Genomic DNA, 70,039 nt, shown 5'->3' with positions numbered 1-70,039 from the left:
CACAAGCAGCTGTCTTTGGAGTTCCTTCTGCTGCTGCTAGCGTGACTTTTCCAGGCAAGCGAGTGGCAGCCACGCTTTCCCTGCAGCCCGTAGGATGCGCACACAAGCCATGTGCACGGCAGCTTCGTTCTTCGCTTTTTGTAACGCGTCACGCTTTCATTGCCCCGGAGGCGAAGAGTCGTCTGCTTCTCGCACAGAAAGCTCTGCCGGCAGAGGAGCGCACCAGAGCACTGCTTCTGCCGGAACACGCCTGGCCCATACACACAATCCCTCTCAGCGCTACGTGGCACCACACTCTGCCTCTCCTGTGCTCCGCATCTAAACGGAAAGGCCCTCGGCTACGTCGCGCACAGAGAACTGTGCCAGAACAACGCGCTTCCCGGCGCTGGCCCCTGCGGCTCGGAGAAACTTGGATTTGCACCACATTCCCGGGCAGCCCCCTTTACAAGCTGCACAGCGCCCTCGGATCGCGGTGCTCTTTGCACGGTCCTTGTCAGCTCCAAGTACCCCCCCCGCGCACGTTACAGGCTCATAAAGACCAAGGATGCGAGTAGCCGTCTCGCCCAGAAAAATGTACCGGCGCAAAAGCACGATCTTCGTTACCCGTTCTCGTCGGCCAGACGGTTGTGCTCTGTCGAAAGGCTTGGACACCTAAACACTCCCGCGCTGCTTTCCCGGCACATTTCTCTAAGCGGAGAGCTAGACGGGCAGTTCGGACCCCATCGAAACAGAAGGAGAATGATTCTACCTGGAGCTGAGGCAAATCCGTGCACAGCACATGCTGCGTGCCAGCACTGTACACGCTGAGGAGCAGCAAAGCTGAGTGCCACCGCTGGGCTTCAGTTCTCTCCAGACGGCAGAAGGCGAAGATTGAAGCCGCAGAGCACGGGGCTTCTGTGTGCTCGGCACCGTCTTTCCAAAGCCCAGGCAAACGCGCCTTCACAAGCCCGCTCAGCCGAGAATACGCTGGCTGGTTCGGGAAGTAAACGCGCAGCCCTTCGACTTCGTCCCACAACCTGGCTAGAAAGCAGTTTCTTACAGCTTCCGTGTTGCAGAGTCCCTGCAGCTTGAGCTCCCCCCGAAGGACGCGTCAAAAAAGGAGGCGTTCTTGAAGCCCCCCTTCTCCAAGCACAAACACACTGAGGCTCTGCAGCTTCCTTCTCAGATGGCCATGCCGTCACACTGGTCGCGCTGGCATTACCGTTGCCAGCTTCCAGCAGCTGCTAGCATGCAAAAGGGCTCGAGAAGTAAAAGGCAGTGCTGTGCTGCACCTTCGCCTTCGCACGCGTAAGCCACGTAAGTGCACTGTGTACTTGTCTCCTCTGCTTGCATCTACCGGGATACTTAATTCTCTGCATCTCGGAGCCTAAAGGTAAGAGCAGCTGTTTCCACAGAAGCTGGCTGGTGCTATAGGTAGCAGCACAAGCAGCTGTCTTTGGAGTTCCTTCTGCTGCTGCTAGCGTGACTTTTCCAGGCAAGCGAGTGGCAGCCACGCTTTCCCTGCAGCCCGTAGGATGCGCACACAAGCCATGTGCACGGCAGCTTCGTTCTTCGCTTTTTGTAACGCGTCGCGCTTTCATTGCCCCGGAGGCGAAGAGTCGTCTGCTTCTCGCACAGAAAGCTCTGCCGGCAGAGGAGCGCACCAGAGCACTGCTTCTGCCGGAACACGCCTGGCCCATACACACAATCCCTCTCAGCGCTACGTGGCACCACACTCTGCCTCTCCTGTGCTCCGCATCTAAACGGAAAGGCCCTCGGCTACGTCGCGCACAGAGAACTGTGCCAGAACAACGCGCTTCCCGGCGCTGGCCCCTGCGGCTCGGAGAAACTTGGATTTGCACCACATTCCCGGGCAGCCCCCTTTACAAGCTGCACAGCGCCCTCGGATCGCGGTGCTCTTTGCACGGTCCTTGTCAGCTCCAAGTACCCCCCCCGCGCACGTTACAGGCTCATAAAGACCAAGGATGCGAGTAGCCGTCTCGCCCAGAAAAATGTACCGGCGCAAAAGCACGATCTTCGTTACCCGTTCTCGTCGGCCAGACGGTTGTGCTCTGTCGAAAGGCTTGGACACCTAAACACTCCCGCGCTGCTTTCCCGGCACATTTCTCTAAGCGGAGAGCTAGACGGGCAGTTCGGACCCCATCGAAACAGAAGGAGAATGATTCTACCTGGAGCTGAGGCAAATCCGTGCACAGCACATGCTGCGTGCCAGCACTGTACACGCTGAGGAGCAGCAAAGCTGAGTGCCACCGCTGGGCTTCAGTTCTCTCCAGACGGCAGAAGGCGAAGATTGAAGCCGCAGAGCACGGGGCTTCTGTGTGCTCGGCACCGTCTTTCCAAAGCCCAGGCAAACGCGCCTTCACAAGCCCGCTCAGCCGAGAATACGCTGGCTGGCTCGGGAAGTAAACGCGCAGCCCTTCGACTTCGTCCCACAACCTGGCTAGAAAGCAGTTTCTTACAGCTTCCGTGTTGCAGAGTCCCTGCAGCTTGAGCTCACCCCGAAGGACGCGTCAAAAAAGGAGGCGTTCTTGAAGCCCCCCTTCTCCAAGCACAAACACACTGAGGCTCTGCAGCTTCCTTCTCAGATGGCCATGCCGTCACACTGGTCGCGCTGGCATTACCGTTGCCAGCTTCCAGCAGCTGCTAGCATGCAAAAGGGCTCGAGAAGTAAAAGGCAGTGCTGTGCTGCACCTTCGCCTTCGCACGCGTAAGCCACGTAAGTGCACTGTGTACTTGTCTCCTCTGCTTGCATCTACCGGGATACTTAATTCTCTGCATCTCGGAGCCTAAAGGTAAGAGCAGCTGTTTCCACAGAAGCTGGCTGGTGCTATAGGTAGCAGCACAAGCAGCTGTCTTTGGAGTTCCTTCTGCTGCTGCTAGCGTGACTTTTCCAGGCAAGCGAGTGGCAGCCACGCTTTCCCTGCAGCCCGTAGGATGCGCACACAAGCCATGTGCACGGCAGCTTCGTTCTTCGCTTTTTGTAACGCGTCGCGCTTTCATTGCCCCGGAGGCGAAGAGTCGTCTGCTTCTCGCACAGAAAGCTCTGCCGGCAGAGGAGCGCACCAGAGCACTGCTTCTGCCGGAACACGCCTGGCCCATACACACAATCCCTCTCAGCGCTACGTGGCACCACACTCTGCCTCTCCTGTGCTCCGCATCTAAACGGAAAGGCCCTCGGCTACGTCGCGCACAGAGAACTGTGCCAGAACAACGCGCTTCCCGGCGCTGGCCCCTGCGGCTCGGAGAAACTTGGATTTGCACCACATTCCCGGGCAGCCCCCTTTACAAGCTGCACAGCGCCCTCGGATCGCGGTGCTCTTTGCACGGTCCTTGTCAGCTCCAAGTACCCCCCCCGCGCACGTTACAGGCTCATAAAGACCAAGGATGCGAGTAGCCGTCTCGCCCAGAAAAATGTACCGGCGCAAAAGCACGATCTTCGTTACCCGTTCTCGTCGGCCAGACGGTTGTGCTCTGTCGAAAGGCTTGGACACCTAAACACTCCCGCGCTGCTTTCCCGGCACATTTCTCTAAGCGGAGAGCTAGACGGGCAGTTCGGACCCCATCGAAACAGAAGGAGAATGATTCTACCTGGAGCTGAGGCAAATCCGTGCACAGCACATGCTGCGTGCCAGCACTGTACACGCTGAGGAGCAGCAAAGCTGAGTGCCACCGCTGGGCTTCAGTTCTCTCCAGACGGCAGAAGGCGAAGATTGAAGCCGCAGAGCACGGGGCTTCTGTGTGCTCGGCACCGTCTTTCCAAAGCCCAGGCAAACGCGCCTTCACAAGCCCGCTCAGCCGAGAATACGCTGGCTGGCTCGGGAAGTAAACGCGCAGCCCTTCGACTTCGTCCCACAACCTGGCTAGAAAGCAGTTTCTTACAGCTTCCGTGTTGCAGAGTCCCTGCAGCTTGAGCTCCCCCCGAAGGACGCGTCAAAAAAGGAGGCGTTCTTGAAGCCCCCCTTCTCCAAGCACAAACACACTGAGGCTCTGCAGCTTCCTTCTCAGATGGCCATGCCGTCACACTGGTCGCGCTGGCATTACCGTTGCCAGCTTCCAGCAGCTGCTAGCATGCAAAAGGGCTCGAGAAGTAAAAGGCAGTGCTGTGCTGCACCTTCGCCTTCGCACGCGTAAGCCACGTAAGTGCACTGTGTACTTGTCTCCTCTGCTTGCATCTACCGGGATACTTAATTCTCTGCATCTCGGAGCCTAAAGGTAAGAGCAGCTGTTTCCACAGAAGCTGGCTGGTGCTATAGGTAGCAGCACAAGCAGCTGTCTTTGGAGTTCCTTCTGCTGCTGCTAGCGTGACTTTTCCAGGCAAGCGAGTGGCAGCCACGCTTTCCCTGCAGCCCGTAGGATGCGCACACAAGCCATGTGCACGGCAGCTTCGTTCTTCGCTTTTTGTAACGCGTCGCGCTTTCATTGCCCCGGAGGCGAAGAGTCGTCTGCTTCTCGCCCAGAAAGCTCTGCCGGCAGAGGGGCGCACCAGAGAACTGCTTCTGCCGGAACACGCCTGGCCCATACACACAATCCCTCTCAGCGCTACGTGGCACCACACTCTGCCTCTCCTGTGCTCCGCATCTAAACGGAAAGGCCCTCGGCTACGTCGCGCACAGAGAACTGTGCCAGAACAACGCGCTTCCCGGCGCTGGCCCCTGCGGCTCGGAGAAACTTGGATTTGCACCACATTCCCGGGCAGCCCCCTTTACAAGCTGCACAGCGCCCTCGGATCGCGGTGCTCTTTGCACGGTCCTTGTCAGCTCCAAGTACCCCCCCCGCGCACGTTACAGGCTCATAAAGACCAAGGATGCGAGTAGCCGTCTCGCCCAGAAAAATGTACCGGCGCAAAAGCACGATCTTCGTTACCCGTTCTCGTCGGCCAGACGGTTGTGCTCTGTCGAAAGGCTTGGACACCTAAACACTCCCGCGCTGCTTTCCCGGCACATTTCTCTAAGCGGAGAGCTAGACGGGCAGTTCGGACCCCATCGAAACAGAAGGAGAATGATTCTACCTGGAGCTGAGGCAAATCCGTGCACAGCACATGCTGCGTGCCAGCACTGTACACGCTGAGGAGCAGCAAAGCTGAGTGCCACCGCTGGGCTTCAGTTCTCTCCAGACGGCAGAAGGCGAAGATTGAAGCCGCAGAGCACGGGGCTTCTGTGTGCTCGGCACCGTCTTTCCAAAGCCCAGGCAAACGCGCCTTCACAAGCCCGCTCAGCCGAGAATACGCTGGCTGGCTCGGGAAGTAAACGCGCAGCCCTTCGACTTCGTCCCACAACCTGGCTAGAAAGCAGTTTCTTACAGCTTCCGTGTTGCAGAGTCCCTGCAGCTTGAGCTCACCCCGAAGGACGCGTCAAAAAAGGAGGCGTTCTTGAAGCCCCCCTTCTCCAAGCACAAACACACTGAGGCTCTGCAGCTTCCTTCTCAGATGGCCATGCCGTCACACTGGTCGCGCTGGCATTACCGTTGCCAGCTTCCAGCAGCTGCTAGCATGCAAAAGGGCTCGAGAAGTAAAAGGCAGTGCTGTGCTGCACCTTCGCCTTCGCACGCGTAAGCCACGTAAGTGCACTGTGTACTTGTCTCCTCTGCTTGCATCTACCGGGATACTTAATTCTCTGCATCTCGGAGCCTAAAGGTAAGAGCAGCTGTTTCCACAGAAGCTGGCTGGTGCTATAGGTAGCAGCACAAGCAGCTGTCTTTGGAGTTCCTTCTGCTGCTGCTAGCGTGACTTTTCCAGGCAAGCGAGTGGCAGCCACGCTTTCCCTGCAGCCCGTAGGATGCGCACACAAGCCATGTGCACGGCAGCTTCGTTCTTCGCTTTTTGTAACGCGTCGCGCTTTCATTGCCCCGGAGGCGAAGAGTCGTCTGCTTCTCGCCCAGAAAGCTCTGCCGGCAGAGGAGCGCACCAGAGCACTGCTTCTGCCGGAACACGCCTGGCCCATACACACAATCCCTCTCAGCGCTACGTGGCACCACACTCTGCCTCTCCTGTGCTCCGCATCTAAACGGAAAGGCCCTCGGCTACGTCGCGCACAGAGAACTGTGCCAGAACAACGCGCTTCCCGGCGCTGGCCCCTGCGGCTCGGAGAAACTTGGATTTGCACCACATTCCCGGGCAGCCCCCTTTACAAGCTGCACAGCGCCCTCGGATCGCGGTGCTCTTTGCACGGTCCTTGTCAGCTCCAAGTACCCCCCCCGCGCACGTTACAGGCTCATAAAGACCAAGGATGCGAGTAGCCGTCTCGCCCAGAAAAATGTACCGGCGCAAAAGCACGATCTTCGTTACCCGTTCTCGTCGGCCAGACGGTTGTGCTCTGTCGAAAGGCTTGGACACCTAAACACTCCCGCGCTGCTTTCCCGGCACATTTCTCTAAGCGGAGAGCTAGACGGGCAGTTCGGACCCCATCGAAACAGAAGGAGAATGATTCTACCTGGAGCTGAGGCAAATCCGTGCACAGCACATGCTGCGTGCCAGCACTGTACACGCTGAGGAGCAGCAAAGCTGAGTGCCACCGCTGGGCTTCAGTTCTCTCCAGACGGCAGAAGGCGAAGATTGAAGCCGCAGAGCACGGGGCTTCTGTGTGCTCGGCACCGTCTTTCCAAAGCCCAGGCAAACGCGCCTTCACAAGCCCGCTCAGCCGAGAATACGCTGGCTGGCTCGGGAAGTAAACGCGCAGCCCTTCGACTTCGTCCCACAACCTGGCTAGAAAGCAGTTTCTTACAGCTTCCGTGTTGCAGAGTCCCTGCAGCTTGAGCTCACCCCGAAGGACGCGTCAAAAAAGGAGGCGTTCTTGAAGCCCCCCTTCTCCAAGCACAAACACACGGAGGCTCTGCAGCTTCCTTCTCAGATGGCCATGCCGTCACACTGGTCGCGCTGGCATTACCGTTGCCAGCTTCCAGCAGCTGCTAGCATGCAAAAGGGCTCGAGAAGTAAAAGGCAGTGCTGTGCTGCACCTTCGCCTTCGCACGCGTAAGCCACGTAAGTGCACTGTGTACTTGTCTCCTCTGCTTGCATCTACCGGGATACTTAATTCTCTGCATCTCGGAGCCTAAAGGTAAGAGCAGCTGTTTCCACAGAAGCTGGCTGGTGCTATAGGTAGCAGCACAAGCAGCTGTCTTTGGAGTTCCTTCTGCTGCTGCTAGCGTGACTTTTCCAGGCAAGCGAGTGGCAGCCACGCTTTCCCTGCAGCCCGTAGGATGCGCACACAAGCCATGTGCACGGCAGCTTCGTTCTTCGCTTTTTGTAACGCGTCGCGCTTTCATTGCCCCGGAGGCGAAGAGTCGTCTGCTTCTCGCCCAGAAAGCTCTGCCGGCAGAGGAGCGCACCAGAGCACTGCTTCTGCCGGAACACGCCTGGCCCATACACACAATCCCTCTCAGCGCTACGTGGCACCACACTCTGCCTCTCCTGTGCTCCGCATCTAAACGGAAAGGCCCTCGGCTACGTCGCGCACAGAGAACTGTGCCAGAACAACGCGCTTCCCGGCGCTGGCCCCTGCGGCTCGGAGAAACTTGGATTTGCACCACATTCCCGGGCAGCCCCCTTTACAAGCTGCACAGCGCCCTCGGATCGCGGTGCTCTTTGCACGGTCCTTGTCAGCTCCAAGTACCCCCCCCGCGCACGTTACAGGCTCATAAAGACCAAGGATGCGAGTAGCCGTCTCGCCCAGAAAAATGTACCGGCGCAAAAGCACGATCTTCGTTACCCGTTCTCGTCGGCCAGACGGTTGTGCTCTGTCGAAAGGCTTGGACACCTAAACACTCCCGCGCTGCTTTCCCGGCACATTTCTCTAAGCGGAGAGCTAGACGGGCAGTTCGGACCCCATCGAAACAGAAGGAGAATGATTCTACCTGGAGCTGAGGCAAATCCGTGCACAGCACATGCTGCGTGCCAGCACTGTACACGCTGAGGAGCAGCAAAGCTGAGTGCCACCGCTGGGCTTCAGTTCTCTCCAGACGGCAGAAGGCGAAGATTGAAGCCGCAGAGCACGGGGCTTCTGTGTGCTCGGCACCGTCTTTCCAAAGCCCAGGCAAACGCGCCTTCACAAGCCCGCTCAGCCGAGAATACGCTGGCTGGCTCGGGAAGTAAACGCGCAGCCCTTCGACTTCGTCCCACAACCTGGCTAGAAAGCAGTTTCTTACAGCTTCCGTGTTGCAGAGTCCCTGCAGCTTGAGCTCACCCCGAAGGACGCGTCAAAAAAGGAGGCGTTCTTGAAGCCCCCCTTCTCCAAGCACAAACACACTGAGGCTCTGCAGCTTCCTTCTCAGATGGCCATGCCGTCACACTGGTCGCGCTGGCATTACCGTTGCCAGCTTCCAGCAGCTGCTAGCATGCAAAAGGGCTCGAGAAGTAAAAGGCAGTGCTGTGCTGCACCTTCGCCTTCGCACGCGTAAGCCACGTAAGTGCACTGTGTACTTGTCTCCTCTGCTTGCATCTACCGGGATACTTAATTCTCTGCATCTCGGAGCCTAAAGGTAAGAGCAGCTGTTTCCACAGAAGCTGGCTGGTGCTATAGGTAGCAGCACAAGCAGCTGTCTTTGGAGTTCCTTCTGCTGCTGCTAGCGTGACTTTTCCAGGCAAGCGAGTGGCAGCCACGCTTTCCCTGCAGCCCGTAGGATGCGCACACAAGCCATGTGCACGGCAGCTTCGTTCTTCGCTTTTTGTAACGCGTCGCGCTTTCATTGCCCCGGAGGCGAAGAGTCGTCTGCTTCTCGCCCAGAAAGCTCTGCCGGCAGAGGGGCGCACCAGAGAACTGCTTCTGCCGGAACACGCCTGGCCCATACACACAATCCCTCTCAGCGCTACGTGGCACCACACTCTGCCTCTCCTGTGCTCCGCATCTAAACGGAAAGGCCCTCGGCTACGTCGCGCACAGAGAACTGTGCCAGAACAACGCGCTTCCCGGCGCTGGCCCCTGCGGCTCGGAGAAACTTGGATTTGCACCACATTCCCGGGCAGCCCCCTTTACAAGCTGCACAGCGCCCTCGGATCGCGGTGCTCTTTGCACGGTCCTTGTCAGCTCCAAGTACCCCCCCCGCGCACGTTACAGGCTCATAAAGACCAAGGATGCGAGTAGCCGTCTCGCCCAGAAAAATGTACCGGCGCAAAAGCACGATCTTCGTTACCCGTTCTCGTCGGCCAGACGGTTGTGCTCTGTCGAAAGGCTTGGACACCTAAACACTCCCGCGCTGCTTTCCCGGCACATTTCTCTAAGCGGAGAGCTAGACGGGCAGTTCGGACCCCATCGAAACAGAAGGAGAATGATTCTACCTGGAGCTGAGGCAAATCCGTGCACAGCACATGCTGCGTGCCAGCACTGTACACGCTGAGGAGCAGCAAAGCTGAGTGCCACCGCTGGGCTTCAGTTCTCTCCAGACGGCAGAAGGCGAAGATTGAAGCCGCAGAGCACGGGGCTTCTGTGTGCTCGGCACCGTCTTTCCAAAGCCCAGGCAAACGCGCCTTCACAAGCCCGCTCAGCCGAGAATACGCTGGCTGGCTCGGGAAGTAAACGCGCAGCCCTTCGACTTCGTCCCACAACCTGGCTAGAAAGCAGTTTCTTACAGCTTCCGTGTTGCAGAGTCCCTGCAGCTTGAGCTCCCCCCGAAGGACGCGTCAAAAAAGGAGGCGTTCTTGAAGCCCCCCTTCTCCAAGCACAAACACACGGAGGCTCTGCAGCTTCCTTCTCAGATGGCCATGCCGTCACACTGGTCGCGCTGGCATTACCGTTGCCAGCTTCCAGCAGCTGCTAGCATGCAAAAGGGCTCGAGAAGTAAAAGGCAGTGCTGTGCTGCACCTTCGCCTTCGCACGCGTAAGCCACGTAAGTGCACTGTGTACTTGTCTCCTCTGCTTGCATCTACCGGGATACTTAATTCTCTGCATCTCGGAGCCTAAAGGTAAGAGCAGCTGTTTCCACAGAAGCTGGCTGGTGCTATAGGTAGCAGCACAAGCAGCTGTCTTTGGAGTTCCTTCTGCTGCTGCTAGCGTGACTTTTCCAGGCAAGCGAGTGGCAGCCACGCTTTCCCTGCAGCCCGTAGGATGCGCACACAAGCCATGTGCACGGCAGCTTCGTTCTTCGCTTTTTGTAACGCGTCGCGCTTTCATTGCCCCGGAGGCGAAGAGTCGTCTGCTTCTCGCACAGAAAGCTCTGCCGGCAGAGGAGCGCACCAGAGCACTGCTTCTGCCGGAACACGCCTGGCCCATACACACAATCCCTCTCAGCGCTACGTGGCACCACACTCTGCCTCTCCTGTGCTCCGCATCTAAACGGAAAGGCCCTCGGCTACGTCGCGCACAGAGAACTGTGCCAGAACAACGCGCTTCCCGGCGCTGGCCCCTGCGGCTCGGAGAAACTTGGATTTGCACCACATTCCCGGGCAGCCCCCTTTACAAGCTGCACAGCGCCCTCGGATCGCGGTGCTCTTTGCACGGTCCTTGTCAGCTCCAAGTACCCCCCCCGCGCACGTTACAGGCTCATAAAGACCAAGGATGCGAGTAGCCGTCTCGCCCAGAAAAATGTACCGGCGCAAAAGCACGATCTTCGTTACCCGTTCTCGTCGGCCAGACGGTTGTGCTCTGTCGAAAGGCTTGGACACCTAAACACTCCCGCGCTGCTTTCCCGGCACATTTCTCTAAGCGGAGAGCTAGACGGGCAGTTCGGACCCCATCGAAACAGAAGGAGAATGATTCTACCTGGAGCTGAGGCAAATCCGTGCACAGCACATGCTGCGTGCCAGCACTGTACACGCTGAGGAGCAGCAAAGCTGAGTGCCACCGCTGGGCTTCAGTTCTCTCCAGACGGCAGAAGGCGAAGATTGAAGCCGCAGAGCACGGGGCTTCTGTGTGCTCGGCACCGTCTTTCCAAAGCCCAGGCAAACGCGCCTTCACAAGCCCGCTCAGCCGAGAATACGCTGGCTGGCTCGGGAAGTAAACGCGCAGCCCTTCGACTTCGTCCCACAACCTGGCTAGAAAGCAGTTTCTTACAGCTTCCGTGTTGCAGAGTCCCTGCAGCTTGAGCTCCCCCCGAAGGACGCGTCAAAAAAGGAGGCGTTCTTGAAGCCCCCCTTCTCCAAGCACAAACACACTGAGGCTCTGCAGCTTCCTTCTCAGATGGCCATGCCGTCACACTGGTCGCGCTGGCATTACCGTTGCCAGCTTCCAGCAGCTGCTAGCATGCAAAAGGGCTCGAGAAGTAAAAGGCAGTGCTGTGCTGCACCTTCGCCTTCGCACGCGTAAGCCACGTAAGTGCACTGTGTACTTGTCTCCTCTGCTTGCATCTACCGGGATACTTAATTCTCTGCATCTCGGAGCCTAAAGGTAAGAGCAGCTGTTTCCACAGAAGCTGGCTGGTGCTATAGGTAGCAGCACAAGCAGCTGTCTTTGGAGTTCCTTCTGCTGCTGCTAGCGTGACTTTTCCAGGCAAGCGAGTGGCAGCCACGCTTTCCCTGCAGCCCGTAGGATGCGCACACAAGCCATGTGCACGGCAGCTTCGTTCTTCGCTTTTTGTAACGCGTCGCGCTTTCATTGCCCCGGAGGCGAAGAGTCGTCTGCTTCTCGCCCAGAAAGCTCTGCCGGCAGAGGGGCGCACCAGAGAACTGCTTCTGCCGGAACACGCCTGGCCCATACACACAATCCCTCTCAGCGCTACGTGGCACCACACTCTGCCTCTCCTGTGCTCCGCATCTAAACGGAAAGGCCCTCGGCTACGTCGCGCACAGAGAACTGTGCCAGAACAACGCGCTTCCCGGCGCTGGCCCCTGCGGCTCGGAGAAACTTGGATTTGCACCACATTCCCGGGCAGCCCCCTTTACAAGCTGCACAGCGCCCTCGGATCGCGGTGCTCTTTGCACGGTCCTTGTCAGCTCCAAGTACCCCCCCCCGCGCACGTTACAGGCTCATAAAGACCAAGGATGCGAGTAGCCGTCTCGCCCAGAAAAATGTACCGGCGCAAAAGCACGATCTTCGTTACCCGTTCTCGTCGGCCAGACGGTTGTGCTCTGTCGAAAGGCTTGGACACCTAAACACTCCCGCGCTGCTTTCCCGGCACATTTCTCTAAGCGGAGAGCTAGACGGGCAGTTCGGACCCCATCGAAACAGAAGGAGAATGATTCTACCTGGAGCTGAGGCAAATCCGTGCACAGCACATGCTGCGTGCCAGCACTGTACACGCTGAGGAGCAGCAAAGCTGAGTGCCACCGCTGGGCTTCAGTTCTCTCCAGACGGCAGAAGGCGAAGATTGAAGCCGCAGAGCACGGGGCTTCTGTGTGCTCGGCACCGTCTTTCCAAAGCCCAGGCAAACGCGCCTTCACAAGCCCGCTCAGCCGAGAATACGCTGGCTGGCTCGGGAAGTAAACGCGCAGCCCTTCGACTTCGTCCCACAACCTGGCTAGAAAGCAGTTTCTTACAGCTTCCGTGTTGCAGAGTCCCTGCAGCTTGAGCTCACCCCGAAGGACGCGTCAAAAAAGGAGGCGTTCTTGAAGCCCCCCTTCTCCAAGCACAAACACACTGAGGCTCTGCAGCTTCCTTCTCAGATGGCCATGCCGTCACACTGGTCGCGCTGGCATTACCGTTGCCAGCTTCCAGCAGCTGCTAGCATGCAAAAGGGCTCGAGAAGTAAAAGGCAGTGCTGTGCTGCACCTTCGCCTTCGCACGCGTAAGCCACGTAAGTGCACTGTGTACTTGTCTCCTCTGCTTGCATCTACCGGGATACTTAATTCTCTGCATCTCGGAGCCTAAAGGTAAGAGCAGCTGTTTCCACAGAAGCTGGCTGGTGCTATAGGTAGCAGCACAAGCAGCTGTCTTTGGAGTTCCTTCTGCTGCTGCTAGCGTGACTTTTCCAGGCAAGCGAGTGGCAGCCACGCTTTCCCTGCAGCCCGTAGGATGCGCACACAAGCCATGTGCACGGCAGCTTCGTTCTTCGCTTTTTGTAACGCGTCGCGCTTTCATTGCCCCGGAGGCGAAGAGTCGTCTGCTTCTCGCACAGAAAGCTCTGCCGGCAGAGGAGCGCACCAGAGCACTGCTTCTGCCGGAACACGCCTGGCCCATACACACAATCCCTCTCAGCGCTACGTGGCACCACACTCTGCCTCTCCTGTGCTCCGCATCTAAACGGAAAGGCCCTCGGCTACGTCGCGCACAGAGAACTGTGCCAGAACAACGCGCTTCCCGGCGCTGGCCCCTGCGGCTCGGAGAAACTTGGATTTGCACCACATTCCCGGGCAGCCCCCTTTACAAGCTGCACAGCGCCCTCGGATCGCGGTGCTCTTTGCACGGTCCTTGTCAGCTCCAAGTACCCCCCCCGCGCACGTTACAGGCTCATAAAGACCAAGGATGCGAGTAGCCGTCTCGCCCAGAAAAATGTACCGGCGCAAAAGCACGATCTTCGTTACCCGTTCTCGTCGGCCAGACGGTTGTGCTCTGTCGAAAGGCTTGGACACCTAAACACTCCCGCGCTGCTTTCCCGGCACATTTCTCTAAGCGGAGAGCTAGACGGGCAGTTCGGACCCCATCGAAACAGAAGGAGAATGATTCTACCTGGAGCTGAGGCAAATCCGTGCACAGCACATGCTGCGTGCCAGCACTGTACACGCTGAGGAGCAGCAAAGCTGAGTGCCACCGCTGGGCTTCAGTTCTCTCCAGACGGCAGAAGGCGAAGATTGAAGCCGCAGAGCACGGGGCTTCTGTGTGCTCGGCACCGTCTTTCCAAAGCCCAGGCAAACGCGCCTTCACAAGCCCGCTCAGCCGAGAATACGCTGGCTGGCTCGGGAAGTAAACGCGCAGCCCTTCGACTTCGTCCCACAACCTGGCTAGAAAGCAGTTTCTTACAGCTTCCGTGTTGCAGAGTCCCTGCAGCTTGAGCTCACCCCGAAGGACGCGTCAAAAAAGGAGGCGTTCTTGAAGCCCCCCTTCTCCAAGCACAAACACACGGAGGCTCTGCAGCTTCCTTCTCAGATGGCCATGCCGTCACACTGGTCGCGCTGGCATTACCGTTGCCAGCTTCCAGCAGCTGCTAGCATGCAAAAGGGCTCGAGAAGTAAAAGGCAGTGCTGTGCTGCACCTTCGCCTTCGCACGCGTAAGCCACGTAAGTGCACTGTGTACTTGTCTCCTCTGCTTGCATCTACCGGGATACTTAATTCTCTGCATCTCGGAGCCTAAAGGTAAGAGCAGCTGTTTCCACAGAAGCTGGCTGGTGCTATAGGTAGCAGCACAAGCAGCTGTCTTTGGAGTTCCTTCTGCTGCTGCTAGCGTGACTTTTCCAGGCAAGCGAGTGGCAGCCACGCTTTCCCTGCAGCCCGTAGGATGCGCACACAAGCCATGTGCACGGCAGCTTCGTTCTTCGCTTTTTGTAACGCGTCGCGCTTTCATTGCCCCGGAGGCGAAGAGTCGTCTGCTTCTCGCCCAGAAAGCTCTGCCGGCAGAGGAGCGCACCAGAGCACTGCTTCTGCCGGAACACGCCTGGCCCATACACACAATCCCTCTCAGCGCTACGTGGCACCACACTCTGCCTCTCCTGTGCTCCGCATCTAAACGGAAAGGCCCTCGGCTACGTCGCGCACAGAGAACTGTGCCAGAACAACGCGCTTCCCGGCGCTGGCCCCTGCGGCTCGGAGAAACTTGGATTTGCACCACATTCCCGGGCAGCCCCCTTTACAAGCTGCACAGCGCCCTCGGATCGCGGTGCTCTTTGCACGGTCCTTGTCAGCTCCAAGTACCCCCCCGCGCACGTTACAGGCTCATAAAGACCAAGGATGCGAGTAGCCGTCTCGCCCAGAAAAATGTACCGGCGCAAAAGCACGATCTTCGTTACCCGTTCTCGTCGGCCAGACGGTTGTGCTCTGTCGAAAGGCTTGGACACCTAAACACTCCCGCGCTGCTTTCCCGGCACATTTCTCTAAGCGGAGAGCTAGACGGGCAGTTCGGACCCCATCGAAACAGAAGGAGAATGATTCTACCTGGAGCTGAGGCAAATCCGTGCACAGCACATGCTGCGTGCCAGCACTGTACACGCTGAGGAGCAGCAAAGCTGAGTGCCACCGCTGGGCTTCAGTTCTCTCCAGACGGCAGAAGGCGAAGATTGAAGCCGCAGAGCACGGGGCTTCTGTGTGCTCGGCACCGTCTTTCCAAAGCCCAGGCAAACGCGCCTTCACAAGCCCGCTCAGCCGAGAATACGCTGGCTGGCTCGGGAAGTAAACGCGCAGCCCTTCGACTTCGTCCCACAACCTGGCTAGAAAGCAGTTTCTTACAGCTTCCGTGTTGCAGAGTCCCTGCAGCTTGAGCTCCCCCCGAAGGACGCGTCAAAAAAGGAGGCGTTCTTGAAGCCCCCCTTCTCCAAGCACAAACACACTGAGGCTCTGCAGCTTCCTTCTCAGATGGCCATGCCGTCACACTGGTCGCGCTGGCATTACCGTTGCCAGCTTCCAGCAGCTGCTAGCATGCAAAAGGGCTCGAGAAGTAAAAGGCAGTGCTGTGCTGCACCTTCGCCTTCGCACGCGTAAGCCACGTAAGTGCACTGTGTACTTGTCTCCTCTGCTTGCATCTACCGGGATACTTAATTCTCTGCATCTCGGAGCCTAAAGGTAAGAGCAGCTGTTTCCACAGAAGCTGGCTGGTGCTATAGGTAGCAGCACAAGCAGCTGTCTTTGGAGTTCCTTCTGCTGCTGCTAGCGTGACTTTTCCAGGCAAGCGAGTGGCAGCCACGCTTTCCCTGCAGCCCGTAGGATGCGCACACAAGCCATGTGCACGGCAGCTTCGTTCTTCGCTTTTTGTAACGCGTCGCGCTTTCATTGCCCCGGAGGCGAAGAGTCGTCTGCTTCTCGCCCAGAAAGCTCTGCCGGCAGAGGGGCGCACCAGAGCACTGCTTCTGCCGGAACACGCCTGGCCCATACACACAATCCCTCTCAGCGCTACGTGGCACCACACTCTGCCTCTCCTGTGCTCCGCATCTAAACGGAAAGGCCCTCGGCTACGTCGCGCACAGAGAACTGTGCCAGAACAACGCGCTTCCCGGCGCTGGCCCCTGCGGCTCGGAGAAACTTGGATTTGCACCACATTCCCGGGCAGCCCCCTTTACAAGCTGCACAGCGCCCTCGGATCGCGGTGCTCTTTGCACGGTCCTTGTCAGCTCCAAGTACCCCCCCGCGCACGTTACAGGCTCATAAAGACCAAGGATGCGAGTAGCCGTCTCGCCCAGAAAAATGTACCGGCGCAAAAGCACGATCTTCGTTACCCGTTCTCGTCGGCCAGACGGTTGTGCTCTGTCGAAAGGCTTGGACACCTAAACACTCCCGCGCTGCTTTCCCGGCACATTTCTCTAAGCGGAGAGCTAGACGGGCAGTTCGGACCCCATCGAAACAGAAGGAGAATGATTCTACCTGGAGCTGAGGCAAATCCGTGCACAGCACATGCTGCGTGCCAGCACTGTACACGCTGAGGAGCAGCAAAGCTGAGTGCCACCGCTGGGCTTCAGTTCTCTCCAGACGGCAGAAGGCGAAGATTGAAGCCGCAGAGCACGGGGCTTCTGTGTGCTCGGCACCGTCTTTCCAAAGCCCAGGCAAACGCGCCTTCACAAGCCCGCTCAGCCGAGAATACGCTGGCTGGCTCGGGAAGTAAACGCGCAGCCCTTCGACTTCGTCCCACAACCTGGCTAGAAAGCAGTTTCTTACAGCTTCCGTGTTGCAGAGTCCCTGCAGCTTGAGCTCACCCCGAAGGACGCGTCAAAAAAGGAGGCGTTCTTGAAGCCCCCCTTCTCCAAGCACAAACACACGGAGGCTCTGCAGCTTCCTTCTCAGATGGCCATGCCGTCACACTGGTCGCGCTGGCATTACCGTTGCCAGCTTCCAGCAGCTGCTAGCATGCAAAAGGGCTCGAGAAGTAAAAGGCAGTGCTGTGCTGCACCTTCGCCTTCGCACGCGTAAGCCACGTAAGTGCACTGTGTACTTGTCTCCTCTGCTTGCATCTACCGGGATACTTAATTCTCTGCATCTCGGAGCCTAAAGGTAAGAGCAGCTGTTTCCACAGAAGCTGGCTGGTGCTATAGGTAGCAGCACAAGCAGCTGTCTTTGGAGTTCCTTCTGCTGCTGCTAGCGTGACTTTTCCAGGCAAGCGAGTGGCAGCCACGCTTTCCCTGCAGCCCGTAGGATGCGCACACAAGCCATGTGCACGGCAGCTTCGTTCTTCGCTTTTTGTAACGCGTCGCGCTTTCATTGCCCCGGAGGCGAAGAGTCGTCTGCTTCTCGCACAGAAAGCTCTGCCGGCAGAGGAGCGCACCAGAGCACTGCTTCTGCCGGAACACGCCTGGCCCATACACACAATCCCTCTCAGCGCTACGTGGCACCACACTCTGCCTCTCCTGTGCTCCGCATCTAAACGGAAAGGCCCTCGGCTACGTCGCGCACAGAGAACTGTGCCAGAACAACGCGCTTCCCGGCGCTGGCCCCTGCGGCTCGGAGAAACTTGGATTTGCACCACATTCCCGGGCAGCCCCCTTTACAAGCTGCACAGCGCCCTCGGATCGCGGTGCTCTTTGCACGGTCCTTGTCAGCTCCAAGTACCCCCCCCGCGCACGTTACAGGCTCATAAAGACCAAGGATGCGAGTAGCCGTCTCGCCCAGAAAAATGTACCGGCGCAAAAGCACGATCTTCGTTACCCGTTCTCGTCGGCCAGACGGTTGTGCTCTGTCGAAAGGCTTGGACACCTAAACACTCCCGCGCTGCTTTCCCGGCACATTTCTCTAAGCGGAGAGCTAGACGGGCAGTTCGGACCCCATCGAAACAGAAGGAGAATGATTCTACCTGGAGCTGAGGCAAATCCGTGCACAGCACATGCTGCGTGCCAGCACTGTACACGCTGAGGAGCAGCAAAGCTGAGTGCCACCGCTGGGCTTCAGTTCTCTCCAGACGGCAGAAGGCGAAGATTGAAGCCGCAGAGCACGGGGCTTCTGTGTGCTCGGCACCGTCTTTCCAAAGCCCAGGCAAACGCGCCTTCACAAGCCCGCTCAGCCGAGAATACGCTGGCTGGCTCGGGAAGTAAACGCGCAGCCCTTCGACTTCGTCCCACAACCTGGCTAGAAAGCAGTTTCTTACAGCTTCCGTGTTGCAGAGTCCCTGCAGCTTGAGCTCCCCCCGAAGGACGCGTCAAAAAAGGAGGCGTTCTTGAAGCCCCCCTTCTCCAAGCACAAACACACTGAGGCTCTGCAGCTTCCTTCTCAGATGGCCATGCCGTCACACTGGTCGCGCTGGCATTACCGTTGCCAGCTTCCAGCAGCTGCTAGCATGCAAAAGGGCTCGAGAAGTAAAAGGCAGTGCTGTGCTGCACCTTCGCCTTCGCACGCGTAAGCCACGTAAGTGCACTGTGTACTAGTCTCCTCTGCTTGCATCTACCGGGATACTTAATTCTCTGCATCTCGGAGCCTAAAGGTAAGAGCAGCTGTTTCCACAGAAGCTGGCTGGTGCTATAGGTAGCAGCACAAGCAGCTGTCTTTGGAGTTCCTTCTGCTGCTGCTAGCGTGACTTTTCCAGGCAAGCGAGTGGCAGCCACGCTTTCCCTGCAGCCCGTAGGATGCGCACACAAGCCATGTGCACGGCAGCTTCGTTCTTCGCTTTTTGTAACGCGTCGCGCTTTCATTGCCCCGGAGGCGAAGAGTCGTCTGCTTCTCGCCCAGAAAGCTCTGCCGGCAGAGGAGCGCACCAGAGCACTGCTTCTGCCGGAACACGCCTGGCCCATACACACAATCCCTCTCAGCGCTACGTGGCACCACACTCTGCCTCTCCTGTGCTCCGCATCTAAACGGAAAGGCCCTCGGCTACGTCGCGCACAGAGAACTGTGCCAGAACAACGCGCTTCCCGGCGCTGGCCCCTGCGGCTCGGAGAAACTTGGATTTGCACCACATTCCCGGGCAGCCCCCTTTACAAGCTGCACAGCGCCCTCGGATCGCGGTGCTCTTTGCACGGTCCTTGTCAGCTCCAAGTACCCCCCCCGCGCACGTTACAGGCTCATAAAGACCAAGGATGCGAGTAGCCGTCTCGCCCAGAAAAATGTACCGGCGCAAAAGCACGATCTTCGTTACCCGTTCTCGTCGGCCAGACGGTTGTGCTCTGTCGAAAGGCTTGGACACCTAAACACTCCCGCGCTGCTTTCCCGGCACATTTCTCTAAGCGGAGAGCTAGACGGGCAGTTCGGACCCCATCGAAACAGAAGGAGAATGATTCTACCTGGAGCTGAGGCAAATCCGTGCACAGCACATGCTGCGTGCCAGCACTGTACACGCTGAGGAGCAGCAAAGCTGAGTGCCACCGCTGGGCTTCAGTTCTCTCCAGACGGCAGAAGGCGAAGATTGAAGCCGCAGAGCACGGGGCTTCTGTGTGCTCGGCACCGTCTTTCCAAAGCCCAGGCAAACGCGCCTTCACAAGCCCGCTCAGCCGAGAATACGCTGGCTGGCTCGGGAAGTAAACGCGCAGCCCTTCGACTTCGTCCCACAACCTGGCTAGAAAGCAGTTTCTTACAGCTTCCGTGTTGCAGAGTCCCTGCAGCTTGAGCTCACCCCGAAGGACGCGTCAAAAAAGGAGGCGTTCTTGAAGCCCCCCTTCTCCAAGCACAAACACACTGAGGCTCTGCAGCTTCCTTCTCAGATGGCCATGCCGTCACACTGGTCGCGCTGGCATTACCGTTGCCAGCTTCCAGCAGCTGCTAGCATGCAAAAGGGCTCGAGAAGTAAAAGGCAGTGCTGTGCTGCACCTTCGCCTTCGCACGCGTAAGCCACGTAAGTGCACTGTGTACTTGTCTCCTCTGCTTGCATCTACCGGGATACTTAATTCTCTGCATCTCGGAGCCTAAAGGTAAGAGCAGCTGTTTCCACAGAAGCTGGCTGGTGCTATAGGTAGCAGCACAAGCAGCTGTCTTTGGAGTTCCTTCTGCTGCTGCTAGCGTGACTTTTCCAGGCAAGCGAGTGGCAGCCACGCTTTCCCTGCAGCCCGTAGGATGCGCACACAAGCCATGTGCACGGCAGCTTCGTTCTTCGCTTTTTGTAACGCGTCGCGCTTTCATTGCCCCGGAGGCGAAGAGTCGTCTGCTTCTCGCACAGAAAGCTCTGCCGGCAGAGGAGCGCACCAGAGCACTGCTTCTGCCGGAACACGCCTGGCCCATACACACAATCCCTCTCAGCGCTACGTGGCACCACACTCTGCCTCTCCTGTGCTCCGCATCTAAACGGAAAGGCCCTCGGCTACGTCGCGCACAGAGAACTGTGCCAGAACAACGCGCTTCCCGGCGCTGGCCCCTGCGGCTCGGAGAAACTTGGATTTGCACCACATTCCCGGGCAGCCCCCTTTACAAGCTGCACAGCGCCCTCGGATCGCGGTGCTCTTTGCACGGTCCTTGTCAGCTCCAAGTACCCCCCCCGCGCACGTTACAGGCTCATAAAGACCAAGGATGCGAGTAGCCGTCTCGCCCAGAAAAATGTACCGGCGCAAAAGCACGATCTTCGTTACCCGTTCTCGTCGGCCAGACGGTTGTGCTCTGTCGAAAGGCTTGGACACCTAAACACTCCCGCGCTGCTTTCCCGGCACATTTCTCTAAGCGGAGAGCTAGACGGGCAGTTCGGACCCCATCGAAACAGAAGGAGAATGATTCTACCTGGAGCTGAGGCAAATCCGTGCACAGCACATGCTGCGTGCCAGCACTGTACACGCTGAGGAGCAGCAAAGCTGAGTGCCACCGCTGGGCTTCAGTTCTCTCCAGACGGCAGAAGGCGAAGATTGAAGCCGCAGAGCACGGGGCTTCTGTGTGCTCGGCACCGTCTTTCCAAAGCCCAGGCAAACGCGCCTTCACAAGCCCGCTCAGCCGAGAATACGCTGGCTGGCTCGGGAAGTAAACGCGCAGCCCTTCGACTTCGTCCCACAACCTGGCTAGAAAGCAGTTTCTTACAGCTTCCGTGTTGCAGAGTCCCTGCAGCTTGAGCTCCCCCCGAAGGACGCGTCAAAAAAGGAGGCGTTCTTGAAGCCCCCCTTCTCCAAGCACAAACACACTGAGGCTCTGCAGCTTCCTTCTCAGATGGCCATGCCGTCACACTGGTCGCGCTGGCATTACCGTTGCCAGCTTCCAGCAGCTGCTAGCATGCAAAAGGGCTCGAGAAGTAAAAGGCAGTGCTGTGCTGCACCTTCGCCTTCGCACGCGTAAGCCACGTAAGTGCACTGTGTACTTGTCTCCTCTGCTTGCATCTACCGGGATACTTAATTCTCTGCATCTCGGAGCCTAAAGGTAAGAGCAGCTGTTTCCACAGAAGCTGGCTGGTGCTATAGGTAGCAGCACAAGCAGCTGTCTTTGGAGTTCCTTCTGCTGCTGCTAGCGTGACTTTTCCAGGCAAGCGAGTGGCAGCCACGCTTTCCCTGCAGCCCGTAGGATGCGCACACAAGCCATGTGCACGGCAGCTTCGTTCTTCGCTTTTTGTAACGCGTCGCGCTTTCATTGCCCCGGAGGCGAAGAGTCGTCTGCTTCTCGCCCAGAAAGCTCTGCCGGCAGAGGGGCGCACCAGAGAACTGCTTCTGCCGGAACACGCCTGGCCCATACACACAATCCCTCTCAGCGCTACGTGGCACCACACTCTGCCTCTCCTGTGCTCCGCATCTAAACGGAAAGGCCCTCGGCTACGTCGCGCACAGAGAACTGTGCCAGAACAACGCGCTTCCCGGCGCTGGCCCCTGCGGCTCGGAGAAACTTGGATTTGCACCACATTCCCGGGCAGCCCCCTTTACAAGCTGCACAGCGCCCTCGGATCGCGGTGCTCTTTGCACGGTCCTTGTCAGCTCCAAGTACCCCCCCCGCGCACGTTACAGGCTCATAAAGACCAAGGATGCGAGTAGCCGTCTCGCCCAGAAAAATGTACCGGCGCAAAAGCACGATCTTCGTTACCCGTTCTCGTCGGCCAGACGGTTGTGCTCTGTCGAAAGGCTTGGACACCTAAACACTCCCGCGCTGCTTTCCCGGCACATTTCTCTAAGCGGAGAGCTAGACGGGCAGTTCGGACCCCATCGAAACAGAAGGAGAATGATTCTACCTGGAGCTGAGGCAAATCCGTGCACAGCACATGCTGCGTGCCAGCACTGTACACGCTGAGGAGCAGCAAAGCTGAGTGCCACCGCTGGGCTTCAGTTCTCTCCAGACGGCAGAAGGCGAAGATTGAAGCCGCAGAGCACGGGGCTTCTGTGTGCTCGGCACCGTCTTTCCAAAGCCCAGGCAAACGCGCCTTCACAAGCCCGCTCAGCCGAGAATACGCTGGCTGGCTCGGGAAGTAAACGCGCAGCCCTTCGACTTCGTCCCACAACCTGGCTAGAAAGCAGTTTCTTACAGCTTCCGTGTTGCAGAGTCCCTGCAGCTTGAGCTCCCCCCGAAGGACGCGTCAAAAAAGGAGGCGTTCTTGAAGCCCCCCTTCTCCAAGCACAAACACACGGAGGCTCTGCAGCTTCCTTCTCAGATGGCCATGCCGTCACACTGGTCGCGCTGGCATTACCGTTGCCAGCTTCCAGCAGCTGCTAGCATGCAAAAGGGCTCGAGAAGTAAAAGGCAGTGCTGTGCTGCACCTTCGCCTTCGCACGCGTAAGCCACGTAAGTGCACTGTGTACTTGTCTCCTCTGCTTGCATCTACCGGGATACTTAATTCTCTGCATCTCGGAGCCTAAAGGTAAGAGCAGCTGTTTCCACAGAAGCTGGCTGGTGCTATAGGTAGCAGCACAAGCAGCTGTCTTTGGAGTTCCTTCTGCTGCTGCTAGCGTGACTTTTCCAGGCAAGCGAGTGGCAGCCACGCTTTCCCTGCAGCCCGTAGGATGCGCACACAAGCCATGTGCACGGCAGCTTCGTTCTTCGCTTTTTGTAACGCGTCGCGCTTTCATTGCCCCGGAGGCGAAGAGTCGTCTGCTTCTCGCACAGAAAGCTCTGCCGGCAGAGGAGCGCACCAGAGCACTGCTTCTGCCGGAACACGCCTGGCCCATACACACAATCCCTCTCAGCGCTACGTGGCACCACACTCTGCCTCTCCTGTGCTCCGCATCTAAACGGAAAGGCCCTCGGCTACGTCGCGCACAGAGAACTGTGCCAGAACAACGCGCTTCCCGGCGCTGGCCCCTGCGGCTCGGAGAAACTTGGATTTGCACCACATTCCCGGGCAGCCCCCTTTACAAGCTGCACAGCGCCCTCGGATCGCGGTGCTCTTTGCACGGTCCTTGTCAGCTCCAAGTACCCCCCCCGCGCACGTTACAGGCTCATAAAGACCAAGGATGCGAGTAGCCGTCTCGCCCAGAAAAATGTACCGGCGCAAAAGCACGATCTTCGTTACCCGTTCTCGTCGGCCAGACGGTTGTGCTCTGTCGAAAGGCTTGGACACCTAAACACTCCCGCGCTGCTTTCCCGGCACATTTCTCTAAGCGGAGAGCTAGACGGGCAGTTCGGACCCCATCGAAACAGAAGGAGAATGATTCTACCTGGAGCTGAGGCAAATCCGTGCACAGCACATGCTGCGTGCCAGCACTGTACACGCTGAGGAGCAGCAAAGCTGAGTGCCACCGCTGGGCTTCAGTTCTCTCCAGACGGCAGAAGGCGAAGATTGAAGCCGCAGAGCACGGGGCTTCTGTGTGCTCGGCACCGTCTTTCCAAAGCCCAGGCAAACGCGCCTTCACAAGCCCGCTCAGCCGAGAATACGCTGGCTGGCTCGGGAAGTAAACGCGCAGCCCTTCGACTTCGTCCCACAACCTGGCTAGAAAGCAGTTTCTTACAGCTTCCGTGTTGCAGAGTCCCTGCAGCTTGAGCTCCCCCCGAAGGACGCGTCAAAAAAGGAGGCGTTCTTGAAGCCCCCCTTCTCCAAGCACAAACACACTGAGGCTCTGCAGCTTCCTTCTCAGATGGCCATGCCGTCACACTGGTCGCGCTGGCATTACCGTTGCCAGCTTCCAGCAGCTGCTAGCATGCAAAAGGGCTCGAGAAGTAAAAGGCAGTGCTGTGCTGCACCTTCGCCTTCGCACGCGTAAGCCACGTAAGTGCACTGTGTACTTGTCTCCTCTGCTTGCATCTACCGGGATACTTAATTCTCTGCATCTCGGAGCCTAAAGGTAAGAGCAGCTGTTTCCACAGAAGCTGGCTGGTGCTATAGGTAGCAGCACAAGCAGCTGTCTTTGGAGTTCCTTCTGCTGCTGCTTAGCGTGACTTTTCCAGGCAAGCGAGTGGCAGCCACGCTTTCCCTGCAGCCCGTAGGATGCGCACACAAGCCATGTGCACGGCAGCTTCGTTCTTCGCTTTTTGTAACGCGTCGCGCTTTCATTGCCCCGGAGGCGAAGAGTCGTCTGCTTCTCGCCCAGAAAGCTCTGCCGGCAGAGGAGCGCACCAGAGCACTGCTTCTGCCGGAACACGCCTGGCCCATACACACAATCCCTCTCAGCGCTACGTGGCACCACACTCTGCCTCTCCTGTGCTCCGCATCTAAACGGAAAGGCCCTCGGCTACGTCGCGCACAGAGAACTGTGCCAGAACAACGCGCTTCCCGGCGCTGGCCCCTGCGGCTCGGAGAAACTTGGATTTGCACCACATTCCCGGGCAGCCCCCTTTACAAGCTGCACAGCGCCCTCGGATCGCGGTGCTCTTTGCACGGTCCTTGTCAGCTCCAAGTACCCCCCCCGCGCACGTTACAGGCTCATAAAGACCAAGGATGCGAGTAGCCGTCTCGCCCAGAAAAATGTACCGGCGCAAAAGCACGATCTTCGTTACCCGTTCTCGTCGGCCAGACGGTTGTGCTCTGTCGAAAGGCTTGGACACCTAAACACTCCCGCGCTGCTTTCCCGGCACATTTCTCTAAGCGGAGAGCTAGACGGGCAGTTCGGACCCCATCGAAACAGAAGGAGAATGATTCTACCTGGAGCTGAGGCAAATCCGTGCACAGCACATGCTGCGTGCCAGCACTGTACACGCTGAGGAGCAGCAAAGCTGAGTGCCACCGCTGGGCTTCAGTTCTCTCCAGACGGCAGAAGGCGAAGATTGAAGCCGCAGAGCACGGGGCTTCTGTGTGCTCGGCACCGTCTTTCCAAAGCCCAGGCAAACGCGCCTTCACAAGCCCGCTCAGCCGAGAATACGCTGGCTGGCTCGGGAAGTAAACGCGCAGCCCTTCGACTTCGTCCCACAACCTGGCTAGAAAGCAGTTTCTTACAGCTTCCGTGTTGCAGAGTCCCTGCAGCTTGAGCTCCCCCCGAAGGACGCGTCAAAAAAGGAGGCGTTCTTGAAGCCCCCCTTCTCCAAGCACAAACACACTGAGGCTCTGCAGCTTCCTTCTCAGATGGCCATGCCGTCACACTGGTCGCGCTGGCATTACCGTTGCCAGCTTCCAGCAGCTGCTAGCATGCAAAAGGGCTCGAGAAGTAAAAGGCAGTGCTGTGCTGCACCTTCGCCTTCGCACGCATAAGCCACGTAAGTGCACTGTGTACTTGTCTCCTCTGCTTGCATCTACCGGGATACTTAATTCTCTGCATCTCGGAGCCTAAAGGTAAGAGCAGCTGTTTCCACAGAAGCTGGCTGGTGCTATAGGTAGCAGCACAAGCAGCTGTCTTTGGAGTTCCTTCTGCTGCTGCTAGCGTGACTTTTCCAGGCAAGCGAGTGGCAGCCACGCTTTCCCTGCAGCCCGTAGGATGCGCACACAAGCCATGTGCACGGCAGCTTCGTTCTTCGCTTTTTGTAACGCGTCGCGCTTTCATTGCCCCGGAGGCGAAGAGTCGTCTGCTTCTCGCCCAGAAAGCTCTGCCGGCAGAGGGGCGCACCAGAGCACTGCTTCTGCCGGAACACGCCTGGCCCATACACACAATCCCTCTCAGCGCTACGTGGCACCACACTCTGCCTCTCCTGTGCTCCGCATCTAAACGGAAAGGCCCTCGGCTACGTCGCGCACAGAGAACTGTGCCAGAACAACGCGCTTCCCGGCGCTGGCCCCTGCGGCTCGGAGAAACTTGGATTTGCACCACATTCCCGGGCAGCCCCCTTTACAAGCTGCACAGCGCCCTCGGATCGCGGTGCTCTTTGCACGGTCCTTGTCAGCTCCAAGTACCCCCCCGCGCACGTTACAGGCTCATAAAGACCAAGGATGCGAGTAGCCGTCTCGCCCAGAAAAATGTACCGGCGCAAAAGCACGATCTTCGTTACCCGTTCTCGTCGGCCAGACGGTTGTGCTCTGTCGAAAGGCTTGGACACCTAAACACTCCCGCGCTGCTTTCCCGGCACATTTCTCTAAGCGGAGAGCTAGACGGGCAGTTCGGACCCCATCGAAACAGAAGGAGAATGATTCTACCTGGAGCTGAGGCAAATCCGTGCACAGCACATGCTGCGTGCCAGCACTGTACACGCTGAGGAGCAGCAAAGCTGAGTGCCACCGCTGGGCTTCAGTTCTCTCCAGACGGCAGAAGGCGAAGATTGAAGCCGCAGAGCACGGGGCTTCTGTGTGCTCGGCACCGTCTTTCCAAAGCCCAGGCAAACGCGCCTTCACAAGCCCGCTCAGCCGAGAATACGCTGGCTGGCTCGGGAAGTAAACGCGCAGCCCTTCGACTTCGTCCCACAACCTGGCTAGAAAGCAGTTTCTTACAGCTTCCGTGTTGCAGAGTCCCTGCAGCTTGAGCTCACCCCGAAGGACGCGTCAAAAAAGGAGGCGTTCTTGAAGCCCCCCTTCTCCAAGCACAAACACACGGAGGCTCTGCAGCTTCCTTCTCAGATGGCCATGCCGTCACACTGGTCGCGCTGGCATTACCGTTGCCAGCTTCCAGCAGCTGCTAGCATGCAAAAGGGCTCGAGAAGTAAAAGGCAGTGCTGTGCTGCACCTTCGCCTTCGCACGCGTAAGCCACGTAAGTGCACTGTGTACTTGTCTCCTCTGCTTGCATCTACCGGGATACTTAATTCTCTGCATCTCGGAGCCTAAAGGTAAGAGCAGCTGTTTCCACAGAAGCTGGCTGGTGCTATAGGTAGCAGCACAAGCAGCTGTCTTTGGAGTTCCTTCTGCTGCTGCTAGCGTGACTTTTCCAGGCAAGCGAGTGGCAGCCACGCTTTCCCTGCAGCCCGTAGGATGCGCACACAAGCCATGTGCACGGCAGCTTCGTTCTTCGCTTTTTGTAACGCGTCGCGCTTTCATTGCCCCGGAGGCGAAGAGTCGTCTGCTTCTCGCCCAGAAAGCTCTGCCGGCAGAGGAGCGCACCAGAGCACTGCTTCTGCCGGAACACGCCTGGCCCATACACACAATCCCTCTCAGCGCTACGTGGCACCACACTCTGCCTCTCCTGTGCTCCGCATCTAAACGGAAAGGCCCTCGGCTACGTCGCGCACAGAGAACTGTGCCAGAACAACGCGCTTCCCGGCGCTGGCCCCTGCGGCTCGGAGAAACTTGGATTTGCACCACATTCCCGGGCAGCCCCCTTTACAAGCTGCACAGCGCCCTCGGATCGCGGTGCTCTTTGCACGGTCCTTGTCAGCTCCAAGTACCCCCCCCGCGCACGTTACAGGCTCATAAAGACCAAGGATGCGAGTAGCCGTCTCGCCCAGAAAAATGTACCGGCGCAAAAGCACGATCTTCGTTACCCGTTCTCGTCGGCCAGACGGTTGTGCTCTGTCGAAAGGCTTGGACACCTAAACACTCCCGCGCTGCTTTCCCGGCACATTTCTCTAAGCGGAGAGCTAGACGGGCAGTTCGGACCCCATCGAAACAGAAGGAGAATGATTCTACCTGGAGCTGAGGCAAATCCGTGCACAGCACATGCTGCGTGCCAGCACTGTACACGCTGAGGAGCAGCAAAGCTGAGTGCCACCGCTGGGCTTCAGTTCTCTCCAGACGGCAGAAGGCGAAGATTGAAGCCGCAGAGCACGGGGCTTCTGTGTGCTCGGCACCGTCTTTCCAAAGCCCAGGCAAACGCGCCTTCACAAGCCCGCTCAGCCGAGAATACGCTGGCTGGCTCGGGAAGTAAACGCGCAGCCCTTCGACTTCGTCCCACAACCTGGCTAGAAAGCAGTTTCTTACAGCTTCCGTGTTGCAGAGTCCCTGCAGCTTGAGCTCACCCCGAAGGACGCGTCAAAAAAGGAGGCGTTCTTGAAGCCCCCCTTCTCCAAGCACAAACACACTGAGGCTCTGCAGCTTCCTTCTCAGATGGCCATGCCGTCACACTGGTCGCGCTGGCATTACCGTTGCCAGCTTCCAGCAGCTGCTAGCATGCAAAAGGGCTCGAGAAGTAAAAGGCAGTGCTGTGCTGCACCTTCGCCTTCGCACGCGTAAGCCACGTAAGTGCACTGTGTACTTGTCTCCTCTGCTTGCATCTACCGGGATACTTAATTCTCTGCATCTCGGAGCCTAAAGGTAAGAGCAGCTGTTTCCACAGAAGCTGGCTGGTGCTATAGGTAGCAGCACAAGCAGCTGTCTTTGGAGTTCCTTCTGCTGCTGCTAGCGTGACTTTTCCAGGCAAGCGAGTGGCAGCCACGCTTTCCCTGCAGCCCGTAGGATGCGCACACAAGCCATGTGCACGGCAGCTTCGTTCTTCGCTTTTTGTAACGCGTCGCGCTTTCATTGCCCCGGAGGCGAAGAGTCGTCTGCTTCTCGCACAGAAAGCTCTGCCGGCAGAGGAGCGCACCAGAGCACTGCTTCTGCCGGAACACGCCTGGCCCATACACACAATCCCTCTCAGCGCTACGTGGCACCACACTCTGCCTCTCCTGTGCTCCGCATCTAAACGGAAAGGCCCTCGGCTACGTCGCGCACAGAGAACTGTGCCAGAACAACGCGCTTCCCGGCGCTGGCCCCTGCGGCTCGGAGAAACTTGGATTTGCACCACATTCCCGGGCAGCCCCCTTTACAAGCTGCACAGCGCCCTCGGATCGCGGTGCTCTTTGCACGGTCCTTGTCAGCTCCAAGTACCCCCCCCGCGCACGTTACAGGCTCATAAAGACCAAGGATGCGAGTAGCCGTCTCGCCCAGAAAAATGTACCGGCGCAAAAGCACGATCTTCGTTACCCGTTCTCGTCGGCCAGACGGTTGTGCTCTGTCGAAAGGCTTGGACACCTAAACACTCCCGCGCTGCTTTCCCGGCACATTTCTCTAAGCGGAGAGCTAGACGGGCAGTTCGGACCCCATCGAAACAGAAGGAGAATGATTCTACCTGGAGCTGAGGCAAATCCGTGCACAGCACATGCTGCGTGCCAGCACTGTACACGCTGAGGAGCAGCAAAGCTGAGTGCCACCGCTGGGCTTCAGTTCTCTCCAGACGGCAGAAGGCGAAGATTGAAGCCGCAGAGCACGGGGCTTCTGTGTGCTCGGCACCGTCTTTCCAAAGCCCAGGCAAACGCGCCTTCACAAGCCCGCTCAGCCGAGAATACGCTGGCTGGCTCGGGAAGTAAACGCGCAGCCCTTCGACTTCGTCCCACAACCTGGCTAGAAAGCAGTTTCTTACAGCTTCCGTGTTGCAGAGTCCCTGCAGCTTGAGCTCCCCCCGAAGGACGCGTCAAAAAAGGAGGCGTTCTTGAAGCCCCCCTTCTCCAAGCACAAACACACTGAGGCTCTGCAGCTTCCTTCTCAGATGGCCATGCCGTCACACTGGTCGCGCTGGCATTACCGTTGCCAGCTTCCAGCAGCTGCTAGCATGCAAAAGGGCTCGAGAAGTAAAAGGCAGTGCTGTGCTGCACCTTCGCCTTCGCACGCGTAAGCCACGTAAGTGCACTGTGTACTTGTCTCCTCTGCTTGCATCTACCGGGATACTTAATTCTCTGCATCTCGGAGCCTAAAGGTAAGAGCAGCTGTTTCCACAGAAGCTGGCTGGTGCTATAGGTAGCAGCACAAGCAGCTGTCTTTGGAGTTCCTTCTGCTGCTGCTAGCGTGACTTTTCCAGGCAAGCGAGTGGCAGCCACGCTTTCCCTGCAGCCCGTAGGATGCGCACACAAGCCATGTGCACGGCAGCTTCGTTCTTCGCTTTTTGTAACGCGTCGCGCTTTCATTGCCCCGGAGGCGAAGAGTCGTCTGCTTCTCGCCCAGAAAGCTCTGCCGGCAGAGGGGCGCACCAGAGAACTGCTTCTGCCGGAACACGCCTGGCCCATACACACAATCCCTCTCAGCGCTACGTGGCACCACACTCTGCCTCTCCTGTGCTCCGCATCTAAACGGAAAGGCCCTCGGCTACGTCGCGCACAGAGAACTGTGCCAGAACAACGCGCTTCCCGGCGCTGGCCCCTGCGGCTCGGAGAAACTTGGATTTGCACCACATTCCCGGGCAGCCCCCTTTACAAGCTGCACAGCGCCCTCGGATCGCGGTGCTCTTTGCACGGTCCTTGTCAGCTCCAAGTACCCCCCCCGCGCACGTTACAGGCTCATAAAGACCAAGGATGCGAGTAGCCGTCTCGCCCAGAAAAATGTACCGGCGCAAAAGCACGATCTTCGTTACCCGTTCTCGTCGGCCAGACGGTTGTGCTCTGTCGAAAGGCTTGGACACCTAAACACTCCCGCGCTGCTTTCCCGGCACATTTCTCTAAGCGGAGAGCTAGACGGGCAGTTCGGACCCCATCGAAACAGAAGGAGAATGATTCTACCTGGAGCTGAGGCAAATCCGTGCACAGCACATGCTGCGTGCCAGCACTGTACACGCTGAGGAGCAGCAAAGCTGAGTGCCACCGCTGGGCTTCAGTTCTCTCCAGACGGCAGAAGGCGAAGATTGAAGCCGCAGAGCACGGGGCTTCTGTGTGCTCGGCACCGTCTTTCCAAAGCCCAGGCAAACGCGCCTTCACAAGCCCGCTCAGCCGAGAATACGCTGGCTGGCTCGGGAAGTAAACGCGCAGCCCTTCGACTTCGTCCCACAACCTGGCTAGAAAGCAGTTTCTTACAGCTTCCGTGTTGCAGAGTCCCTGCAGCTTGAGCTCCCCCCGAAGGACGCGTCAAAAAAGGAGGCGTTCTTGAAGCCCCCCTTCTCCAAGCACAAACACACTGAGGCTCTGCAGCTTCCTTCTCAGATGGCCATGCCGTCACACTGGTCGCGCTGGCATTACCGTTGCCAGCTTCCAGCAGCTGCTAGCATGCAAAAGGGCTCGAGAAGTAAAAGGCAGTGCTGTGCTGCACCTTCGCCTTCGCACGCGTAAGCCACGTAAGTGCACTGTGTACTTGTCTCCTCTGCTTGCATCTACCGGGATACTTAATTCTCTGCATCTCGGAGCCTAAAGGTAAGAGCAGCTGTTTCCACAGAAGCTGGCTGGTGCTATAGGTAGCAGCACAAGCAGCTGTCTTTGGAGTTCCTTCTGCTGCTGCTAGCGTGACTTTTCCAGGCAAGCGAGTGGCAGCCACGCTTTCCCTGCAGCCCGTAGGATGCGCACACAAGCCATGTGCACGGCAGCTTCGTTCTTCGCTTTTTGTAACGCGTCGCGCTTTCATTGCCCCGGAGGCGAAGAGTCGTCTGCTTCTCGCACAGAAAGCTCTGCCGGCAGAGGAGCGCACCAGAGCACTGCTTCTGCCGGAACACGCCTGGCCCATACACACAATCCCTCTCAGCGCTACGTGGCACCACACTCTGCCTCTCCTGTGCTCCGCATCTAAACGGAAAGGCCCTCGGCTACGTCGCGCACAGAGAACTGTGCCAGAACAACGCGCTTCCCGGCGCTGGCCCCTGCGGCTCGGAGAAACTTGGATTTGCACCACATTCCCGGGCAGCCCCCTTTACAAGCTGCACAGCGCCCTCGGATCGCGGTGCTCTTTGCACGGTCCTTGTCAGCTCCAAGTACCCCCCCGCGCACGTTACAGGCTCATAAAGACCAAGGATGCGAGTAGCCGTCTCGCCCAGAAAAATGTACCGGCGCAAAAGCACGATCTTCGTTACCCGTTCTCGTCGGCCAGACGGTTGTGCTCTGTCGAAAGGCTTGGACACCTAAACACTCCCGCGCTGCTTTCCCGGCACATTTCTCTAAGCGGAGAGCTAGACGGGCAGTTCGGACCCCATCGAAACAGAAGGAGAATGATTCTACCTGGAGCTGAGGCAAATCCGTGCACAGCACATGCTGCGTGCCAGCACTGTACACGCTGAGGAGCAGCAAAGCTGAGTGCCACCGCTGGGCTTCAGTTCTCTCCAGACGGCAGAAGGCGAAGATTGAAGCCGCAGAGCACGGGGCTTCTGTGTGCTCGGCACCGTCTTTCCAAAGCCCAGGCAAACGCGCCTTCACAAGCCCGCTCAGCCGAGAATACGCTGGCTGGCTCGGGAAGTAAACGCGCAGCCCTTCGACTTCGTCCCACAACCTGGCTAGAAAGCAGTTTCTTACAGCTTCCGTGTTGCAGAGTCCCTGCAGCTTGAGCTCACCCCGAAGGACGCGTCAAAAAAGGAGGCGTTCTTGAAGCCCCCCTTCTCCAAGCACAAACACACGGAGGCTCTGCAGCTTCCTTCTCAGATGGCCATGCCGTCACACTGGTCGCGCTGGCATTACCGTTGCCAGCTTCCAGCAGCTGCTAGCATGCAAAAGGGCTCGAGAAGTAAAAGGCAGTGCTGTGCTGCACCTTCGCCTTCGCACGCGTAAGCCACGTAAGTGCACTGTGTACTTGTCTCCTCTGCTTGCATCTACCGGGATACTTAATTCTCTGCATCTCGGAGCCTAAAGGTAAGAGCAGCTGTTTCCACAGAAGCTGGCTGGTGCTATAGGTAGCAGCACAAGCAGCTGTCTTTGGAGTTCCTTCTGCTGCTGCTAGCGTGACTTTTCCAGGCAAGCGAGTGGCAGCCACGCTTTCCCTGCAGCCCGTAGGATGCGCACACAAGCCATGTGCACGGCAGCTTCGTTCTTCGCTTTTTGTAACGCGTCGCGCTTTCATTGCCCCGGAGGCGAAGAGTCGTCTGCTTCTCGCCCAGAAAGCTCTGCCGGCAGAGGGGCGCACCAGAGCACTGCTTCTGCCGGAACACGCCTGGCCCATACACACAATCCCTCTCAGCGCTACGTGGCACCACACTCTGCCTCTCCTGTGCTCCGCATCTAAACGGAAAGGCCCTCGGCTACGTCGCGCACAGAGAACTGTGCCAGAACAACGCGCTTCCCGGCGCTGGCCCCTGCGGCTCGGAGAAACTTGGATTTGCACCACATTCCCGGGCAGCCCCCTTTACAAGCTGCACAGCGCCCTCGGATCGCGGTGCTCTTTGCACGGTCCTTGTCAGCTCCAAGTACCCCCCCGCGCACGTTACAGGCTCATAAAGACCAAGGATGCGAGTAGCCGTCTCGCCCAGAAAAATGTACCGGCGCAAAAGCACGATCTTCGTTACCCGTTCTCGTCGGCCAGACGGTTGTGCTCTGTCGAAAGGCTTGGACACCTAAACACTCCCGCGCTGCTTTCCCGGCACATTTCTCTAAGCGGAGAGCTAGACGGGCAGTTCGGACCCCATCGAAACAGAAGGAGAATGATTCTACCTGGAGCTGAGGCAAATCCGTGCACAGCACATGCTGCGTGCCAGCACTGTACACGCTGAGGAGCAGCAAAGCTGAGTGCCACCGCTGGGCTTCAGTTCTCTCCAGACGGCAGAAGGCGAAGATTGAAGCCGCAGAGCACGGGGCTTCTGTGTGCTCGGCACCGTCTTTCCAAAGCCCAGGCAAACGCGCCTTCACAAGCCCGCTCAGCCGAGAATACGCTGGCTGGCTCGGGAAGTAAACGCGCAGCCCTTCGACTTCGTCCCACAACCTGGCTAGAAAGCAGTTTCTTACAGCTTCCGTGTTGCAGAGTCCCTGCAGCTTGAGCTCACCCCGAAGGACGCGTCAAAAAAGGAGGCGTTCTTGAAGCCCCCCTTCTCCAAGCACAAACACACTGAGGCTCTGCAGCTTCCTTCTCAGATGGCCATGCCGTCACACTGGTCGCGCTGGCATTACCGTTGCCAGCTTCCAGCAGCTGCTAGCATGCAAAAGGGCTCGAGAAGTAAAAGGCAGTGCTGTGCTGCACCTTCGCCTTCGCACGCGTAAGCCACGTAAGTGCACTGTGTACTTGTCTCCTCTGCTTGCATCTACCGGGATACTTAATTCTCTGCATCTCGGAGCCTAAAGGTAAGAGCAGCTGTTTCCACAGAAGCTGGCTGGTGCTATAGGTAGCAGCACAAGCAGCTGTCTTTGGAGTTCCTTCTGCTGCTGCTAGCGTGACTTTTCCAGGCAAGCGAGTGGCAGCCACGCTTTCCCTGCAGCCCGTAGGATGCGCACACAAGCCATGTGCACGGCAGCTTCGTTCTTCGCTTTTTGTAACGCGTCGCGCTTTCATTGCCCCGGAGGCGAAGAGTCGTCTGCTTCTCGCACAGAAAGCTCTGCCGGCAGAGGAGCGCACCAGAGCACTGCTTCTGCCGGAACACGCCTGGCCCATACACACAATCCCTCTCAGCGCTACGTGGCACCACACTCTGCCTCTCCTGTGCTCCGCATCTAAACGGAAAGGCCCTCGGCTACGTCGCGCACAGAGAACTGTGCCAGAACAACGCGCTTCCCGGCGCTGGCCCCTGCGGCTCGGAGAAACTTGGATTTGCACCACATTCCCGGGCAGCCCCCTTTACAAGCTGCACAGCGCCCTCGGATCGCGGTGCTCTTTGCACGGTCCTTGTCAGCTCCAAGTACCCCCCCCGCGCACGTTACAGGCTCATAAAGACCAAGGATGCGAGTAGCCGTCTCGCCCAGAAAAATGTACCGGCGCAAAAGCACGATCTTCGTTACCCGTTCTCGTCGGCCAGACGGTTGTGCTCTGTCGAAAGGCTTGGACACCTAAACACTCCCGCGCTGCTTTCCCGGCACATTTCTCTAAGCGGAGAGCTAGACGGGCAGTTCGGACCCCATCGAAACAGAAGGAGAATGATTCTACCTGGAGCTGAGGCAAATCCGTGCACAGCACATGCTGCGTGCCAGCACTGTACACGCTGAGGAGCAGCAAAGCTGAGTGCCACCGCTGGGCTTCAGTTCTCTCCAGACGGCAGAAGGCGAAGATTGAAGCCGCAGAGCACGGGGCTTCTGTGTGCTCGGCACCGTCTTTCCAAAGCCCAGGCAAACGCGCCTTCACAAGCCCGCTCAGCCGAGAATACGCTGGCTGGCTCGGGAAGTAAACGCGCAGCCCTTCGACTTCGTCCCACAACCTGGCTAGAAAGCAGTTTCTTACAGCTTCCGTGTTGCAGAGTCCCTGCAGCTTGAGCTCCCCCCGAAGGACGCGTCAAAAAAGGAGGCGTTCTTGAAGCCCCCCTTCTCCAAGCACAAACACACTGAGGCTCTGCAGCTTCCTTCTCAGATGGCCATGCCGTCACACTGGTCGCGCTGGCATTACCGTTGCCAGCTTCCAGCAGCTGCTAGCATGCAAAAGGGCTCGAGAAGTAAAAGGCAGTGCTGTGCTGCACCTTCGCCTTCGCACGCGTAAGCCACGTAAGTGCACTGTGTACTTGTCTCCTCTGCTTGCATCTACCGGGATACTTAATTCTCTGCATCTCGGAGCCTAAAGGTAAGAGCAGCTGTTTCCACAGAAGCTGGCTGGTGCTATAGGTAGCAGCACAAGCAGCTGTCTTTGGAGTTCCTTCTGCTGCTGCTAGCGTGACTTTTCCAGGCAAGCGAGTGGCAGCCACGCTTTCCCTGCAGCCCGTAGGATGCGCACACAAGCCATGTGCACGGCAGCTTCGTTCTTCGCTTTTTGTAACGCGTCGCGCTTTCATTGCCCCGGAGGCGAAGAGTCGTCTGCTTCTCGCCCAGAAAGCTCTGCCGGCAGAGGGGCGCACCAGAGAACTGCTTCTGCCGGAACACGCCTGGCCCATACACACAATCCCTCTCAGCGCTACGTGGCACCACACTCTGCCTCTCCTGTGCTCCGCATCTAAACGGAAAGGCCCTCGGCTACGTCGCGCACAGAGAACTGTGCCAGAACAACGCGCTTCCCGGCGCTGGCCCCTGCGGCTCGGAGAAACTTGGATTTGCACCACATTCCCGGGCAGCCCCCTTTACAAGCTGCACAGCGCCCTCGGATCGCGGTGCTCTTTGCACGGTCCTTGTCAGCTCCAAGTACCCCCCCCGCGCACGTTACAGGCTCATAAAGACCAAGGATGCGAGTAGCCGTCTCGCCCAGAAAAATGTACCGGCGCAAAAGCACGATCTTCGTTACCCGTTCTCGTCGGCCAGACGGTTGTGCTCTGTCGAAAGGCTTGGACACCTAAACACTCCCGCGCTGCTTTCCCGGCACATTTCTCTAAGCGGAGAGCTAGACGGGCAGTTCGGACCCCATCGAAACAGAAGGAGAATGATTCTACCTGGAGCTGAGGCAAATCCGTGCACAGCACATGCTGCGTGCCAGCACTGTACACGCTGAGGAGCAGCAAAGCTGAGTGCCACCGCTGGGCTTCAGTTCTCTCCAGACGGCAGAAGGCGAAGATTGAAGCCGCAGAGCACGGGGCTTCTGTGTGCTCGGCACCGTCTTTCCAAAGCCCAGGCAAACGCGCCTTCACAAGCCCGCTCAGCCGAGAATACGCTGGCTGGCTCGGGAAGTAAACGCGCAGCCCTTCGACTTCGTCCCACAACCTGGCTAGAAAGCAGTTTCTTACAGCTTCCGTGTTGCAGAGTCCCTGCAGCTTGAGCTCCCCCCGAAGGACGCGTCAAAAAAGGAGGCGTTCTTGAAGCCCCCCTTCTCCAAGCACAAACACACTGAGGCTCTGCAGCTTCCTTCTCAGATGGCCATGCCGTCACACTGGTCGCGCTGGCATTACCGTTGCCAGCTTCCAGCAGCTGCTAGCATGCAAAAGGGCTCGAGAAGTAAAAGGCAGTGCTGTGCTGCACCTTCGCCTTCGCACGCGTAAGCCACGTAAGTGCACTGTGTACTTGTCTCCTCTGCTTGCATCTACCGGGATACTTAATTCTCTGCATCTCGGAGCCTAAAGGTAAGAGCAGCTGTTTCCACAGAAGCTGGCTGGTGCTATAGGTAGCAGCACAAGCAGCTGTCTTTGGAGTTCCTTCTGCTGCTGCTAGCGTGACTTTTCCAGGCAAGCGAGTGGCAGCCACGCTTTCCCTGCAGCCCGTAGGATGCGCACACAAGCCATGTGCACGGCAGCTTCGTTCTTCGCTTTTTGTAACGCGTCGCGCTTTCATTGCCCCGGAGGCGAAGAGTCGTCTGCTTCTCGCACAGAAAGCTCTGCCGGCAGAGGAGCGCACCAGAGCACTGCTTCTGCCGGAACACGCCTGGCCCATACACACAATCCCTCTCAGCGCTACGTGGCACCACACTCTGCCTCTCCTGTGCTCCGCATCTAAACGGAAAGGCCCTCGGCTACGTCGCGCACAGAGAACTGTGCCAGAACAACGCGCTTCCCGGCGCTGGCCCCTGCGGCTCGGAGAAACTTGGATTTGCACCACATTCCCGGGCAGCCCCCTTTACAAGCTGCACAGCGCCCTCGGATCGCGGTGCTCTTTGCACGGTCCTTGTCAGCTCCAAGTACCCCCCCCGCGCACGTTACAGGCTCATAAAGACCAAGGATGCGAGTAGCCGTCTCGCCCAGAAAAATGTACCGGCGCAAAAGCACGATCTTCGTTACCCGTTCTCGTCGGCCAGACGGTTGTGCTCTGTCGAAAGGCTTGGACACCTAAACACTCCCGCGCTGCTTTCCCGGCACATTTCTCTAAGCGGAGAGCTAGACGGGCAGTTCGGACCCCATCGAAACAGAAGGAGAATGATTCTACCTGGAGCTGAGGCAAATCCGTGCACAGCACATGCTGCGTGCCAGCACTGTACACGCTGAGGAGCAGCAAAGCTGAGTGCCACCGCTGGGCTTCAGTTCTCTCCAGACGGCAGAAGGCGAAGATTGAAGCCGCAGAGCACGGGGCTTCTGTGTGCTCGGCACCGTCTTTCCAAAGCCCAGGCAAACGCGCCTTCACAAGCCCGCTCAGCCGAGAATACGCTGGCTGGCTCGGGAAGTAAACGCGCAGCCCTTCGACTTCGTCCCACAACCTGGCTAGAAAGCAGTTTCTTACAGCTTCCGTGTTGCAGAGTCCCTGCAGCTTGAGCTCCCCCCGAAGGACGCGTCAAAAAAGGAGGCGTTCTTGAAGCCCCCCTTCTCCAAGCACAAACACACGGAGGCTCTGCAGCTTCCTTCTCAGATGGCCATGCCGTCACACTGGTCGCGCTGGCATTACCGTTGCCAGCTTCCAGCAGCTGCTAGCATGCAAAAGGGCTCGAGAAGTAAAAGGCAGTGCTGTGCTGCACCTTCGCCTTCGCACGCGTAAGCCACGTAAGTGCACTGTGTACTTGTCTCCTCTGCTTGCATCTACCGGGATACTTAATTCTCTGCATCTCGGAGCCTAAAGGTAAGAGCAGCTGTTTCCACAGAAGCTGGCTGGTGCTATAGGTAGCAGCACAAGCAGCTGTCTTTGGAGTTCCTTCTGCTGCTGCTTAGCGTGACTTTTCCAGGCAAGCGAGTGGCAGCCACGCTTTCCCTGCAGCCCGTAGGATGCGCACACAAGCCATGTGCACGGCAGCTTCGTTCTTCGCTTTTTGTAACGCGTCGCGCTTTCATTGCCCCGGAGGCGAAGAGTCGTCTGCTTCTCGCCCAGAAAGCTCTGCCGGCAGAGGAGCGCACCAGAGCACTGCTTCTGCCGGAACACGCCTGGCCCATACACACAATCCCTCTCAGCGCTACGTGGCACCACACTCTGCCTCTCCTGTGCTCCGCATCTAAACGGAAAGGCCCTCGGCTACGTCGCGCACAGAGAACTGTGCCAGAACAACGCGCTTCCCGGCGCTGGCCCCTGCGGCTCGGAGAAACTTGGATTTGCACCACATTCCCGGGCAGCCCCCTTTACAAGCTGCACAGCGCCCTCGGATCGCGGTGCTCTTTGCACGGTCCTTGTCAGCTCCAAGTACCCCCCCCGCGCACGTTACAGGCTCATAAAGACCAAGGATGCGAGTAGCCGTCTCGCCCAGAAAAATGTACCGGCGCAAAAGCACGATCTTCGTTACCCGTTCTCGTCGGCCAGACGGTTGTGCTCTGTCGAAAGGCTTGGACACCTAAACACTCCCGCGCTGCTTTCCCGGCACATTTCTCTAAGCGGAGAGCTAGACGGGCAGTTCGGACCCCATCGAAACAGAAGGAGAATGATTCTACCTGGAGCTGAGGCAAATCCGTGCACAGCACATGCTGCGTGCCAGCACTGTACACGCTGAGGAGCAGCAAAGCTGAGTGCCACCGCTGGGCTTCAGTTCTCTCCAGACGGCAGAAGGCGAAGATTGAAGCCGCAGAGCACGGGGCTTCTGTGTGCTCGGCACCGTCTTTCCAAAGCCCAGGCAAACGCGCCTTCACAAGCCCGCTCAGCCGAGAATACGCTGGCTGGCTCGGGAAGTAAACGCGCAGCCCTTCGACTTCGTCCCACAACCTGGCTAGAAAGCAGTTTCTTACAGCTTCCGTGTTGCAGAGTCCCTGCAGCTTGAGCTCCCCCCGAAGGACGCGTCAAAAAAGGAGGCGTTCTTGAAGCCCCCCTTCTCCAAGCACAAACACACTGAGGCTCTGCAGCTTCCTTCTCAGATGGCCATGCCGTCACACTGGTCGCGCTGGCATTACCGTTGCCAGCTTCCAGCAGCTGCTAGCATGCAAAAGGGCTCGAGAAGTAAAAGGCAGTGCTGTGCTGCACCTTCGCCTTCGCACGCGTAAGCCACGTAAGTGCACTGTGTACTTGTCTCCTCTGCTTGCATCTACCGGGATACTTAATTCTCTGCATCTCGGAGCCTAAAGGTAAGAGCAGCTGTTTCCACAGAAGCTGGCTGGTGCTATAGGTAGCAGCACAAGCAGCTGTCTTTGGAGTTCCTTCTGCTGCTGCTAGCGTGACTTTTCCAGGCAAGCGAGTGGCAGCCACGCTTTCCCTGCAGCCCGTAGGATGCGCACACAAGCCATGTGCACGGCAGCTTCGTTCTTCGCTTTTTGTAACGCGTCGCGCTTTCATTGCCCCGGAGGCGAAGAGTCGTCTGCTTCTCGCCCAGAAAGCTCTGCCGGCAGAGGGGCGCACCAGAGCACTGCTTCTGCCGGAACACGCCTGGCCCATACACACAATCCCTCTCAGCGCTACGTGGCACCACACTCTGCCTCTCCTGTGCTCCGCATCTAAACGGAAAGGCCCTCGGCTACGTCGCGCACAGAGAACTGTGCCAGAACAACGCGCTTCCCGGCGCTGGCCCCTGCGGCTCGGAGAAACTTGGATTTGCACCACATTCCCGGGCAGCCCCCTTTACAAGCTGCACAGCGCCCTCGGATCGCGGTGCTCTTTGCACGGTCCTTGTCAGCTCCAAGTACCCCCCCGCGCACGTTACAGGCTCATAAAGACCAAGGATGCGAGTAGCCGTCTCGCCCAGAAAAATGTACCGGCGCAAAAGCACGATCTTCGTTACCCGTTCTCGTCGGCCAGACGGTTGTGCTCTGTCGAAAGGCTTGGACACCTAAACACTCCCGCGCTGCTTTCCCGGCACATTTCTCTAAGCGGAGAGCTAGACGGGCAGTTCGGACCCCATCGAAACAGAAGGAGAATGATTCTACCTGGAGCTGAGGCAAATCCGTGCACAGCACATGCTGCGTGCCAGCACTGTACACGCTGAGGAGCAGCAAAGCTGAGTGCCACCGCTGGGCTTCAGTTCTCTCCAGACGGCAGAAGGCGAAGATTGAAGCCGCAGAGCACGGGGCTTCTGTGTGCTCGGCACCGTCTTTCCAAAGCCCAGGCAAACGCGCCTTCACAAGCCCGCTCAGCCGAGAATACGCTGGCTGGCTCGGGAAGTAAACGCGCAGCCCTTCGACTTCGTCCCACAACCTGGCTAGAAAGCAGTTTCTTACAGCTTCCGTGTTGCAGAGTCCCTGCAGCTTGAGCTCACCCCGAAGGACGCGTCAAAAAAGGAGGCGTTCTTGAAGCCCCCCTTCTCCAAGCACAAACACACGGAGGCTCTGCAGCTTCCTTCTCAGATGGCCATGCCGTCACACTGGTCGCGCTGGCATTACCGTTGCCAGCTTCCAGCAGCTGCTAGCATGCAAAAGGGCTCGAGAAGTAAAAGGCAGTGCTGTGCTGCACCTTCGCCTTCGCACGCGTAAGCCACGTAAGTGCACTGTGTACTTGTCTCCTCTGCTTGCATCTACCGGGATACTTAATTCTCTGCATCTCGGAGCCTAAAGGTAAGAGCAGCTGTTTCCACAGAAGCTGGCTGGTGCTATAGGTAGCAGCACAAGCAGCTGTCTTTGGAGTTCCTTCTGCTGCTGCTAGCGTGACTTTTCCAGGCAAGCGAGTGGCAGCCACGCTTTCCCTGCAGCCCGTAGGATGCGCACACAAGCCATGTGCACGGCAGCTTCGTTCTTCGCTTTTTGTAACGCGTCGCGCTTTCATTGCCCCGGAGGCGAAGAGTCGTCTGCTTCTCGCCCAGAAAGCTCTGCCGGCAGAGGGGCGCACCAGAGCACTGCTTCTGCCGGAACACGCCTGGCCCATACACACAATCCCTCTCAGCGCTACGTGGCACCACACTCTGCCTCTCCTGTGCTCTGCATCTAAACGGAAAGGCCCTCGGCTACGTCGCGCACAGAGAACTGTGCCAGAACAACGCGCTTCCCGGCGCTGGCCCCTGCGGCTCGGAGAAACTTGGATTTGCACCACATTCCCGGGCAGCCCCCTTTACAAGCTGCACAGCGCCCTCGGATCGCGGTGCTCTTTGCACGGTCCTTGTCAGCTCCAAGTACCCCCCCGCGCACGTTACAGGCTCATAAAGACCAAGGATGCGAGTAGCCGTCTCGCCCAGAAAAATGTACCGGCGCAAAAGCACGATCTTCGTTACCCGTTCTCGTCGGCCAGACGGTTGTGCTCTGTCGAAAGGCTTGGACACCTAAACACTCCCGCGCTGCTTTCCCGGCACATTTCTCTAAGTGGAGAGCTAGACGGGCAGTTCGGACCCCATCGAAACAGAAGGAGAATGATTCTACCTGGAGCTGAGGCAAATCCGTGCACAGCACATGCTGCGTGCCAGCACTGTACACGCTGAGGAGCAGCAAAGCTGAGTGCCACCGCTGGGCTTCAGTTCTCTCCAGACGGCAGAAGGCGAAGATTGAAGCCGCAGAGCACGGGGCTTCTGTGTGCTCGGCACCGTCTTTCCAAAGCCCAGGCAAACGCGCCTTCACAAGCCCGCTCAGCCGAGAATACGCTGGCTGGCTCGGGAAGTAAACGCGCAGCCCTTCGACTTCGTCCCACAACCTGGCTAGAAAGCAGTTTCTTACAGCTTCCGTGTTGCAGAGTCCCTGCAGCTTGAGCTCACCCCGAAGGACGCGTCAAAAAAGGAGGCGTTCTTGAAGCCCCCCTTCTCCAAGCACAAACACACGGAGGCTCTGCAGCTTCCTTCTCAGATGGCCATGCCGTCACACTGGTCGCGCTGGCATTACCGTTGCCAGCTTCCAGCAGCTGCTAGCATGCAAAAGGGCTCGAGAAGTAAAAGGCAGTGCTGTGCTGCACCTTCGCCTTCGCACGCGTAAGCCACGTAAGTGCACTGTGTACTTGTCTCCTCTGCTTGCATCTACCGGGATACTTAATTCTCTGCATCTCGGAGCCTAAAGGTAAGAGCAGCTGTTTCCACAGAAGCTGGCTGGTGCTATAGGTAGCAGCACAAGCAGCTGTTGGGGTTTTAGTTTAGTCCTAGTTTTTTTTTCTGTTAAAGGAATTTTTTCCCATAGCATGTTGCTAGGAGATAAATGGCCATACTTGAGAGGAGATAGCCATACTTAAGAAAAGACAAAAGGGCCCGGCCAGGCTTTTGTTTTCACCTGGCGGGCAGTTCAGTTCGCTCTCAGCGTCTGGAGGGAGAAGCCGCGGAGAGAGGAGCTGCTGGTTCCCGTTTTCGGCGTCTTTCCTTTCTGCTGGGAACAACACCGGGGATCCCAGGGCTGCTTTCCCTGCCCTGTTAGGAGCTGGGCTGTGGCCGCCCACCCCGCTGCTGCTTCGAGCCTTCGCTACGCTGTAGCCGTGCTTGCCCTGCCTGCCTGGAGCCCCGGGGGGTTCCCCTTTTGGATACATCTCGTCTGCCACCCGGGATTTGTGTTTGTGCCTGCCGCTCCAGCCTACCAGTCCAGCCTGCTGTTTCCGAGACTCCGGGACCAGCTGCCCACCGGTTTGTGAAGCTCCTTTGTTCCACCCTTCCCCGGGATCCCAGGGCGCCAGAGCAGCCGCGTGTTCCCCGAGCTCGCTCCGGAGCGCCCCCTGCAGCCGCGGGGGAACCATCGCACCTGCCCTGCTCACCGGGAGCCGCCAGCGATCCCTGTCGGCTGCAAGCGGAACTGCACCCGAGGGGAAATAGCCTGACAGCCGAGAAGGCTGGGACTGGGTTTGTGTTTGCTGTTACTGCCATAGTTGTTGTTGTTTTGTTTGACTAGTTATATATATATATATATATATATATATAGTAAAGAACTGTTATTCCTATTTTCCCACATCTTTGCCTAAAGACCCTTGATTTCAAAATTATAATAACTCAGAGGGAAAGGGGTTACATCTGCCACTCCAAGGGAGGCTTCTGCCTTCCTTAGCAGACACCTGTCTTTCAAACCGAGACAGATCTTGGCGCCCAACCGTGGGGCCTGAGGGCATTAAGAGAGAGAGGTGAAAAAGGAATAACAGTTCCTGGATAACTTAATTCGGTGTGTTGGATATAGGAACCTTGGTAGGCAGCACTATGTGGTCTACTTTGCCCTGGTTCGGGTGGCATGTGGCCGTGGCTATATTCTTCCCCTTTGCAGCTCCCTACTTGAATATGGGTCCTCTCACTAAGGCTACCATTGCTGTTATCCAGCTTGTGCTGTGGGTCGAGAAGGTGAGGAATTCATGGGTTTTTAACTTCCTCCGGAATGTGGGCACGTGGATAAATGGCTATCACACACTGAGCGCATGTTTTTGGGGTTATGTTAACAATGGTACCTTCTGTGAGGAAATGACACCAGGGGAAGTTTTCCCCCAACCCCTCAACCAGTTATTTGGACCCACCCCATCAATTTTTGAAGGGTTTAGATTCCTTCTGAATACTAACCACCTGCTGCTGGTAGGCCTACTCTATTTAGCATTCAAGGATAAGTTGAGATTGGCTTGGATAACTACCCAGACACCAGCCCCAGAGACTAGAGATCCTGCCCCAGAGCCTGACCCTGCCCCAGAACCTGACATGGCCCCAGAGAGTAGAGTTCCTACCCCAGAGCCTGATCCTGCCCCGGAACCTGACACGGCCCCAGACACTAGAGATCCTACCCCAGAGCCTGATTCAGCCCCAGAGCCTGACACAGCCCCAGACACTAGAGACCCTGCCCCACAGCCAGATACCGCCCAACAGCCCACCTCAGAAATGGACTACCCGAAATGGGTGGGGGTACTGGCGAAAGGGATGCAGGAGATGCGCCAGGAGATGGGCCAGGTGCACCAGGGGATATGCCAATTGCTAAGGGAATACACCTCCTCAGCTAGTGAAAAAACCTCTCCCTGCCCCAAAAAGGGTGAGTCTGACGGTGCAGCAGTGGAACCCACGGATGTTACAACCGCCCAGGTTTCAGCTGAACCCCAAGGACAAGTACAGCCAGCAGCAGTCGCCCCTGTGCAAAGGAGGAAGTGTAAGACCAAATCAGTACGACCAGTTAATGATGATGGGGAACCAGGGCCCTCACAACCAGCAGGGGAGCCAGAGCCAGAAATCATCATTGAGTCCCTGTCGTACGACAGTCTCCGTGGTATGCGAGACGACATTGTGCGAAGGGGGCGTGAGCCTTATACCACCTGGCTGCTTCGGGTTTGGGACCTCATGGGCACAAGTGTGCAACTGGATAGTGGTGAGGCAAGGTATCTGGGATCGTTGACCCAGGACCCAGGTGTGAACCAGATATTTGTGAGGGAGCCAGGACCCCTTTCTCTCTGGGACCGGCTCTTAATGAGTGTGAGAGAAAGGTTCATTCACAAAGAGAGAATGCAGGAGTACCATCATAGAATGCAGTGGAAGACACTTGAGGAAGGGATCCAACAGCTAAGAGAAGTGGCAGTATTAGAGGTACTCTTTGGGAGGGATGGACAGCACGGTAATGACCCCGATAAGGTCAGGTGCACAGGACAGATGATGTGGAACCTGGCAAGGCTAGGGCCATCGCAATACACCACCTTCATTGCAACCATTGATGCTGACAATAACCGAGAAACAGTGGGCTCTGTTGCCAACAAGCTCAGGAATTATGATAGCATGGTCAATGGTCCACTGAAAACTCATGTCTCTGCTGTGGTCCAGGACCTCAAAGAGGAGATAAAGGAGATAAGGGAGGAGATGAGGAAGGTCAGTGTGGCACCAGTGCGAGTCACAGGCCCCCAGGTCAGAGCCCGTCGTCCCCCTGCTAGAGAGAGAGGGTACACCCCACGAGCTGAGCTCTGGTTTTTCCTGTGTGAGCATGGGGAAGACATGAGAAGGTGGGATGGGAAACCTACCTCTGTCCTGGCAGCGCGGGTGCGTGAACTCAAGGAGGGAGGCACTAACCGAGGGGGTTCCGCTAAGGTGAAAGTAGCCTCAGCCTCCCGTGACCGAGCTGCCAGGTATTACAGACAGGAGGATGATATGTCAGATCCCCTCGAAGGTACCTCTAGTATGTATGCCCAGGGAAAGAATGATAACCAGGGCTAGAGGGGCCCTGCCTCTAGCCAGGAAGAGGCACGGGAGAACCGGGTTTTCTGGACGGTGTGGATCCGATGGCCTGGCACATCAGAGCCACAAAAATATGATGCATTGGTTGATACTGGGGCACAGTGTACTTTAATGCCATCGGGACATGTGGGGGCAGAACCTGTATCCATTGCTGGGGTGACTGGGGGATCACAGCAGTTGACCCTTTTGGAAGCTGAGGTGAGCCTGACTGGGAAGGAGTGGCAAAAGCATCCAATTGTGACCGGTCCAGAGGCCCCATGTATTCTGGGCATAGACTTCCTCCGGAATGGTTATTACAAAGACCCAAAGGGACTCAGGTGGGCGTTTGGGATTGCTGCTGTGGAGGCAGAGGGCATTAGGCAGTTGAACACCCTGTCCGGACTGTCTGAGAATCCTTCTGCAGTTGGGCTCCTGAAAGTGGAAGAGCAACGAGTGCCAATTGCCACCTCGACAGTGCACCGCCGGCAGTATCGGACAAATCGAGATGCTGTGATTCCCATCCACAAGATGATTCGTGAGCTGGAGAGCCAAGGGGTGGTCAGCAAGACCCACTCACCCTTCAACAGCCCCATTTGGCCTGTGCGCAAGTCTGATGGGGAGTGGAGATTGACTGTGGACTATCGTGGCTTGAATGAAGTGACTCCACCACTGAGCGCTGCTGTGCCGGACATGTTGGAGCTCCAGTATGAGCTGGAGTCCAAAGCAGCAAAGTGGTATGCCACTATTGACATTGCCAATGCATTTTTCTCCATTCCTCTGGCAGCAGAGTGCAGGCCCCAGTTTGCTTTCACCTGGAGGGGTGTGCAGTACACCTGGAACCGACTGCCCCAGGGGTGGAAGCACAGTCCCACCATCTGCCATGGACTGATCCAGGCTGCACTGGAAAAGGGTGAGGCCCCAGAACATCTGCAGTACATTGATGACATCATTGTGTGGGGGAACACCGCAACAGAAGTGTTTGAGAAAGGAGAGAGAATAATCCAAATTCTCCTAAAAGCTGGTTTCGCCATCAAGAAGAGCAAAGTCAAGGGGCCTGCCCGAGAGATCCAGTTCCTGGGAGTGAAGTGGCAAGATGGACGGCGTCAGATTCCCACTGAGGTCATCAATAAGATCACTGCGATGTCTCCACCAACCAACAAGAAGGAAACACAAGCTTTCCTAGGCGCCATAGGTTTCTGGAGGATGCACATTCCTGAGTACAGCCAGATTGTGAGCCCCCTCTACCTGGTTACCCGCAAGAAGAACGATTTCCACTGGGGCCCAGAACAACAGCAAGCCTTTGCCCAGATCAAGCAGGAAATCGCTCACGCCGTAGCCCTTGGCCCAGTCAGGACAGGACCAGAGGTGAAGAACGTGCTCTACTCTGCAGCCGGGAACAATGGTCTGTCCTGGAGCCTCTGGCAGAAGGTGCCTGGTGAGACTCGGGGCCGACCGCTGGGATTCTGGAGCCGAAGCTACAGAGGGTCCGAAGCCAACTACACTCCCACAGAGAAAGAAATCTTGGCAGCTTATGAAGGAGTCCAAGCTGCCTCAGAGGTAATTGGAACTGAGGCACAACTCCTCCTGGCACCTCGACTACCGGTGCTGGGGTGGATGTTCAAAGGAAAGGTTCCCTCCACGCATCACGCCACCGATGCTACTTGGAGCAAATGGATCGCCCTCATCACGCAGCGCGCCCGAATTGGAAACCCAAGTCGCCCTGGGATCTTGGAAATAATTACGAACTGGCCAGAAGGTGAGACTTTTGGGTTATCTTCTGAAGAAGAAGAGGAGCAGGTGACGCGTGCCGAAGAAGCCCCACCGTATAACGAGCTACCAGAGAGTGAAAGACAATATGCCCTCTTCACTGATGGTTCCTGCCGAATTGTAGGCGCTAGCCGGAAATGGAAAGCCGCTGTATGGAGCCCCACACGACAAGTTGCACAGGCTACGGAAGGAGAAGGTGGATCGAGCCAATTTGCTGAACTCAAAGCCGTTCAATTAGCTCTGGACATTGCTGAAAGAGAGAAGTGGCCAAAGCTCTACCTTTACACTGATTCATGGATGGTAGCCAATGCTCTGTGGGGTTGGCTGGAAAGGTGGAATAAGGCAAAATGGCAGCGCAGAGGAAAACCAATCTGGGCTGCTGAGGAGTGGAAAGACATTGCCGCTCGAGTAGAGAAGCTATCTGTGAAGGTCCGTCATGTAGATGCTCACATTCCCAAGAGCCGGGCTAATGAAGAACATCGTAATAACAAGCAGGTAGATCAGGCTGCGAAAATAGAGGTGTCCCAGATAGACCTGGATTGGCAACATAAAGGAGAGTTGTTCCTAGCTCGATGGGCCCATGATGCCTCAGGCCATCAGGGCAGAGATGCCACCTATAAGTGGGCACGAGACCGAGGGGTGGATCTGACCATGGACAGTATCTCCCAGGTCATCCATGACTGTGAGACATGCGCTGCGATCAAGCAGGCCAAGCGGGTGAAGCCCCTGTGGTATGGTGGGCGGTGGTCCAAATACAAGTATGGGGAGGCCTGGCAGGTTGATTACATCACACTGCCTCAAACCCGCCAAGGCAAGCGCCATGTGCTCACAATGGTAGAAGCCACCACAGGATGGCTGGAGACCTACCCTGTGCCTCACGCTACTGCCCGGAACACCATCCTGGGCCTTGAAAAGCAAGTCCTTTGGAGGCATGGTACCCCTGAGAGGATTGAATCTGACAATGGGACTCACTTCAAGAACAGCCTTATAAACACCTGGGCTAGAGAACATGGCATTGAGTGGGTGTACCACATCCCTTACCATGCACCAGCAGCTGGGAAGGTTGAGCGGTGTAATGGACTGCTTAAAACCACCTTGAAGGCACTGGGTGGGGGGACTTTCAAAAACTGGGAGGTGCATTTAGCAAAAGCCACCTGGTTAGTTAACACCCGAGGCTCCACCAGCCGAGCTGGCCCTGCCCAATCCGAACCCCTACAAACAACAGATGGGGATAAGGTTCCAGTGGTGCACATGAGAGGTATGCTTGGAAAAACTGTTTGGGTAAAGTCTGCCTTGAGCAAAGACAAACCCATCCGTGGGGTTGTTTTTGCTCAGGGACCAGGTTGTACCTGGTGGGTGATGCAAAGGGATGGAGAGACCCGATGCATACCTCAAGGGGACCTTGTTTTAGGGTGAACTACCCATGGCTCTGTACTTGTATCAGTATCAGCATGTACATATGTATATAACTTAGGTGATGCTTGTATTTATATGGTTAAAAAGTTAAGTTTCATGTAACATGTTAGTATGGAAAAAAATTCGGGGTGGATAATGTTGGGGTTTTAGTTTAGTCCTAGTTTTTTTTTCTGTTAAAGGAATTTTTTCCCATAGCATGTTGCTAGGAGATAAATGGCCATACTTGAGAGGAGATAGCCATACTTAAGAAAAGACAAAAGGGCCCGGCCAGGCTTTTGTTTTCACCTGGCGGGCAGTTCAGTTCGCTCTCAGCGTCTGGAGGGAGAAGCCGCGGAGAGAGGAGCTGCTGGTTCCCGTTTTCGGCGTCTTTCCTTTCTGCTGGGAACAACACCGGGGATCCCAGGGCTGCTTTCCCTGCCCTGTTAGGAGCTGGGCTGTGGCCGCCCACCCCGCTGCTGCTTCGAGCCTTCGCTACGCTGTAGCCGTGCTTGCCCTGCCTGCCTGGAGCCCCGGGGGGTTCCCCTTTTGGATACATCTCGTCTGCCACCCGGGATTTGTGTTTGTGCCTGCCGCTCCAGCCTACCAGTCCAGCCTGCTGTTTCCGAGACTCCGGGACCAGCTGCCCACCGGTTTGTGAAGCTCCTTTGTTCCACCCTTCCCCGGGATCCCAGGGCGCCAGAGCAGCCGCGTGTTCCCCGAGCTCGCTCCGGAGCGCCCCCTGCAGCCGCGGGGGAACCATCGCACCTGCCCTGCTCACCGGGAGCCGCCAGCGATCCCTGTCGGCTGCAAGCGGAACTGCACCCGAGGGGAAATAGCCTGACAGCCGAGAAGGCTGGGACTGGGTTTGTGTTTGCTGTTACTGCCATAGTTGTTGTTGTTTTGTTTGACTAGTTATATATATATATATATATATATATATAGTAAAGAACTGTTATTCCTATTTTCCCACATCTTTGCCTAAAGACCCTTGATTTCAAAATTATAATAACTCAGAGGGAAAGGGGTTACATCTGCCACTCCAAGGGAGGCTTCTGCCTTCCTTAGCAGACACCTGTCTTTCAAACCGAGACAGCAGCTGTCTTTGGAGTTCCTTCTGCTGCTGCTAGCGTGACTTTTCCAGGCAAGCGAGTGGCAGCCACGCTTTCCCTGCAGCCCGTAGGATGCGCACACAAGCCATGTGCACGGCAGCTTCGTTCTTCGCTTTTTGTAACGCGTCGCGCTTTCATTGCCCCGGAGGCGAAGAGTCGTCTGCTTCTCGCCCAGAAAGCTCTGCCGGCAGAGGGGCGCACCAGAGCACTGCTTCTGCCGGAACACGCCTGGCCCATACACACAATCCCTCTCAGCGCTACGTGGCACCACACTCTGCCTCTCCTGTGCTCCGCATCTAAACGGAAAGGCCCTCGGCTACGTCGCGCACAGAGAACTGTGCCAGAACAACGCGCTTCCCGGCGCTGGCCCCTGCGGCTCGGAGAAACTTGGATTTGCACCACATTCCCGGGCAGCCCCCTTTACAAGCTGCACAGCGCCCTCGGATCGCGGTGCTCTTTGCACGGTCCTTGTCAGCTCCAAGTACCCCCCCCGCGCACGTTACAGGCTCATAAAGACCAAGGATGCGAGTAGCCGTCTCGCCCAGAAAAATGTACCGGCGCAAAAGCACGATCTTCGTTACCCGTTCTCGTCGGCCAGACGGTTGTGCTCTGTCGAAAGGCTTGGACACCTAAACACTCCCGCGCTGCTTTCCCGGCACATTTCTCTAAGCGGAGAGCTAGACGGGCAGTTCGGACCCCATCGAAACAGAAGGAGAATGATTCTACCTGGAGCTGAGGCAAATCCGTGCACAGCACATGCTGCGTGCCAGCACTGTACACGCTGAGGAGCAGCAAAGCTGAGTGCCACCGCTGGGCTTCAGTTCTCTCCAGACGGCAGAAGGCGAAGATTGAAGCCGCAGAGCACGGGGCTTCTGTGTGCTCGGCACCGTCTTTCCAAAGCCCAGGCAAACGCGCCTTCACAAGCCCGCTCAGCCGAGAATACGCTGGCTGGCTCGGGAAGTAAACGCGCAGCCCTTCGACTTCGTCCCACAACCTGGCTAGAAAGCAGTTTCTTACAGCTTCCGTGTTGCAGAGTCCCTGCAGCTTGAGCTCACCCCGAAGGACGCGTCAAAAAAGGAGGCGTTCTTGAAGCCCCCCTTCTCCAAGCACAAACACACGGAGGCTCTGCAGCTTCCTTCTCAGATGGCCATGCCGTCACACTGGTCGCGCTGGCATTACCGTTGCCAGCTTCCAGCAGCTGCTAGCATGCAAAAGGGCTCGAGAAGTAAAAGGCAGTGCTGTGCTGCACCTTCGCCTTCGCACGCGTAAGCCACGTAAGTGCACTGTGTACTTGTCTCCTCTGCTTGCATCTACCGGGATACTTAATTCTCTGCATCTCGGAGCCTAAAGGTAAGAGCAGCTGTTTCCACAGAAGCTGGCTGGTGCTATAGGTAGCAGCACAAGCAGCTGTCTTTGGAGTTCCTTCTGCTGCTGCTAGCGTGACTTTTCCAGGCAAGCGAGTGGCAGCCACGCTTTCCCTGCAGCCCGTAGGATGCGCACACAAGCCATGTGCACGGCAGCTTCGTTCTTCGCTTTTTGTAACGCGTCGCGCTTTCATTGCCCCGGAGGCGAAGAGTCGTCTGCTTCTCGCCCAGAAAGCTCTGCCGGCAGAGGGGCGCACCAGAGCACTGCTTCTGCCGGAACACGCCTGGCCCATACACACAATCCCTCTCAGCGCTACGTGGCACCACACTCTGCCTCTCCTGTGCTCCGCATCTAAACGGAAAGGCCCTCGGCTACGTCGCGCACAGAGAACTGTGCCAGAACAACGCGCTTCCCGGCGCTGGCCCCTGCGGCTCGGAGAAACTTGGATTTGCACCACATTCCCGGGCAGCCCCCTTTACAAGCTGCACAGCGCCCTCGGATCGCGGTGCTCTTTGCACGGTCCTTGTCAGCTCCAAGTACCCCCCCCGCGCACGTTACAGGCTCATAAAGACCAAGGATGCGAGTAGCCGTCTCGCCCAGAAAAATGTACCGGCGCAAAAGCACGATCTTCGTTACCCGTTCTCGTCGGCCAGACGGTTGTGCTCTGTCGAAAGGCTTGGACACCTAAACACTCCCGCGCTGCTTTCCCGGCACATTTCTCTAAGCGGAGAGCTAGACGGGCAGTTCGGACCCCATCGAAACAGAAGGAGAATGATTCTACCTGGAGCTGAGGCAAATCCGTGCACAGCACATGCTGCGTGCCAGCACTGTACACGCTGAGGAGCAGCAAAGCTGAGTGCCACCGCTGGGCTTCAGTTCTCTCCAGACGGCAGAAGGCGAAGATTGAAGCCGCAGAGCACGGGGCTTCTGTGTGCTCGGCACCGTCTTTCCAAAGCCCAGGCAAACGCGCCTTCACAAGCCCGCTCAGCCGAGAATACGCTGGCTGGCTCGGGAAGTAAACGCGCAGCCCTTCGACTTCGTCCCACAACCTGGCTAGAAAGCAGTTTCTTACAGCTTCCGTGTTGCAGAGTCCCTGCAGCTTGAGCTCACCCCGAAGGACGCGTCAAAAAAGGAGGCGTTCTTGAAGCCCCCCTTCTCCAAGCACAAACACACGGAGGCTCTGCAGCTTCCTTCTCAGATGGCCATGCCGTCACACTGGTCGCGCTGGCATTACCGTTGCCAGCTTCCAGCAGCTGCTAGCATGCAAAAGGGCTCGAGAAGTAAAAGGCAGTGCTGTGCTGCACCTTCGCCTTCGCACGCGTAAGCCACGTAAGTGCACTGTGTACTTGTCTCCTCTGCTTGCATCTACCGGGATACTTAATTCTCTGCATCTCGGAGCCTAAAGGTAAGAGCAGCTGTTTCCACAGAAGCTGGCTGGTGCTATAGGTAGCAGCACAAGCAGCTGTCTTTGGAGTTCCTTCTGCTGCTGCTAGCGTGACTTTTCCAGGCAAGCGAGTGGCAGCCACGCTTTCCCTGCAGCCCGTAGGATGCGCACACAAGCCATGTGCACGGCAGCTTCGTTCTTCGCTTTTTGTAACGCGTCGCGCTTTCATTGCCCCGGAGGCGAAGAGTCGTCTGCTTCTCGCCCAGAAAGCTCTGCCGGCAGAGGGGCGCACCAGAGCACTGCTTCTGCCGGAACACGCCTGGCCCATACACACAATCCCTCTCAGCGCTACGTGGCACCACACTCTGCCTCTCCTGTGCTCCGCATCTAAACGGAAAGGCCCTCGGCTACGTCGCGCACAGAGAACTGTGCCAGAACAACGCGCTTCCCGGCGCTGGCCCCTGCGGCTCGGAGAAACTTGGATTTGCACCACATTCCCGGGCAGCCCCCTTTACAAGCTGCACAGCGCCCTCGGATCGCGGTGCTCTTTGCACGGTCCTTGTCAGCTCCAAGTACCCCCCCGCGCACGTTACAGGCTCATAAAGACCAAGGATGCGAGTAGCCGTCTCGCCCAGAAAAATGTACCGGCGCAAAAGCACGATCTTCGTTACCCGTTCTCGTCGGCCAGACGGTTGTGCTCTGTCGAAAGGCTTGGACACCTAAACACTCCCGCGCTGCTTTCCCGGCACATTTCTCTAAGCGGAGAGCTAGACGGGCAGTTCGGACCCCATCGAAACAGAAGGAGAATGATTCTACCTGGAGCTGAGGCAAATCCGTGCACAGCACATGCTGCGTGCCAGCACTGTACACGCTGAGGAGCAGCAAAGCTGAGTGCCACCGCTGGGCTTCAGTTCTCTCCAGACGGCAGAAGGCGAAGATTGAAGCCGCAGAGCACGGGGCTTCTGTGTGCTCGGCACCGTCTTTCCAAAGCCCAGGCAAACGCGCCTTCACAAGCCCGCTCAGCCGAGAATACGCTGGCTGGCTCGGGAAGTAAACGCGCAGCCCTTCGACTTCGTCCCACAACCTGGCTAGAAAGCAGTTTCTTACAGCTTCCGTGTTGCAGAGTCCCTGCAGCTTGAGCTCACCCCGAAGGACGCGTCAAAAAAGGAGGCGTTCTTGAAGCCCCCCTTCTCCAAGCACAAACACACGGAGGCTCTGCAGCTTCCTTCTCAGATGGCCATGCCGTCACACTGGTCGCGCTGGCATTACCGTTGCCAGCTTCCAGCAGCTGCTAGCATGCAAAAGGGCTCGAGAAGTAAAAGGCAGTGCTGTGCTGCACCTTCGCCTTCGCACGCGTAAGCCACGTAAGTGCACTGTGTACTTGTCTCCTCTGCTTGCATCTACCGGGATACTTAATTCTCTGCATCTCGGAGCCTAAAGGTAAGAGCAGCTGTTTCCACAGAAGCTGGCTGGTGCTATAGGTAGCAGCACAAGCAGCTGTCTTTGGAGTTCCTTCTGCTGCTGCTAGCGTGACTTTTCCAGGCAAGCGAGTGGCAGCCACGCTTTCCCTGCAGCCCGTAGGATGCGCACACAAGCCATGTGCACGGCAGCTTCGTTCTTCGCTTTTTGTAACGCGTCGCGCTTTCATTGCCCCGGAGGCGAAGAGTCGTCTGCTTCTCGCCCAGAAAGCTCTGCCGGCAGAGGGGCGCACCAGAGCACTGCTTCTGCCGGAACACGCCTGGCCCATACACACAATCCCTCTCAGCGCTACGTGGCACCACACTCTGCCTCTCCTGTGCTCCGCATCTAAACGGAAAGGCCCTCGGCTACGTCGCGCACAGAGAACTGTGCCAGAACAACGCGCTTCCCGGCGCTGGCCCCTGCGGCTCGGAGAAACTTGGATTTGCACCACATTCCCGGGCAGCCCCCTTTACAAGCTGCACAGCGCCCTCGGATCGCGGTGCTCTTTGCACGGTCCTTGTCAGCTCCAAGTACCCCCCCCGCGCACGTTACAGGCTCATAAAGACCAAGGATGCGAGTAGCCGTCTCGCCCAGAAAAATGTACCGGCGCAAAAGCACGATCTTCGTTACCCGTTCTCGTCGGCCAGACGGTTGTGCTCTGTCGAAAGGCTTGGACACCTAAACACTCCCGCGCTGCTTTCCCGGCACATTTCTCTAAGCGGAGAGCTAGACGGGCAGTTCGGACCCCATCGAAACAGAAGGAGAATGATTCTACCTGGAGCTGAGGCAAATCCGTGCACAGCACATGCTGCGTGCCAGCACTGTACACGCTGAGGAGCAGCAAAGCTGAGTGCCACCGCTGGGCTTCAGTTCTCTCCAGACGGCAGAAGGCGAAGATTGAAGCCGCAGAGCACGGGGCTTCTGTGTGCTCGGCACCGTCTTTCCAAAGCCCAGGCAAACGCGCCTTCACAAGCCCGCTCAGCCGAGAATACGCTGGCTGGCTCGGGAAGTAAACGCGCAGCCCTTCGACTTCGTCCCACAACCTGGCTAGAAAGCAGTTTCTTACAGCTTCCGTGTTGCAGAGTCCCTGCAGCTTGAGCTCACCCCGAAGGACGCGTCAAAAAAGGAGGCGTTCTTGAAGCCCCCCTTCTCCAAGCACAAACACACGGAGGCTCTGCAGCTTCCTTCTCAGATGGCCATGCCGTCACACTGGTCGCGCTGGCATTACCGTTGCCAGCTTCCAGCAGCTGCTAGCATGCAAAAGGGCTCGAGAAGTAAAAGGCAGTGCTGTGCTGCACCTTCGCCTTCGCACGCGTAAGCCACGTAAGTGCACTGTGTACTTGTCTCCTCTGCTTGCATCTACCGGGATACTTAATTCTCTGCATCTCGGAGCCTAAAGGTAAGAGCAGCTGTTTCCACAGAAGCTGGCTGGTGCTATAGGTAGCAGCACAAGCAGCTGTCTTTGGAGTTCCTTCTGCTGCTGCTAGCGTGACTTTTCCAGGCAAGCGAGTGGCAGCCACGCTTTCCCTGCAGCCCGTAGGATGCGCACACAAGCCATGTGCACGGCAGCTTCGTTCTTCGCTTTTTGTAACGCGTCGCGCTTTCATTGCCCCGGAGGCGAAGAGTCGTCTGCTTCTCGCCCAGAAAGCTCTGCCGGCAGAGGGGCGCACCAGAGCACTGCTTCTGCCGGAACACGCCTGGCCCATACACACAATCCCTCTCAGCGCTACGTGGCACCACACTCTGCCTCTCCTGTGCTCCGCATCTAAACGGAAAGGCCCTCGGCTACGTCGCGCACAGAGAACTGTGCCAGAACAACGCGCTTCCCGGCGCTGGCCCCTGCGGCTCGGAGAAACTTGGATTTGCACCACATTCCCGGGCAGCCCCCTTTACAAGCTGCACAGCGCCCTCGGATCGCGGTGCTCTTTGCACGGTCCTTGTCAGCTCCAAGTACCCCCCCCGCGCACGTTACAGGCTCATAAAGACCAAGGATGCGAGTAGCCGTCTCGCCCAGAAAAATGTACCGGCGCAAAAGCACGATCTTCGTTACCCGTTCTCGTCGGCCAGACGGTTGTGCTCTGTCGAAAGGCTTGGACACCTAAACACTCCCGCGCTGCTTTCCCGGCACATTTCTCTAAGCGGAGAGCTAGACGGGCAGTTCGGACCCCATCGAAACAGAAGGAGAATGATTCTACCTGGAGCTGAGGCAAATCCGTGCACAGCACATGCTGCGTGCCAGCACTGTACACGCTGAGGAGCAGCAAAGCTGAGTGCCACCGCTGGGCTTCAGTTCTCTCCAGACGGCAGAAGGCGAAGATTGAAGCCGCAGAGCACGGGGCTTCTGTGTGCTCGGCACCGTCTTTCCAAAGCCCAGGCAAACGCGCCTTCACAAGCCCGCTCAGCCGAGAATACGCTGGCTGGCTCGGGAAGTAAACGCGCAGCCCTTCGACTTCGTCCCACAACCTGGCTAGAAAGCAGTTTCTTACAGCTTCCGTGTTGCAGAGTCCCTGCAGCTTGAGCTCACCCCGAAGGACGCGTCAAAAAAGGAGGCGTTCTTGAAGCCCCCCTTCTCCAAGCACAAACACACGGAGGCTCTGCAGCTTCCTTCTCAGATGGCCATGCCGTCACACTGGTCGCGCTGGCATTACCGTTGCCAGCTTCCAGCAGCTGCTAGCATGCAAAAGGGCTCGAGAAGTAAAAGGCAGTGCTGTGCTGCACCTTCGCCTTCGCACGCGTAAGCCACGTAAGTGCACTGTGTACTTGTCTCCTCTGCTTGCATCTACCGGGATACTTAATTCTCTGCATCTCGGAGCCTAAAGGTAAGAGCAGCTGTTTCCACAGAAGCTGGCTGGTGCTATAGGTAGCAGCACAAGCAGCTGTCTTTGGAGTTCCTTCTGCTGCTGCTAGCGTGACTTTTCCAGGCAAGCGAGTGGCAGCCACGCTTTCCCTGCAGCCCGTAGGATGCGCACACAAGCCATGTGCACGGCAGCTTCGTTCTTCGCTTTTTGTAACGCGTCGCGCTTTCATTGCCCCGGAGGCGAAGAGTCGTCTGCTTCTCGCCCAGAAAGCTCTGCCGGCAGAGGGGCGCACCAGAGCACTGCTTCTGCCGGAACACGCCTGGCCCATACACACAATCCCTCTCAGCGCTACGTGGCACCACACTCTGCCTCTCCTGTGCTCCGCATCTAAACGGAAAGGCCCTCGGCTACGTCGCGCACAGAGAACTGTGCCAGAACAACGCGCTTCCCGGCGCTGGCCCCTGCGGCTCGGAGAAACTTGGATTTGCACCACATTCCCGGGCAGCCCCCTTTACAAGCTGCACAGCGCCCTCGGATCGCGGTGCTCTTTGCACGGTCCTTGTCAGCTCCAAGTACCCCCCCCGCGCACGTTACAGGCTCATAAAGACCAAGGATGCGAGTAGCCGTCTCGCCCAGAAAAATGTACCGGCGCAAAAGCACGATCTTCGTTACCCGTTCTCGTCGGCCAGACGGTTGTGCTCTGTCGAAAGGCTTGGACACCTAAACACTCCCGCGCTGCTTTCCCGGCACATTTCTCTAAGCGGAGAGCTAGACGGGCAGTTCGGACCCCATCGAAACAGAAGGAGAATGATTCTACCTGGAGCTGAGGCAAATCCGTGCACAGCACATGCTGCGTGCCAGCACTGTACACGCTGAGGAGCAGCAAAGCTGAGTGCCACCGCTGGGCTTCAGTTCTCTCCAGACGGCAGAAGGCGAAGATTGAAGCCGCAGAGCACGGGGCTTCTGTGTGCTCGGCACCGTCTTTCCAAAGCCCAGGCAAACGCGCCTTCACAAGCCCGCTCAGCCGAGAATACGCTGGCTGGCTCGGGAAGTAAACGCGCAGCCCTTCGACTTCGTCCCACAACCTGGCTAGAAAGCAGTTTCTTACAGCTTCCGTGTTGCAGAGTCCCTGCAGCTTGAGCTCACCCCGAAGGACGCGTCAAAAAAGGAGGCGTTCTTGAAGCCCCCCTTCTCCAAGCACAAACACACGGAGGCTCTGCAGCTTCCTTCTCAGATGGCCATGCCGTCACACTGGTCGCGCTGGCATTACCGTTGCCAGCTTCCAGCAGCTGCTAGCATGCAAAAGGGCTCGAGAAGTAAAAGGCAGTGCTGTGCTGCACCTTCGCCTTCGCACGCGTAAGCCACGTAAGTGCACTGTGTACTTGTCTCCTCTGCTTGCATCTACCGGGATACTTAATTCTCTGCATCTCGGAGCCTAAAGGTAAGAGCAGCTGTTTCCACAGAAGCTGGCTGGTGCTATAGGTAGCAGCACAAGCAGCTGTCTTTGGAGTTCCTTCTGCTGCTGCTAGCGTGACTTTTCCAGGCAAGCGAGTGGCAGCCACGCTTTCCCTGCAGCCCGTAGGATGCGCACACAAGCCATGTGCACGGCAGCTTCGTTCTTCGCTTTTTGTAACGCGTCGCGCTTTCATTGCCCCGGAGGCGAAGAGTCGTCTGCTTCTCGCCCAGAAAGCTCTGCCGGCAGAGGGGCGCACCAGAGCACTGCTTCTGCCGGAACACGCCTGGCCCATACACACAATCCCTCTCAGCGCTACGTGGCACCACACTCTGCCTCTCCTGTGCTCCGCATCTAAACGGAAAGGCCCTCGGCTACGTCGCGCACAGAGAACTGTGCCAGAACAACGCGCTTCCCGGCGCTGGCCCCTGCGGCTCGGAGAAACTTGGATTTGCACCACATTCCCGGGCAGCCCCCTTTACAAGCTGCACAGCGCCCTCGGATCGCGGTGCTCTTTGCACGGTCCTTGTCAGCTCCAAGTACCCCCCCCGCGCACGTTACAGGCTCATAAAGACCAAGGATGCGAGTAGCCGTCTCGCCCAGAAAAATGTACCGGCGCAAAAGCACGATCTTCGTTACCCGTTCTCGTCGGCCAGACGGTTGTGCTCTGTCGAAAGGCTTGGACACCTAAACACTCCCGCGCTGCTTTCCCGGCACATTTCTCTAAGCGGAGAGCTAGACGGGCAGTTCGGACCCCATCGAAACAGAAGGAGAATGATTCTACCTGGAGCTGAGGCAAATCCGTGCACAGCACATGCTGCGTGCCAGCACTGTACACGCTGAGGAGCAGCAAAGCTGAGTGCCACCGCTGGGCTTCAGTTCTCTCCAGACGGCAGAAGGCGAAGATTGAAGCCGCAGAGCACGGGGCTTCTGTGTGCTCGGCACCGTCTTTCCAAAGCCCAGGCAAACGCGCCTTCACAAGCCCGCTCAGCCGAGAATACGCTGGCTGGCTCGGGAAGTAAACGCGCAGCCCTTCGACTTCGTCCCACAACCTGGCTAGAAAGCAGTTTCTTACAGCTTCCGTGTTGCAGAGTCCCTGCAGCTTGAGCTCACCCCGAAGGACGCGTCAAAAAAGGAGGCGTTCTTGAAGCCCCCCTTCTCCAAGCACAAACACACGGAGGCTCTGCAGCTTCCTTCTCAGATGGCCATGCCGTCACACTGGTCGCGCTGGCATTACCGTTGCCAGCTTCCAGCAGCTGCTAGCATGCAAAAGGGCTCGAGAAGTAAAAGGCAGTGCTGTGCTGCACCTTCGCCTTCGCACGCGTAAGCCACGTAAGTGCACTGTGTACTTGTCTCCTCTGCTTGCATCTACCGGGATACTTAATTCTCTGCATCTCGGAGCCTAAAGGTAAGAGCAGCTGTTTCCACAGAAGCTGGCTGGTGCTATAGGTAGCAGCACAAGCAGCTGTCTTTGGAGTTCCTTCTGCTGCTGCTAGCGTGACTTTTCCAGGCAAGCGAGTGGCAGCCACGCTTTCCCTGCAGCCCGTAGGATGCGCACACAAGCCATGTGCACGGCAGCTTCGTTCTTCGCTTTTTGTAACGCGTCGCGCTTTCATTGCCCCGGAGGCGAAGAGTCGTCTGCTTCTCGCCCAGAAAGCTCTGCCGGCAGAGGGGCGCACCAGAGCACTGCTTCTGCCGGAACACGCCTGGCCCATACACACAATCCCTCTCAGCGCTACGTGGCACCACACTCTGCCTCTCCTGTGCTCCGCATCTAAACGGAAAGGCCCTCGGCTACGTCGCGCACAGAGAACTGTGCCAGAACAACGCGCTTCCCGGCGCTGGCCCCTGCGGCTCGGAGAAACTTGGATTTGCACCACATTCCCGGGCAGCCCCCTTTACAAGCTGCACAGCGCCCTCGGATCGCGGTGCTCTTTGCACGGTCCTTGTCAGCTCCAAGTACCCCCCCCGCGCACGTTACAGGCTCATAAAGACCAAGGATGCGAGTAGCCGTCTCGCCCAGAAAAATGTACCGGCGCAAAAGCACGATCTTCGTTACCCGTTCTCGTCGGCCAGACGGTTGTGCTCTGTCGAAAGGCTTGGACACCTAAACACTCCCGCGCTGCTTTCCCGGCACATTTCTCTAAGCGGAGAGCTAGACGGGCAGTTCGGACCCCATCAAAACAGAAGGAGAATGATTCTACCTGGAGCTGAGGCAAATCCGTGCACAGCACATGCTGCGTGCCAGCACTGTACACGCTGAGGAGCAGCAAAGCTGAGTGCCACCGCTGGGCTTCAGTTCTCTCCAGACGGCAGAAGGCGAAGATTGAAGCCGCAGAGCACGGGGCTTCTGTGTGCTCGGCACCGTCTTTCCAAAGCCCAGGCAAACGCGCCTTCACAAGCCCGCTCAGCCGAGAATACGCTGGCTGGCTCGGGAAGTAAACGCGCAGCCCTTCGACTTCGTCCCACAACCTGGCTAGAAAGCAGTTTCTTACAGCTTCCGTGTTGCAGAGTCCCTGCAGCTTGAGCTCACCCCGAAGGACGCGTCAAAAAAGGAGGCGTTCTTGAAGCCCCCCTTCTCCAAGCACAAACACACGGAGGCTCTGCAGCTTCCTTCTCAGATGGCCATGCCGTCACACTGGTCGCGCTGGCATTACCGTTGCCAGCTTCCAGCAGCTGCTAGCATGCAAAAGGGCTCGAGAAGTAAAAGGCAGTGCTGTGCTGCACCTTCGCCTTCGCACGCGTAAGCCACGTAAGTGCACTGTGTACTTGTCTCCTCTGCTTGCATCTACCGGGATACTTAATTCTCTGCATCTCGGAGCCTAAAGGTAAGAGCAGCTGTTTCCACAGAAGCTGGCTGGTGCTATAGGTAGCAGCACAAGCAGCTGTCTTTGGAGTTCCTTCTGCTGCTGCTAGCGTGACTTTTCCAGGCAAGCGAGTGGCAGCCACGCTTTCCCTGCAGCCCGTAGGATGCGCACACAAGCCATGTGCACGGCAGCTTCGTTCTTCGCTTTTTGTAACGCGTCGCGCTTTCATTGCCCCGGAGGCGAAGAGTCGTCTGCTTCTCGCCCAGAAAGCTCTGCCGGCAGAGGGGCGCACCAGAGCACTGCTTCTGCCGGAACACGCCTGGCCCATACACACAATCCCTCTCAGCGCTACGTGGCACCACACTCTGCCTCTCCTGTGCTCCGCATCTAAACGGAAAGGCCCTCGGCTACGTCGCGCACAGAGAACTGTGCCAGAACAACGCGCTTCCCGGCGCTGGCCCCTGCGGCTCGGAGAAACTTGGATTTGCACCACATTCCCGGGCAGCCCCCTTTACAAGCTGCACAGCGCCCTCGGATCGCGGTGCTCTTTGCACGGTCCTTGTCAGCTCCAAGTACCCCCCCCGCGCACGTTACAGGCTCATAAAGACCAAGGATGCGAGTAGCCGTCTCGCCCAGAAAAATGTACCGGCGCAAAAGCACGATCTTCGTTACCCGTTCTCGTCGGCCAGACGGTTGTGCTCTGTCGAAAGGCTTGGACACCTAAACACTCCCGCGCTGCTTTCCCGGCACATTTCTCTAAGCGGAGAGCTAGACGGGCAGTTCGGACCCCATCGAAACAGAAGGAGAATGATTCTACCTGGAGCTGAGGCAAATCCGTGCACAGCACATGCTGCGTGCCAGCACTGTACACGCTGAGGAGCAGCAAAGCTGAGTGCCACCGCTGGGCTTCAGTTCTCTCCAGACGGCAGAAGGCGAAGATTGAAGCCGCAGAGCACGGGGCTTCTGTGTGCTCGGCACCGTCTTTCCAAAGCCCAGGCAAACGCGCCTTCACAAGCCCGCTCAGCCGAGAATACGCTGGCTGGCTCGGGAAGTAAACGCGCAGCCCTTCGACTTCGTCCCACAACCTGGCTAGAAAGCAGTTTCTTACAGCTTCCGTGTTGCAGAGTCCCTGCAGCTTGAGCTCACCCCGAAGGACGCGTCAAAAAAGGAGGCGTTCTTGAAGCCCCCCTTCTCCAAGCACAAACACACGGAGGCTCTGCAGCTTCCTTCTCAGATGGCCATGCCGTCACACTGGTTGCGCTGGCATTACCGTTGCCAGCTTCCAGCAGCTGCTAGCATGCAAAAGGGCTCGAGAAGTAAAAGGCAGTGCTGTGCTGCACCTTCGCCTTCGCACGCGTAAGCCACGTAAGTGCACTGTGTACTTGTCTCCTCTGCTTGCATCTACCGGGATACTTAATTCTCTGCATCTCGGAGCCTAAAGGTAAGAGCAGCTGTTTCCACAGAAGCTGGCTGGTGCTATAGGTAGCAGCACAAGCAGCTGTCTTTGGAGTTCCTTCTGCTGCTGCTAGCGTGACTTTTCCAGGCAAGCGAGTGGCAGCCACGCTTTCCCTGCAGCCCGTAGGATGCGCACACAAGCCATGTGCACGGCAGCTTCGTTCTTCGCTTTTTGTAACGCGTCGCGCTTTCATTGCCCCGGAGGCGAAGAGTCGTCTGCTTCTCGCCCAGAAAGCTCTGCCGGCAGAGGGGCGCACCAGAGCACTGCTTCTGCCGGAACACGCCTGGCCCATACACACAATCCCTCTCAGCGCTACGTGGCACCACACTCTGCCTCTCCTGTGCTCCGCATCTAAACGGAAAGGCCCTCGGCTACGTCGCGCACAGAGAACTGTGCCAGAACAACGCGCTTCCCGGCGCTGGCCCCTGCGGCTCGGAGAAACTTGGATTTGCACCACATTCCCGGGCAGCCCCCTTTACAAGCTGCACAGCGCCCTCGGATCGCGGTGCTCTTTGCACGGTCCTTGTCAGCTCCAAGTACCCCCCCCGCGCACGTTACAGGCTCATAAAGACCAAGGATGCGAGTAGCCGTCTCGCCCAGAAAAATGTACCGGCGCAAAAGCACGATCTTCGTTACCCGTTCTCGTCGGCCAGACGGTTGTGCTCTGTCGAAAGGCTTGGACACCTAAACACTCCCGCGCTGCTTTCCCGGCACATTTCTCTAAGCGGAGAGCTAGACGGGCAGTTCGGACCCCATCGAAACAGAAGGAGAATGATTCTACCTGGAGCTGAGGCAAATCCGTGCACAGCACATGCTGCGTGCCAGCACTGTACACGCTGAGGAGCAGCAAAGCTGAGTGCCACCGCTGGGCTTCAGTTCTCTCCAGACGGCAGAAGGCGAAGATTGAAGCCGCAGAGCACGGGGCTTCTGTGTGCTCGGCACCGTCTTTCCAAAGCCCAGGCAAACGCGCCTTCACAAGCCCGCTCAGCCGAGAATACGCTGGCTGGCTCGGGAAGTAAACGCGCAGCCCTTCGACTTCGTCCCACAACCTGGCTAGAAAGCAGTTTCTTACAGCTTCCGTGTTGCAGAGTCCCTGCAGCTTGAGCTCCCCCCGAAGGACGCGTCAAAAAAGGAGGCGTTCTTGAAGCCCCCCTTCTCCAAGCACAAACACACGGAGGCTCTGCAGCTTCCTTCTCAGATGGCCATGCCGTCACACTGGTCGCGCTGGCATTACCGTTGCCAGCTTCCAGCAGCTGCTAGCATGCAAAAGGGCTCGAGAAGTAAAAGGCAGTGCTGTGCTGCACCTTCGCCTTCGCACGCGTAAGCCACGTAAGTGCACTGTGTACTTGTCTCCTCTGCTTGCATCTACCGGGATACTTAATTCTCTGCATCTCGGAGCCTAAAGGTAAGAGCAGCTGTTTCCACAGAAGCTGGCTGGTGCTATAGGTAGCAGCACAAGCAGCTGTCTTTGGAGTTCCTTCTGCTGCTGCTAGCGTGACTTTTCCAGGCAAGCGAGTGGCAGCCACGCTTTCCCTGCAGCCCGTAGGATGCGCACACAAGCCATGTGCACGGCAGCTTCGTTCTTCGCTTTTTGTAACGCGTCGCGCTTTCATTGCCCCGGAGGCGAAGAGTCGTCTGCTTCTCGCACAGAAAGCTCTGCCGGCAGAGGAGCGCACCAGAGCACTGCTTCTGCCGGAACACGCCTGGCCCATACACACAATCCCTCTCAGCGCTACGTGGCACCACACTCTGCCTCTCCTGTGCTCCGCATCTAAACGGAAAGGCCCTCGGCTACGTCGCGCACAGAGAACTGTGCCAGAACAACGCGCTTCCCGGCGCTGGCCCCTGCGGCTCGGAGAAACTTGGATTTGCACCACATTCCCGGGCAGCCCCCTTTACAAGCTGCACAGCGCCCTCGGATCGCGGTGCTCTTTGCACGGTCCTTGTCAGCTCCAAGTACCCCCCCCGCGCACGTTACAGGCTCATAAAGACCAAGGATGCGAGTAGCCGTCTCGCCCAGAAAAATGTACCGGCGCAAAAGCACGATCTTCGTTACCCGTTCTCGTCGGCCAGACGGTTGTGCTCTGTCGAAAGGCTTGGACACCTAAACACTCCCGCGCTGCTTTCCCGGCACATTTCTCTAAGCGGAGAGCTAGACGGGCAGTTCGGACCCCATCGAAACAGAAGGAGAATGATTCTACCTGGAGCTGAGGCAAATCCGTGCACAGCACATGCTGCGTGCCAGCACTGTACACGCTGAGGAGCAGCAAAGCTGAGTGCCACCGCTGGGCTTCAGTTCTCTCCAGACGGCAGAAGGCGAAGATTGAAGCCGCAGAGCACGGGGCTTCTGTGTGCTCGGCACCGTCTTTCCAAAGCCCAGGCAAACGCGCCTTCACAAGCCCGCTCAGCCGAGAATACGCTGGCTGGCTCGGGAAGTAAACGCGCAGCCCTTCGACTTCGTCCCACAACCTGGCTAGAAAGCAGTTTCTTACAGCTTCCGTGTTGCAGAGTCCCTGCAGCTTGAGCTCCCCCCGAAGGACGCGTCAAAAAAGGAGGCGTTCTTGAAGCCCCCCTTCTCCAAGCACAAACACACTGAGGCTCTGCAGCTTCCTTCTCAGATGGCCATGCCGTCACACTGGTCGCGCTGGCATTACCGTTGCCAGCTTCCAGCAGCTGCTAGCATGCAAAAGGGCTCGAGAAGTAAAAGGCAGTGCTGTGCTGCACCTTCGCCTTCGCACGCGTAAGCCACGTAAGTGCACTGTGTACTTGTCTCCTCTGCTTGCATCTACCGGGATACTTAATTCTCTGCATCTCGGAGCCTAAAGGTAAGAGCAGCTGTTTCCACAGAAGCTGGCTGGTGCTATAGGTAGCAGCACAAGCAGCTGTCTTTGGAGTTCCTTCTGCTGCTGCTTAGCGTGACTTTTCCAGGCAAGCGAGTGGCAGCCACGCTTTCCCTGCAGCCCGTAGGATGCGCACACAAGCCATGTGCACGGCAGCTTCGTTCTTCGCTTTTTGTAACGCGTCGCGCTTTCATTGCCCCGGAGGCGAAGAGTCGTCTGCTTCTCGCCCAGAAAGCTCTGCCGGCAGAGGAGCGCACCAGAGCACTGCTTCTGCCGGAACACGCCTGGCCCATACACACAATCCCTCTCAGCGCTACGTGGCACCACACTCTGCCTCTCCTGTGCTCCGCATCTAAACGGAAAGGCCCTCGGCTACGTCGCGCACAGAGAACTGTGCCAGAACAACGCGCTTCCCGGCGCTGGCCCCTGCGGCTCGGAGAAACTTGGATTTGCACCACATTCCCGGGCAGCCCCCTTTACAAGCTGCACAGCGCCCTCGGATCGCGGTGCTCTTTGCACGGTCCTTGTCAGCTCCAAGTACCCCCCCCGCGCACGTTACAGGCTCATAAAGACCAAGGATGCGAGTAGCCGTCTCGCCCAGAAAAATGTACCGGCGCAAAAGCACGATCTTCGTTACCCGTTCTCGTCGGCCAGACGGTTGTGCTCTGTCGAAAGGCTTGGACACCTAAACACTCCCGCGCTGCTTTCCCGGCACATTTCTCTAAGCGGAGAGCTAGACGGGCAGTTCGGACCCCATCGAAACAGAAGGAGAATGATTCTACCTGGAGCTGAGGCAAATCCGTGCACAGCACATGCTGCGTGCCAGCACTGTACACGCTGAGGAGCAGCAAAGCTGAGTGCCACCGCTGGGCTTCAGTTCTCTCCAGACGGCAGAAGGCGAAGATTGAAGCCGCAGAGCACGGGGCTTCTGTGTGCTCGGCACCGTCTTTCCAAAGCCCAGGCAAACGCGCCTTCACAAGCCCGCTCAGCCGAGAATACGCTGGCTGGCTCGGGAAGTAAACGCGCAGCCCTTCGACTTCGTCCCACAACCTGGCTAGAAAGCAGTTTCTTACAGCTTCCGTGTTGCAGAGTCCCTGCAGCTTGAGCTCACCCCGAAGGACGCGTCAAAAAAGGAGGCGTTCTTGAAGCCCCCCTTCTCCAAGCACAAACACACTGAGGCTCTGCAGCTTCCTTCTCAGATGGCCATGCCGTCACACTGGTCGCGCTGGCATTACCGTTGCCAGCTTCCAGCAGCTGCTAGCATGCAAAAGGGCTCGAGAAGTAAAAGGCAGTGCTGTGCTGCACCTTCGCCTTCGCACGCGTAAGCCACGTAAGTGCACTGTGTACTTGTCTCCTCTGCTTGCATCTACCGGGATACTTAATTCTCTGCATCTCGGAGCCTAAAGGTAAGAGCAGCTGTTTCCACAGAAGCTGGCTGGTGCTATAGGTAGCAGCACAAGCAGCTGTCTTTGGAGTTCCTTCTGCTGCTGCTAGCGTGACTTTTCCAGGCAAGCGAGTGGCAGCCACGCTTTCCCTGCAGCCCGTAGGATGCGCACACAAGCCATGTGCACGGCAGCTTCGTTCTTCGCTTTTTGTAACGCGTCGCGCTTTCATTGCCCCGGAGGCGAAGAGTCGTCTGCTTCTCGCCCAGAAAGCTCTGCCGGCAGAGGGGCGCACCAGAGCACTGCTTCTGCCGGAACACGCCTGGCCCATACACACAATCCCTCTCAGCGCTACGTGGCACCACACTCTGCCTCTCCTGTGCTCCGCATCTAAACGGAAAGGCCCTCGGCTACGTCGCGCACAGAGAACTGTGCCAGAACAACGCGCTTCCCGGCGCTGGCCCCTGCGGCTCGGAGAAACTTGGATTTGCACCACATTCCCGGGCAGCCCCCTTTACAAGCTGCACAGCGCCCTCGGATCGCGGTGCTCTTTGCACGGTCCTTGTCAGCTCCAAGTACCCCCCCCGCGCACGTTACAGGCTCATAAAGACCAAGGATGCGAGTAGCCGTCTCGCCCAGAAAAATGTACCGGCGCAAAAGCACGATCTTCGTTACCCGTTCTCGTCGGCCAGACGGTTGTGCTCTGTCGAAAGGCTTGGACACCTAAACACTCCCGCGCTGCTTTCCCGGCACATTTCTCTAAGCGGAGAGCTAGACGGGCAGTTCGGACCCCATCGAAACAGAAGGAGAATGATTCTACCTGGAGCTGAGGCAAATCCGTGCACAGCACATGCTGCGTGCCAGCACTGTACACGCTGAGGAGCAGCAAAGCTGAGTGCCACCGCTGGGCTTCAGTTCTCTCCAGACGGCAGAAGGCGAAGATTGAAGCCGCAGAGCACGGGGCTTCTGTGTGCTCGGCACCGTCTTTCCAAAGCCCAGGCAAACGCGCCTTCACAAGCCCGCTCAGCCGAGAATACGCTGGCTGGCTCGGGAAGTAAACGCGCAGCCCTTCGACTTCGTCCCACAACCTGGCTAGAAAGCAGTTTCTTACAGCTTCCGTGTTGCAGAGTCCCTGCAGCTTGAGCTCACCCCGAAGGACGCGTCAAAAAAGGAGGCGTTCTTGAAGCCCCCCTTCTCCAAGCACAAACACACGGAGGCTCTGCAGCTTCCTTCTCAGATGGCCATGCCGTCACACTGGTCGCGCTGGCATTACCGTTGCCAGCTTCCAGCAGCTGCTAGCATGCAAAAGGGCTCGAGAAGTAAAAGGCAGTGCTGTGCTGCACCTTCGCCTTCGCACGCGTAAGCCACGTAAGTGCACTGTGTACTTGTCTCCTCTGCTTGCATCTACCGGGATACTTAATTCTCTGCATCTCGGAGCCTAAAGGTAAGAGCAGCTGTTTCCACAGAAGCTGGCTGGTGCTATAGGTAGCAGCACAAGCAGCTGTCTTTGGAGTTCCTTCTGCTGCTGCTAGCGTGACTTTTCCAGGCAAGCGAGTGGCAGCCACGCTTTCCCTGCAGCCCGTAGGATGCGCACACAAGCCATGTGCACGGCAGCTTCGTTCTTCGCTTTTTGTAACGCGTCGCGCTTTCATTGCCCCGGAGGCGAAGAGTCGTCTGCTTCTCGCCCAGAAAGCTCTGCCGGCAGAGGGGCGCACCAGAGCACTGCTTCTGCCGGAACACGCCTGGCCCATACACACAATCCCTCTCAGCGCTACGTGGCACCACACTCTGCCTCTCCTGTGCTCCGCATCTAAACGGAAAGGCCCTCGGCTACGTCGCGCACAGAGAACTGTGCCAGAACAACGCGCTTCCCGGCGCTGGCCCCTGCGGCTCGGAGAAACTTGGATTTGCACCACATTCCCGGGCAGCCCCCTTTACAAGCTGCACAGCGCCCTCGGATCGCGGTGCTCTTTGCACGGTCCTTGTCAGCTCCAAGTACCCCCCCGCGCACGTTACAGGCTCATAAAGACCAAGGATGCGAGTAGCCGTCTCGCCCAGAAAAATGTACCGGCGCAAAAGCACGATCTTCGTTACCCGTTCTCGTCGGCCAGACGGTTGTGCTCTGTCGAAAGGCTTGGACACCTAAACACTCCCGCGCTGCTTTCCCGGCACATTTCTCTAAGCGGAGAGCTAGACGGGCAGTTCGGACCCCATCGAAACAGAAGGAGAATGATTCTACCTGGAGCTGAGGCAAATCCGTGCACAGCACATGCTGCGTGCCAGCACTGTACACGCTGAGGAGCAGCAAAGCTGAGTGCCACCGCTGGGCTTCAGTTCTCTCCAGACGGCAGAAGGCGAAGATTGAAGCCGCAGAGCACGGGGCTTCTGTGTGCTCGGCACCGTCTTTCCAAAGCCCAGGCAAACGCGCCTTCACAAGCCCGCTCAGCCGAGAATACGCTGGCTGGCTCGGGAAGTAAACGCGCAGCCCTTCGACTTCGTCCCACAACCTGGCTAGAAAGCAGTTTCTTACAGCTTCCGTGTTGCAGAGTCCCTGCAGCTTGAGCTCACCCCGAAGGACGCGTCAAAAAAGGAGGCGTTCTTGAAGCCCCCCTTCTCCAAGCACAAACACACGGAGGCTCTGCAGCTTCCTTCTCAGATGGCCATGCCGTCACACTGGTTGCGCTGGCATTACCGTTGCCAGCTTCCAGCAGCTGCTAGCATGCAAAAGGGCTCGAGAAGTAAAAGGCAGTGCTGTGCTGCACCTTCGCCTTCGCACGCGTAAGCCACGTAAGTGCACTGTGTACTTGTCTCCTCTGCTTGCATCTACCGGGATACTTAATTCTCTGCATCTCGGAGCCTAAAGGTAAGAGCAGCTGTTTCCACAGAAGCTGGCTGGTGCTATAGGTAGCAGCACAAGCAGCTGTCTTTGGAGTTCCTTCTGCTGCTGCTAGCGTGACTTTTCCAGGCAAGCGAGTGGCAGCCACGCTTTCCCTGCAGCCCGTAGGATGCGCACACAAGCCATGTGCACGGCAGCTTCGTTCTTCGCTTTTTGTAACGCGTCGCGCTTTCATTGCCCCGGAGGCGAAGAGTCGTCTGCTTCTCGCCCAGAAAGCTCTGCCGGCAGAGGGGCGCACCAGAGCACTGCTTCTGCCGGAACACGCCTGGCCCATACACACAATCCCTCTCAGCGC

Source organism: Aphelocoma coerulescens, chromosome 8 (assembly GCF_041296385.1).
Source record: "Aphelocoma coerulescens isolate FSJ_1873_10779 chromosome 8, UR_Acoe_1.0, whole genome shotgun sequence".
Classification (NCBI taxonomy): Eukaryota; Metazoa; Chordata; class Aves; order Passeriformes; family Corvidae; genus Aphelocoma; species Aphelocoma coerulescens.
The sequence above is the reverse complement of the archived record's forward strand: the minus strand, read 5'-3'. Positions refer to the sequence as shown.